Below are 72089 nucleotides of genomic sequence, written 5' to 3'. Positions count from 1 at the left end.
GTTCGATGTGCGTGCTACGTAATCAATAGTCTACCTCTATGGCCAGGTAAAAAAACAGCCCATATTGAGATATTATATGGTGTCAAGCCAAATGTAAATTTTTTTATGTGTTCGGTTCAATATATTATGTTCATGTTCCTAAAAATAATTAAACCAAACTTGACGCGAAGGCAAAAAAAATGTTTTTGTTGGCTATGACACATGTAGGAAAGGGTGGAGGTTTATGGATACAATGACAAAGAAATCTGTTACATCTACAGATGCCATGTTCGACGAAATATCATCATGGCATTCTGGTGAAGAAATTTCAAAAGTTGCAGCTCTTCTTAATAGTTTAGAAATTTTTAAATTGTTCTATCAAATAGATGAACAAGTTTCCCACAATGTTGAGTTTGAATATCAAGGAAGTGATGGATCTCCAATCCCTAGAATGAATGATTCAAGAAGAGAATATGGTGATGGTGTTGTTAAAAGATCTTTAAGGGAGAAAAGATAACCGATTCATCTTAAAGATTATGAAGTGCAGCTGAATCATTGTAGCATCGCATCATGTTTATTTGTTGAAGCATCAAATAAAGAACCAGAGTGTTATGAGAATGCCAAAGGCTACTTAGAATGGAAAGTGGCAATGTAAGATGAGATTGAAGCATTAAGGGGCAATAGTACATAGGAGCTTGTGCCAAAAACAGAAAATTGCAAAACCATCACTTGCAAATAGGTGTATCGTTTGAAAAAAAATCAGATGGTACAATTGATCGATACAAAGTGTTGCCCAGTGACCATCCATTTAATGGCAAACACTGATAACAAGTCTACGAGCTCACCAATAATATGAGCTCACCAAACCTATGATGACACTAAAGGTGCGAGCTCTTTCAGGCGAACCCATACCTGTGATCTCTTTACTTTGCAAGTTAGCAACTTGCCAACCTGCACTGAAACAATAATGTTTTTTATTAAGACATTTTTATTGTTGATTAGACTGAAATCAGCTAATGAGGAAGCAAGTTATATGAATCAAGTTGCAAGATTAAGCCAAGTTGTAATTATATTATTATTAGCAACTTATTTAAGCTCACTTGTTCTTGTAAACATTGCATTAGTTTTTAATCAATGAAACTATTGATCACAAGCTAATTTTTCTCCATTTTTGTTCCATTTTTGCTTCTTTTTCAATCTTCTATTAATCAAATATCCAACAATTGGTATCTAGAGCCACTTATCTTTAAAGGCTTGTTTCTATAAAAATGTCTTCAACAAGTTTTTCACTACCCCATGTGATATAGTCGTAAACCAACTAAAAATCTGATAAAGGCAAGTGCACCTATCAATTAATAGTATAGTTACAGTGAGCAAATATATCGTTCCCATAAAGACTAAAAGTACTAGTAATTACCGTATTTCTATTATCTAACTGACAAATTAGAGTGATTGATTAAAACTATAATTAACTAAATTAATTAACTAAAGAACACGGCAAAGAACAAATCAAGAAAATAATTAATTAACAGCCAAAAAGCAAGACAATACCCAGGAAAGAATCCATCTAGATTTCAACTGTCATTATCAATCTAAACTACGCAATTTCAGAATCCATCTAGATTTCATCTGTCATTATCAATCTAAACTACGCAATTTCTTCACTTAGTATATTGATCCGTAGAAATCCCTACATTATTCTAATACCTCTTTCGAGAGTAAGAGCAACTGATTCTAGGTTGATTAATTGAAATTTCATTCTAATTAAAACTCATTTTATCGCATTAACTCGATCTATGGATCCCCCTATTAGATTTGACTCTAATCTGATAGATTTATGTCGTCCTATTTCTATGATTGCATGCAACACCACTCAATTATGTTAGATCTACTCTTAAACAGGAATTTTTCCTCCTTTGATTCAAACACATCAAACATGGATTAATAATCTAGAAGTATTAAACCAAGAATTAAGCACACATAATTGAGAATAAGATCCAAGTATTTATTACGTAAAAATAGAGATCAAAAGACTGAGTTCATCCTACGGTTCATCTCCCTAGGTATTTAGAAAATTAGTTCATAGTCACAAATAAACACATCTCAAAGACAATATAACCATAAGAAATAAAGAAACTCATAATAAACTTCAAATAAATCAAAATGAGATATTCAATCTTGATGGAAATCTACTTTAAAGTCAGCTTTAATGGTCTTTTTCGAGTTGTTTTCTTAGTATCTTATGACGGCTCCCTCTCTTCTTCTTCTATTTGGTATATATAGGTCTTAGAATACCCAAAAAAACCTAAAAATTATGTTTTTCGCATTTCGAATCTGATTACGAAAATCCACACGTCGGCACATAACCGTGTGGCGACCCATTTAACTCACTACTGCAGTGTGCCTAGCCCGTATGCCCTTTATACATTGCTTCAATTTTTTGATTTTCGCTCCTTTTGCTCCCAAATGCTCTCTTAAGTATAAAACATGAATTTAAAGGATTAGAAGCATAAAATTCACCATTTTACCTAAAATAATCATCCAAAAATGCATTAAGAATGAGATTAAAACATGTTACTTTCAGCACTTATCACCCTATTTTCATAGGTGAAAACTACCATATTTGGGTAGTAAAAATGAAAACTTATCCTCAAGCCTTTGATCTTTGAGAAATTGTAAATGCTGAAATAGAGCCATCAGTGTTGAGACCAAATCCTACTCTTGGTCAAATGAGACAACACAATGAGGAATGTGCCAAAAAAAAAACACAAGGCGATGTCTTGCCTACAAAACAATTTTTAGACATGATTTTTATAAGAATCATGGCTTGTGACACTCTTAAACAAGCTTAGGATAAGCTCAAGGAGGAGTTCCAGGGTTCACAGAAGACAAGGTAGTAATAGATGATCAAATATCAAATGAAGTTTTCAAAACCTCAAGATGAAGGAAGCTGAGACTATAAAGCAATATTCAATCGAATCATGGCAGTGGCGAACCAGATAAGACTGTTAGGGGACTAGTTCGCGGATAATCGAGTAGTTGAGAAGGTGATTACAGCTCTTCCTAAGAGATATGAGCAAAAAAATTCCTCATTGGAAGATTTGCGAGACTTATCAACCATCTCACTCTCTGAACTAATCAATGTATGCTAAAAAACAAAGAATGGTGAGCAGAGAAGAAGAACACGCTGAGGGAGCTTTTCAAGCCAAGAACAGACAAGCTATGAGCTCCAGAAGTTAGAAAGGAATAAAGAGCTTTTCTTTAACACCTAATACTCGGGTCAGTCACCCAACCCAAGCTATAAGATGACACAACTATAAAACGCTACCACTTTTCAATAATCAAGCAAATATAGACAAAATATATCATTTCATAATAAATCATAATCATTTCCATGTTATTTAATCATATCTGGACCTTAATTGGGCTTACGAAACATTTAAAACAAGCCGAAATCAATTCTTGATTAAATTGAAACTTCTACGAAATTTTGAGTAAAAAGTGTGACCAAGGGTCACACGGCTATGTGATAGAGGCTAGCCCGTGTGGCTACTCCACAAGCCTATGTTCTTAAACCATGTATAATTCGAATATGGGGTCACACAGCTTTGTCGCTAGGCCATGTAACAACCTATGACCGTGTGAAAATTTTTACACCTAAAATCAAACAACCACACGATCGTGTGAGGGTGACTGTGTGACAGCCTGTGTCCTAGGCCATGTGCACTTGAAATAACTCCAAAACCAAGCTTTTTCACCTATCATTTCTTAAGTTCCAAGCCATACCATTTTTTATTTTTTCCTATTAAAAACACATTAAAACATGCCCAAAACATACCAAATTCATTCAACCTAAGTGCTTAACCAATATGCCTTCAATGGAACCACATTACAATCATAAAACAACAACAATCCAAATCATTCATTCTACTATAAAAAACTTGCAATTTTCATATCAAAACTTGCTATCACTTAAACATCTAAAACACCATTCAAACTGGACTTATAACCACACATTACCAAAACATCAAATATTCATTACATACATCAAGTTTGCATATAAGTGCACTTACAAGTAAAGTACCAAAACATATTCAACATTTGCAAAGTAAACATCCTATATAAATGCCACAAGTAACCACAAGTTCAAACTTCAAAATCTACCTAGTCAAAAGATGATAGATATGAACTCCTGCTAATCCAATCGGTACATTCAGAGTATCCAAAATCTACAAAACATAATAACAGAAGTAAGTATGTAAAATACTTAGTAAGTTTATATAATTCAATTCAATAACTTGCCTTACTCATTTAATAGCTAATTACATTCAACCTATTATCCTTATCATGACAAAGTTCAATAATTTCAGATCAACAAATAATGATCATACGGATAGTCAGGATTCATTTTTTGTCCACATTAACAACACACTATACATCATTTGATTTTCTGATGGAACTTTGTGAAAGAACTCAATACACGTGTGTGGGAAACATTTAATGCTCGTTCAAGCTAGTCGGGTACAGAAATACATGTGGCAGGTTACTCGTTCGGGCTAAACCATTGACAACACAGAAAAATAGCCTGGCCAAAGCCATATATAGATGTAAAGTTACCAATCTAGGCTAAACCTTTAAAACGAAAATAAATTACGAGTCCAGGCTAAATCTATGTCATGTATATTTGAGTCTGCAACAAATGCTGGAGCTCAGTCCAGACTGAGAATCATTCAAAAACCTCATGTATGAGACTTTTACTCAGTCCATCAGAATTATCTAAGAATTTGATTTATTACCACATAGCCTGATTTCCATTTCAACAATTTATAGACAAATAATTAACAACATTTAATAACAAATTGTAACCACGAAAGATAGTATGAACTTACTTGTCAAAGTATAGTTTAATTTAACTAATCAATTCTAACCACACAAACAATCAAATATATGCATTTAAGCTCTTTTAATCATATTTTACAAAATTTCCTTAAACTTTATCTCTAATGCAATTTAATCCTTAAACCCCAAACTTTCAAATTGAACATATTCAAGCTTAAACTAAGCTAGCAATTTCTTGTAGTTCTTGAACAGCCCATATATTTCATAATTTCACCATATTTTAATGAGATTTTACTACTTTAACAATTAAATCCTTAAACATCAAAAGCACTAAAATTACTTTACAAAATAGTTATATTTAACAACCAAGCGTAATAATCTATCATCAAACTTCAAAAATACTTCAAGCTCATCAATGGCATAATCTAAAATATTTAACAGTTTTACGAATTAACCCCTGGATTAGCTAGATTAAGCTAAAATGAACTCAAAAATATAAAAGTCACTAAAAACTGACTAAAATCTCATACCATGCAATTGAAAGTGCCTTGGCCGAAAGCTTGCTCTCCCTTACCTATAGTGTTTCGGTCTTTCACAAGAAAAGATGAAGAAGATGATTTTGGTTCATCTTTTGTTTGTTTTAATTTTCTTTATTTATCAAATTACAACTATACCCATTAAAAACTAATTAAATTTCATGTTAATAGCCACCAAAATTGTCCAGTAATAATGAAATAGATAGATTTACCACCTAATGCGTCAAGTCAAATTTCTAAAGCCATTTAACACCTTTAATTAATAGAAACTGAATTTTGTAGCATTTACAATTTAATTTTTTACTTAATTAATTAACTAAACGTTAAAATTTCTTAATCAAATTTTTATATGACACTAATAAATACTTGTAAATATTAAATAAATAATATTTACTAACTCACTGGTCAGAATTGTGGTCCCGATGCAAAAGAAGAAGAAGAAGAATATATATAAAAGTCCATGTAAATTAAATAAAGTATGAAAGCAGTTATATATCCCTATTTTCTTTTACAGTCAGCATATAAATTAAACTTAAAGTTTAGAGATTTTACATGGAGTTATCCCTTTTCCTCAACACCCAGCTTCTCAAGTAGTCCAGCTGCAGGAGATGCCTCTTTATTTTCTTAGGTCGATTTTTGTGATTAAGCAACTTCTCGAAATATGTCCATGAAGCTTTTACAATTTTCCACTCATGCAAAACGAATGGAGGAGCTGGTACTGTGAAGCTTTTTGGAATCAATTGATTCTCGTCTTTATCAAATCGGTATAACAATATTTTGTTGAAATTGCAAAAAGAAAAAAGAAATACCGTCGATATTTCTTGTATTACATGCATGTTATATAGATAGTTAAGAATAATATTTATTTATCACTTTTATTTCAATTTATTTCAATTTTATCTCTTTAAAGAAGTGTTATAAATACTGATTTATTAATAACTTGGTTAAAAACCAAAAAATCATAATGGAAATAGCTGCAACTAAAAGTACATTTATCATATTTTTTTTTAATTTTATGGTTAATCTGATTTTCGATTTATTTATATATTTTTTAAATTTACGGTTTATCTTAATTTGTTTAAAAAGAAATATTTACCATACGGGAATGTTTATATATATATATATATATATATATATATTATGGTTTATTAAAATGTATTTTTATACACTACGGGGATTGTTTATGATTGAATTTCAATTTTAGATTTGTATACAGGAAATTTCGGTTAAAAACAAAATTATAATATGATTTATGAAAATCATAGTTGATTTAAAATCATATATATGATTTTTAACTTCATGCTTTTATCTTATTTTATATTAAAATATAAGAAAAATAACATGCGTCATCAAAGAAAATGTTACGTGCCATTAAAATAGGTCGTCCACACTAATAGGGACCTAAGGCCTTATAATACTATATATGTGTGTGTGAGATATATGGGAGTATAACATCAATATATGAGAACAAAATTTCAAGGAAAATCATTCATTAACGCATAAAAGATACATACTTATCATCTAACATTCACTTTTGAGTTCCTATTTATTTTGCTTAAAATTAATATTGTTTGAATTGGATTGAATTGGTCATTAGATTGAGAATCGATCAAGATATTAGTTTGAAAAGTTGATTTGAACTGGTTAAATTTAAACTGGTACGAATTAATTGAATCGACTTTTTATTTTTATCTTTTATTAATTTTTAATTAGATCAATTGAACCAATCAAATCAACAACAATAAGGGTCTGTTTGATTGCCAAGAAAATATTTTCCGTAAAATAATTTCGGAAAATGTTTTACTTTTCGTAAAATGATTTCTTGGAAAATATTTTCGGTGTTTGATTGAATCATGTAAAATATTTTCATTGTTTGGCGATTTCGAAATATTTTTCAAAAATTTGTTTTTACATATATCGATATATAGTAATAAATTTTTATATTTTAAATTATTTTTACATATATTGCAATGATTTATTTATAATAATACTCAATTATTAAGCTACAATATTAATCGTTATAAATTGAAAAAAATTAATATCAAATAAATTATTTGTAATTGTGTTAAAAAAAACAAGTATTGAATAATTAAAAAAACAAATTACTGGAAAATCGATAAAATAAGCAATTTTCTACTGGAAATGAAGGAAGGAATGAAGGAGGCGATAGAGAGGAAGCACAGAAAATGTCTTACGGAAATTGAAAGGGTAAGACATTTTCCCTAAAATGTAACCCATTTTCCCTTGTTTTGGAGTTCATTTTCTAAACGGAAAATATTTTCCGCCAATCAAACGCTGGAAAAGTTGGAAATGATTTTCCGGAAAATCAATTCCTTCAATCAAACAGACCCTAAATTGATTGATTCGACTACCGATCCGATTTAAAAAAATGAAATCCGAAAAAACCATATCTGTTGAGCAATGACGATAACATTTGAGCTATCAATTCTATGGTTTCCGAAATTCATGGATGCCTAATGGCTTCAGTGTGATTACAATTGACCTAATGCCTGTATTTTTCAATTCCATTCATGTTTACCAAGAAGATAAAGATTCCCAAGTTATCCATTTAGAATGTTGGTCTCCTTCTGTATCTATAGCTACATTAATTATTTGTAATTGACAGAACATTTGAATGTCGATCTCCTCTCTTTTTATTTTTCTTTCATGAGGAGAATATAAACACACAAACGTCGGAATCCAAAAGTCTAACCTATTACAGATCTTAAATCGTATACTCTAATTTTTTTGGGGATAATTCTAATTAATTGCCACCTTTCTTGCCACTTGCAATGTAGACAATTAAAGACAATTCAGTCTCAGCTAGAATGTAATAGTTCAATAGCAGTCTGTAGGCCAAAGGCGGTGAAGCATTATGAGCTAAGGAATCTTTATTATTTCAAATTTAAATGAGAGATAATATAATTTTTAGTTTTTAAATTTAATAATTAGGTTAATTTTAGTATATGTACCCTTTTTTTTAATCTATTTTGATCTTTAAATTTTGTAATTAGATCCATTTTGGTTCTAAAATTAGGATTTTGTCAAGATTTGATTATGTGACCGGTGTTACTGGAACAAGACCAGATCGCATGGACCGGGAACTAGTCGATATAACAGTTGAAAGAGATTGAAACGACTGACTTGAAATTTGCTTAGAATTTGTAAAAATTGAAAATTGAGACAAAAATCAATAGTTCAACAAGTAGTTGAACCAATTTTTTTTTTTATGAATTTTTAGTTACTTATTTAATTATTGTTGGTTGATGGTCAAACGAATTGAATTGGTTACATCAAGAACCAGTGGTGTGACCTATTCAACCACCGGTCTAATTATTAAAACATTGAATGTGATATTATGCGATTGTACCATATCATCACCTGAAAACATTTATATATATATATATATATATTTTTTTTTTTTTAATTTATGTTATGATGTGGCACAATCTCAAAGTGCCACATCATCAAATTTATATATTTTTCAAGTTCAAATATTAAAATGGACCTAGTTGTCAAATTTAAATGTCAAAATAGATCAAAAAAAATACAAATACCAAAACGAATCTAATTGCCAAATTTAAGGGCCAAGAATTTATATTATCCCTTTAAATAAAATAATAATAAAAAAACACAGTTGAAGGTCATAGAAGATGAATATAACATCTGCCTTAGATCATCATAGATCATGACAGCCTTTACAACTTGTTTGGCACAGGCCATTTACGAAGCTTTGAAATGATTCTTCTTTGGACTTTCACCATAGGAATTTCAGTGCTGTTGGATATACGAATGGCTGATATAAAATGGTGGACATTTTGCGGATATATTTTTCTCTCCAATCGAGTAATAAAGGCTATTGCTTTCAATCTTTGTCGTGAGAATGCGGGAGAGGGCATCCAATATATACATAGCCCTTTCATTTTGTTGCTTTTGAAATCATTTTGCCCTCAATTGTATGGTAGAAATTAGTTATTGTTCCACAAAAGAAAATCCCATATCTTGATGAAAAGGGTTCCCTTGTGAAACAAATGAATGAGATGTTTCAAATATGACAATATTAGAAAATTAATTGAAAACGTCTATCACTAAACCTTCATAGATGATAATCGTCTTTCCATTCTTGTTTGTGAAGAGCTACGGTCGAATAGTTTACTAACGATGTACAAAATCAATTTCTCCTTAATTAATGTTGGACCTGGTAAGAAAAATAGAGAATAAAACCAAAAATTTGTTCACGGAGTTCAGAAACTTTCTACATCTATGGAGCCTTACTCGAAGAGTTAATTCAATCTAATCAATTAGTATAGGTTGTACTATAAGTTTAAGGGCTAGTTTCTTATTGCTTATGAAAAGTTTGGTTTAAGATGTAACTATTTAGCATTGTCTTTAAAAAGTGCTTTTGAGAAATAAAATATTCATTTTAGACAGGATGGTATGAAGTAAAATATTATGTTCAATTCGATAATATTATATATTTCAATAAGAATATAAAAAAATTATTGTAACTAATTATTAGTATTTTGATATATGAAATATAAATTTTACATATTTGTAAGCAATTAATATTAATTATTTGTAAAATTTAATTTAAATATATAATCTATAATTCAAATATTCTTAAAATATAACCATTACAAATTTAAATATATAACGTCATATATTTGAAATAAATTTCAATAGGAAAATAATCGTGTACCCAATATAAATATTATATAAGATACATTGGAAGATAAATAATGGTTAAAATGTCATTTGGCTCAAAAAATGATTTTTCCAAAATTGAAACCTAAAAAAAAAGTGTTTTTGCTTTTGGGTTTAAACACACTTTTGTTTTCAAAAGTTGTTTGCTTAACATTGCTTATAACTCCAAAAGCACTTTTTAACCTAAAAGCACTTTTTATAAGCAATGAAAAACAAAGACTAATAGCCAATTTACCATTGAGGTCAAAAAGTATTGTAGAAAAGTGCTATGAAAAAGTGCTTTTAAAAAATTTAACAATGTTTCTCATTGTTGTCAAATAGTGCTTTTGAAAAGATAAAATGAGTCATTGTTAATATTGTGATTGACTATATGATTGTTTACCATAAGAATTATACACAAAAAAATAAAATATATAATCATTCCCAGGCCTTATACGAACTTACAAAAGCCTTTAAGCTAACCCGAGATTGAATTAGGACTAAATTGTAAAAACTTCAAAATGTAGGGTTGACTTTGTGACATCGTCATTCCCATGTCGTGACATTGCCAAACAGTTTGTCACATCACGACATCAAACCACTCGACGTCATGACGCCACTTACTGTATTGGCCTTATTGAGACGACGAAGTTCCTCATCTCGCTATGACATTATAGGTCATTTCTTGTCATGACATCACCTACTGTTTTTGCAATTATAATTTTCTCAAACTTGAAATTTCAACCAAAACAATTCATATTCAAGCCTCTACTTCATTTTCACCAAATATACAGTACCTATAGGTGTAATATTGAATCATAGCACTTTTTATACTTAAAATATCACTTCATATTCCTTATTTACTTCTAATCAACTAATCATTTCATTAAACTAATCTAACATTCATGACATAAAAGATACAAATATGTAAATAATCATATCATGTTACCATTTCATATATCATACTTTAACCAAACTATGTTAGATTTAAATTGCATAAATACATACATAACAAACATATATCATTTTTACATACCAAAGCCAACATGACTTCTGAGTTTGGCATCATTGATTGGATGCTGAAGTCAATGCTCGAGAATCACAAATTGAACCTAACTTGCGCAAGAAAAGCAAATTGTACGCTGAGCAAATTGCTCAGTGGTAAATCTATTATTCAAAAGAAAATTAAAGTCAAATATAAACTAATGCATACTTTTAGTTAAACATATCTTAGAATTAATTCACAATTAATTCCATACCAATAACTTTTCAATGCAATATAGCATGTTTATGTTCATGTTAACAACTCAATTCACTAAATATATGTAATAACTACTAATTAGCAACAACTTATTTTATAATAAAAGGTTGAGATTTAGGGTTAGCATCCACATTTCAGCTATGAGAATTTTATCTAAGTTGTCACTACTAGAGCCAAGTTCTTTTATCATAGATTGAACATATACAAATTCTTTCAAGGAGGCCTCCAATATTGCATAGTTGTCATCTAAAAGATAATCTTTTACCTCCATTTGTTTCACCAACTTTTGATTCTCCAACTTGAAAAAGGAGTTTTCATTAGATAACTATTAACCTTACAAACTTGCTCCCATTTTTCCAACCTAATCTTGTAGCTCTCCATAAAATCTCTAATTGACTCAAAGTCAGAGTCACTAGCAAGAATCAGTTGCATCTAATGTAGTTACTTGAGTGGTAAAGCAACATAGTTTCTAATTAAGATGCTCTTCATCCTCCTCTAAATTGATGGATGTGTCCTCATCACTCCAAGTAGCACAAAGAGCTTCTTCTTCTTCAAAGTATTGGAACATTCAACTTGAATATTATCAAAATCATGACACTCATGGCATTGAATACCCTTATTTTTATCCTTGGAAGCCTCATCATTGATCATAACTCCTTTCCTTTCGCCTTGATTAGAGTTTTACTTAAATCATACCTCTTATTTATCCTTGAAAACTTCTTGAAAGCCCTATTAAAATTTTGAGTTAATGGAGTCCTTTTCTTTCTTTTTTTTATTTTTTATTTTTTTTGCAGTTCCCTTATGATAGTGTCACCTTCAATTACAACTAGGACTATAGTTTGTAAGACAATGTTATTCTTTCATTTGTTCTTATTTTTCCTTTACTTGTCAAGGTTCATATCGAAGGTTTGCAAGGAACCTATGAGTTTATTAATCATCATGCTATCAAGTTCATTCACATCTTTGATATTAGTCACTTTGATAGTGAATTTTTTAGGCAGAAATGGAAGCACTTTCCTCACAAAGCTTCAATTTTGAATACTCTTCTCCCAATGCAAAAGCCTGATTTAAAATATCATAGGGTTCAATATAATAAATTACCAAAGTTTTGTTCTCTTGCATTCTTAGGATATCAAATTTGGTAATCAACATATGAAGCTTTGATTGCCTCACAGTGTTGGCTCCTTCATGTGTAGTCCTAAGAATCAACCATGCTTCTTTGGCTATAGTTCATTTTGAAATCTTCTTGAACTTCTATGAATCAAGTCTACATAAAATAGAATTAAAAACCTTTAGATTGCCACTAGCAAGCTTCTCTTCTTCACTCGTCTAGGTAACCTCAAGTTTGGGAGTCTTCACTCTTAAACCATCAACAAAATGAGGTTCTTAACCTACCAAGGTTGAATGTCGAGCCTTCTCATCCATGGACATAATGAAAGCCCTCATCTTGGATTTCCAATAGGCATAATTAGATTTGTCCAACATAGGGATATGAATATTGAATATCCTTTCATCTTGTACAAAAATTAACACCAAGATTACCACTTACTACGTCAAGTGTCTAGATCTAATACCAATTGAAAGCTTATTGATTTTCCCATTAGGTATTAGTCTAGATATTATTTAAATGACAATTGGACTAAGTGACTACTAGTAGGAGAAATAAAGATGAACACTAGAAGTTTGTTTACCCAGTTTGGAAATTTCCTATGTTTACGGGATCATACCTAGAGAATTAATCCACTATAATCAATGAGTACAAGTTGTGGTATAAGTCCAACATACCTACCAAGTTGAAACCTCACTATTATACTCAATCTAAATAACTCTCCCTCAAGACTAAACTAATTGACTAATTTAGTTTACTTTCAAATTTTATACTTAATAAAACAATTCCTAATAGAACATGTATAGTGTTTTCTCAATTCATAACCTAAACAATTCATTCAATATACAAGAGTAAAAAGGCTTGTTAATAAAAACCAATTATCATCACTCAGTTCTTCTAAAATAGCCACATAAAAGGTTTTAAATATTCCACATAATGATGTAGATCTTTTTACATCAAACTTCTTGAAGATCAAATATTCTATTTTAAGGAACTTGGATTGTATTGATAGTCTTCGTCTAATTCTTACTTGACTTGATTCATACACATATGGCTTTAATGATAGGCTACTAAAATCTTCAAGATTCATCAAATAAAATCTGAATTGATTTGGTAAAAAAAAAGTCAACCAAATAAGGCAAGTTTTAATACAATGCCTATGACAACTTATTTTTTAGTGGTGTTGAAACCTGTAGTTTTGAAACCCCATTTCTAATATTTGAGTCCTTAAATATTATAATTTAAAATTTACAAGGTTATTATAAATTTTAATTAAAGTTTGGTCCCTTAATTTTGTCAATCGGATAGTTAATTAAGGTACAAGGACTAAATTGTAAAAGTGGTAAAAATTAATCGCTATGAGTTTCTTAATTAATTGCAGGACCAATTGAGCAATTGGACCCTTTTTTAATAAAGTGAACAGTGGTCGTGGACAACTATTATCCAAAAAATTGGTTAATTAAGATTAGTGTTAGTTAATTATTAGTTAATTAAGTTAATTATAATTAATTAAAACTTAATTTAAGTATAAAAGAAAAAATCAATAAAAAAATATAAGGTATTTCTTATCATCTTCTTCTTCAACCAAAACCAAAAATAAATAAAGGGTTTCAAACCTTCAAAACTTTTGGCTAAGGATTGGTAAGTGATTTTAAGTCTGTTTCTTCTAATTTTTATGTTTTAGAGGTCTCGGGAGCTTGATTTGGCTATCACGTGTACCAATTTATAAAATTTTTAAAGTTTTCCAAAGTTCCCGTTGTTGATTTCTTAAAGTTTTTGGTACTAAATTGTTAAATTTTAAGCTTAGAAGTGAAAAATGACAAGTTTGTAAAGTTTAGTTACTAGTTTTTGAACATAGGGACTAAAGTTCATGAATTTTAAAATTTTTTTAATATTTCTATAATCTTTTATAATAAAGGGTTATAGAAGGATGAAATTGAGATCAGTTTCGAAACCGAAGCTCAAATTTGAAAGTTATGACAATTTCTATTTTATGGACAAAATTGAATAAACTTTAAAACTTTAGCGGCATTTGAATAATGAAATTGAGTTGACTTATGCATATTATGGAATATTATAAAAATATTGGAATTGGTAAATTAATTGAGTTATTATACGAATCAATCAAATTGAACATAATTGGGGAAAAAGCAAAATTACATATTAGTCCTTAAAGATTCAATTGCTTGTTGTTTGTCGGTAAGTTCATATGGAAATTATTGTTTTATTTATGTTACAAATTAATTGTATTTGATTTAATTTTGGTATATTTAAATGTATATTGATTGATATTGTCATCAATTGGAATAAATTGCAAAGTATGGAAATTTTGGTTATTATGGATGAATTTAAAGAATTGAATTGGATATAGAATGTTTGTGAAATGTATAAAATGTGTATGTTGTTACAAAGTTTTTAAATGATATAGAAACGGTAACGGTGCTTGTGTGAACTTAATAAACGATTACGATACCAGTGGTATGCCATTAGGGTCCCCTTAAAAAAGGAAAATTAGTGTTTGATCAGAGATTAATGCAATGACTTGAGATCCACTATGTGTTGTGGATTCTCTAAAGCTTGCCTGAGCAGCATCAAACTAAGCTTGTGTAAGAAACCCTAGTCTGAAGCTTGTGTGAGCAGCCCGAATATGTCAGCTTGTGTGAGCAAATCAGTCCCATGTAGCCAAGTTCAATTTACTATAATTCTCCAAGTGAAAACAGAAATGAAAACAGTATTATATGGTAACAAAATGATTGAAAAGAATGCTTATGAATGGAATTATACATGTTTGCAATTTGAATATGATTGAGATAGTAAATGTTATATGATAGATTGGTATATATCTATATAATTGTGTTATAAGTTCATATCATGTAAATGAACTAACCTTTGAATGTATTTGTTGATGTGCATATAAGAGTAATAGGATGCCAAAGGATTTCCATGCTTATTTCCAATATGTTTTAATTACTTAATTGTTGAATTATCAAGGTAAGTTAAAGTGAATTTCATATAGACTTACTAAGTATTCAATATGCTTACCCGTTACCTCCCTTTTCCTTGTAGATTACTGACTTGTGGAACATGTTGATTAGATCATTTCGAAGCTTACACTATCGTACTATAAACTTAGTAATCTTTTGATCGTTTTTAGACTCAGTTATGTGGCATGTACATAAGTGTTGTTTTGTTAATCTAAAATGATAGTTTTAGTTGAACTAATGTTTGACCTTTGATAAAGTTAATACCTATATGAAAATGTGATTGTTTTGGTATTATGTGGTGACATTTTGAATGGTTTTTGTAACACTCATTACTCGGTCCAGTCATCGAACCTGAGTAATAAAATGCTATAGACAAGCACAGAACATTTACATACAATTCATAGTTCAAAATTTCAACTCAATATCAATTAATCACATATGATCATGTATAATATGCAATACAACCAAATTCATGTTTAAATCGAGCCTATGATAGCTTTAAATTAACCCGACATTAATCAGGGATTAATTTGAAACAATTACAAAAAGATGGGAAAATTTTGTAAATAAGGGTCATACAACCGTGGTCCCTAACCGCGTGAAAGGCTAAGGCCGTGCGAGGATGGGACACACGATCGTGTGGACAGATCGTGTAACAAATTGAGGCCATGTAAAGCTAGAGTCACACGACCCTGTGAATAAACCATATAACTGGCCGTGTCTATGTAACAAGCTATGGTCGTGTCGCTGGGACATGTAACAGGCTGTGGCTATGTAACAAGCTATGGTCGTGTCTTGGAATTGTGTGTGACACACGGCCGTGTGGCACCAAAAAATGACCTATAAGTCCCAAAACTTACAAAAGCCAAGTTCCATACATAAGCATGTTTTAAAGCATAACAAAACCTACTTATAACCTGCATATAATTCACTAATATCTAAACCAAAATGCCACATTCAAACCATTTCAATATGCCTTAAGTGACACCTCAACACAATCGACATAACATACAACATTTAACCTTTTATAACACCTTATAATGATTCAATATCAACCATACAAACATGCACCAAATTCTTTCAAACTTTGCATATGCATACCATTCATTTTACCAAGCCTATTTTAAGACATATTACCTAATCACCATGTAAGCAATTAAGCATACATACCTAAACAATTCAATAAGATCATCAACTACAAAGATCATTACCAACACTTATATATATACACACATATACATGTAACATTCAAAATGTCAAATTCATCCAAAGCGTAACATATATAAATATATAACCCTCCTAGGTACATGCCATTAACAACAAGAAGCATCACCAACACTTCGAACCTGGGATAAATGTTGGATGTTGATGTTAACGGTCAAACCAAAAAGAACCTAACCTGCTTATGGAAAACAAAATCGTGTGCTGACTATAACATAATGGTATTTATATAATCCAAAAAAAATCATATTTTAAATCATAATAAAACATAGATGAAATTCATAAGATGCATAGTCAATTAATAATAATTGATATTATCTACTACTTGTTCAAACACAATTCGATACATGATAATTATATCTCATAAATGCTATTTTAACGATTATTATCATTGTAATGACATGATAGTTAGGGGTGACAGAAAGTGAGATTCGAGACTCCAAATTCGTAAAACGAACCCGTAAATATTTTCATTAAATGTTTACGAACCTAGTTAAGTAGTTAATTAAATTTTTGACAAGTAATTTCCATAAAATTAGGAGTTGTTAAGGTATAGGGACTAAATCATGAAAGGGCCAAAAGTTAAATTATAGATTAAAATTAATTAAAGGACTAAAGTAGTAAATATACATTTATATATGTATAGTGGACGGCATTAATGGTGTGTATTATATATCTGTGATAATCTAATATATATATATGTTATATGTTATAATAATAAATAAAATGAATTTAATATATATAGGTTATAAAATAATAATAGTTCTAAAAAAAAAAGGAAAGACATGATAACATGCAAATTAGAAAGAAAAGAACAGAAAGAAAGAAAAGAGAAAGAAGAACGAGCGGCCTAGGGGTTTTGGAGTTCAAATCTAAAATTGGTTAGTGTAATTTAGTCTTTTTCTTGTAAATTTTATGTTTTTGGAATCCCGGTACATAGAGCTACCCGACCCCTATTGGAATTTTTAATATTTTTCAAGTTTGAGAATGTTACAATTATTAGTTAGAAATAGCTTTAAGAATTAAATTGATAGATTTTTAAGTTAGAAGTGGAAAATGATTAAACTATGTAGTTAATTGTTGATTTTGAGCAATAGGGACTAAATTTAGAAAAATTCAAAATTTAGGGATAGAATTGAAAAATAGAGAGTTAAATTTAGCTTAGAGTTAAATTAGTATAAAAATAATATAAAGTTAAATGTGGAAGTTAAAATTAGTCTCGGTTTAGGAACTAAATTGAAGTTTAAGCAAATATAGTGTAAAAATTGAAATTTTATGTAGAGATTGAATTGTGTAATATTAATGTATTTTAATTGTTTTAATTTCGTAGCTAACATTGTACCAGAATCCTCGAGTAAAAAGGAGAAGGATAAAATCGATGTCGAATAGCTCGAAATTGACGGTTTGTGTTTCTATAATCCGAACTCTTGTAAATTGTTACATTTTGAACTATTATGCATGGTAAGGCATGAGGTGAGTACTTTTGTTAAAATTGGGATTAAACGGATTCAATTGAATTGATGAATGTTTATAAGGATTTAAATGTGTGCATTGAGGAATGTACATATTTGCATATATGGTGAATTGAATATATGTGTTTTGAGAATTGTGATTGTTAATGAATTGAATAAAATGCCTATATGTTACAAAGGTATATATATATGGAAATGAGACATTGGTTATATTGAAATGTGAAATGAAACCTTACGAACTGTTCGGGCTAAGCCAGATATAGATGGCATGCCATAGGATAGGAAGAGTTCGGGGATTCTTTAACCTCAAGTCGATGAGGCATTGGGTGCCAATTTGCTTCAATTTAACCGATGAGACATTAGGTGTCAACTTATATAGCATTGGGCATAGTTATTACTTCAGATTTATCCGATGAGGCACTAGATGTCAAACTGTTGTGTTGGTTGGATCCATGTATCCGTCTGAGTCCGAGTCGTGTTAATAGGGAAAATAAACGATAAAATCGGTGTGCTTGATATTGAAATGTCAATGGATGAAAATGGAATCAAGATGGGAAATGGATTATGAAATGATGAAATTGGATGTGTATATTGAAACGAAATAGTGAATTGAATATAGATATGAATCATGCCATTGCATGAGTTGAATCATCAAATGTTATATGAAATGTCAATGTTATGTACTTGAACATGTGAACCATAGTGAATGTAAATAAAGAATGAGAAAATTTACATTATTGATTTGATACATGTGTTTATAGCATTACTTGTTACACTTCTTACATTTAATTGCTTATATCAAGTTTAAATTGTTCAAATTATAAAAATACAATTCAGTTTTACTCAGCGTGCGGTTTTATTTTCCGTAAGTAGGTTAGGTACTTTTCAACTTATCGTCGACTCAGCATTCAACCTTAATCTTGAGCTCAAGTGTGGTGATATTTCATTTTGTAATGGCACATACCTAGGAAGTTTTTGGTTGATAGTTGGTTTGTTAGTGTGATGTTATTTTGGTTTAAAGTGAGATAATGGTTACTTGTATATATTTGATTATGGTTGAGGCTATGTTGGTATGTTAGCCTAGTTATAGTTTTGGTATGTGTTTAGCTTAAAATTTGGTATGAATGAAAGCTTTGAATGGTTGATGCTTTGTTAATTTGTTTGATAATATAAATTGTGATACCAATGAGGGTACATTGGTTAGGCACTTAAGATAGTTGTTTTGGTATGAATTGAGTATGTTTGATTGTGTTTTGAATAAGTTAAATGACTGGTGAAATGGTTGCTTAGTGCCCAAGTAATCACAATTTGGTAAACTTGAGTTTTAAGGTACATTTAGGTACACGCGGCTTGGGACACGATCTGTCATACGATCGTGTGTCACATACGGGTGTGTGCCCTGAGCGTGTAAAAAAATAGTATGGGTGTAGTTTCCAGACGAGCTGACACACAGCCTGCGACACGGGTTGAGACACGGATAGAGACTCGGGCTGGGACACGGCTGTGTGTCCCAACTTCGAAAGTCAAACGGTCTGGGGCATTCCACACGGCCGCGTGTCCCCTATTTCTAGGCATTTTGAGATTTCACGCTAAACTTCAAGAATTATTTCAAATTAGCCCCTATTTGTTCTTAAATCATTTTTAGGGTCCTGTAAACTCGTATTTAGGGTTGTATGGGTAATTTTTAATGCGATTTGAATGTATTAGCTTGCATTTTAATTATGATTAATTAATTGATTAATTTGATAGTAATGCTCGTGACCCTAATTTGTTGACGGAGAGGGGTTAGAGCTATTACAATCATATTCCTCAAATGAATTCCAAACTTTCTATTTCAATCAACATAGTATATTTTCATATCAAATCTCTTCACAATTTCATTCATTTCACTTTATATTTTAATTCCTTATTAACCTAACTCAAACTCAGACAGATACATGAATCTAACCACCACACCAATTTGGCACCCAGTGCCTATTGGATAAATTCAAAAATAATAAGTTGCGCCCTGCGCTGGTCGGTAAAACTGACAAATAGATGTGCCTAGCACTGGTCGGTATAACCGACAAATGGGGTGCCCAACACTCTTCGACACGTAGTCGTATAACCCTAAACTATTCCTATCCTATGACATGCCAATTATACTAGATCCTACCGAATAGTTAATAGGGTAACGGTTTCACATTTACATTTATAATTCAATCTCAAAGATTTACTTCACAAATATCATAGCACCATTCATCACTATATATGTCCAATTCATAATTATAACAAAATACATTATTTTCACATAAAAATTCAATTTAGTCCTCATCGAAGCCAATCAACTCAAACCAAATCAATTCAAATTACTTTTCCTAAAAACCAACTCAGCTTATGATCTTACCATGCAAACAATTCATAATACAACAAAATTAATTAGTTCAGATTATAGAAACACAAACCATAAACTCCAAGCTATTCATTGACGACTTTTTCTTTTTCTTTCTTTTTTGAGGAATCCGAGTCGACGTTAGCTACGGATTAAGACAAACATACAAAATTATCAATGCACAAACAATTTCACATTCAATTGCTAATTCAAGCAACTTTTGCAATTTATTTAATTTGTCTCTAAAATTGGGACTTACATAACTTTCAATTCTAACCTCAATTTTTCATGTTGATTTCATTCGAGTCCTTATTGGACCTCCTATTTCTCATGTCTATCATAAATTTTGAAATTTGTGCATTTTAGTCTCTATTGAACAAAATCATAAATTAACTTCACAATTTAGTCATTTTTCACTCCTAAGCTTAAAATCTATCAATTTAGTATCTAAAACTTCAACTATTCATCAATGGTAACTTCCTTAACTTTTAGCAGTTTCGAAAATCAATACATGAGTGAGCTAACTTAAGCTCCCGAGATTCCAAAAACATGAAAATTACAAGAAAATGATTAAATTAAGCATACCAATTGAAACTTGAAACTTTAGAACCCTAAGGTAGTGCATTGGGTTCTTCCTCTTCCCCAAATTCGGTTGAAAACATGAAAATTTTCATGTTTTCTCTTTCTCCCCACTTTCATATTTTTATTACCTAATGTTTTCTTTATTTTCTTTATAATTTTATAACATTTTCAACAATTAAAACCTTTGTTCCCATCCACTATTATTAGAATAATGTTTTAATTGCCTCATAAATGTTTTAATTGCCTCATGAGTCCCTTAGCTAAGTTATACAGAATGATTCACTAACTATTTAACTTTTGACACTTTTACGATTTAGTCCCTTTACCCTAATTAAGCACTAATTCGACAAAATTACTTAACTGAAATTCAATTCACTTCTAAATTAACTCTGTAAATATTTAATAAAAATATTTACTGTGATTTACGGGAATGGGGTCCCAAAACCATATTTTTCAACACCACTAACTTTCATTTTATTATAGTTTTTAAATGGCATAATTGTACATGAAATGGAATGGAAAGATATTGGTTTTGAATGGCTAAAAAGCATAACTGTTTAGGTTGAGTTTGATTAAGTTGAATTAGTATATTGTGGCATATTGGGTTGATTGTTTTGAATTGTTTAAAATGAATGTTTTGCTATGTGTTTGAACAAGTTTTACATAGGTTTTAATGTGTACAAATGCACCAAAAGTGCAAATGGTTGAATTGGTTTGAAATAAGTACCAAAATGCCTAATTTGTGCCAAAAACAAAGTCCATGTCACGACAAGACTTGGATTTCAGACCACGGCGTGACGAGGAACCTCCTCACGTCGCGACATCGAGCTAAAATTTTGGAAATGTTGCAAATTGGTCCTGGTTCGGTTCCGGGTTAATTTTAAAGCATACGTAGGCTCATATAAGACCCGTGAAAAGTTGTGTAATCTAAACATGAATTGAAATGGTTATGTTTGTACGATTTATGTTTTAATTTGATTGTTATTCATCCGTAGTTGCTCTGTCAACAATTGTAGCATTCTGTAGCTCAAACCTGACGATCGGGTTGGGCGAGGGGTGTTACAATGCAGATTCCATTCCCTTTATTGTGTGAACACAACATCAACTAATGAATTGATCCTCTTGCTCAATTAATAGTATTCCTTGGTTTGATTCAAGGAAACCAAAAGTTTCCTTTATGTTATCCAAACTTGGGAGTGAGCATTCAATGAATCCATGCACATACAAATTAAACACAAACATTGAATATAAATATACAAAAATCAAATTTGGACAACGTAGAATTGATTGCATAAAAAAAATATAAAATTGAAGGATCGTAACATTTGAATCTTTAACTCATTCCTGGTGTTATCTGGGGTAGCTAAAGAAGAGATCTATGAAATATGTATACAAATGTTCCTAAACTTCTTGTTTATTAATCATACTATACAAATATGTATACAATTTTTGGATAAAATTTTGACTTTGGCCTTGCTTTCATACATGTATATTTGTGGTTAATAATTATAAAGATATTTAAAAGAATAATGAAAGAACACCCACAATGCATTTTGACTTAATTACCATTATGATCATGGAGATGACATTGAAATTGTTTTTATGAGATAATTGGTAAATGGGTTTATTTAAGAACCTATTTATGTGGTGAGTTTAGAATAAAAACAAAATCCCATTATCATAGCTATAAATAAAGCTTTTATATTAGCGACGAATTAGAGTATTCGTGACAAAAGATTTCAACAGCTAAAAGTTGGATAGAAGATTGATCCCTCCTGCCACTTCTTTTTTCAACGAAATTTCGTCAATTAGTGATAGAAGTTCTGATTCGATCCAAAAGGGTTTTCATTTTGTAAGTTTAACTTTTTTATTATTTAAATTTTATTAATTGTTAAAAAGTTTGAATGAAGTTACATTAAATATGTATTTTAAGATTAATTAATTAAAATATTTAAGATATTAAAGTCATCATTTAAAATTTTAACTACATCAAAAACAACTGTGATGTTTTAATTTTAGCAAAGAGAAAGTTAAACCAGCTCAATTAGGAAAAATACTAAAAAGAATGCATTTTACAAAGTTATATTATTACCATGAATTTTCGTTTTCTTTTTTCATATTTTATATAAAATTAATAAAATCCATACATGATGAGATATGATCTTACAACACTAATCCTTAAAGCTTCAATTTTGTCATTTAATAAATATTTTTAACATAATTGGATTTGGGTATCTAGTAAAAAGACATATATATTATAATAATTAGTAAAGGGAAAGAAGAGAGGCAGCTTTTTGATTTGATTAGAAGAAATTTAATATAATTGGCATCAATGCCTTTTCTTCCTATGATATTTAATGAAAGGCTTAGAAACGAGTAGGGTAATTGACCCACATTTTTGTGCAATGGTGGATTTACTTTGATTCAATGAATTCCGAATGAGATAAATCACCTTTTTCTTACCACTACATTTTAGATTTCTAAAAGCTTTATTTCTCTCTTTTTTTACTTGCAAATGGTCTATGTACAAAGCTTTATTATCATTAGTCAACATCATGTGAATCAAGGAAAAATATAAAGATGAATGGAATAAGATTTGATAATGAATCTAAATTGTTGTTTTTAATGTGTAACCTATGGAAATCAACCATAAAAGCTGTTTTTGGAATATTGTATTCAAAAGGGGACTTTAAGTATAAGACAATGATTGGGTAAATTGGGATCCAAGTTACAATAAATAACCTTAGTGCTGATGACTTCATATCTTTAATTTATAGCATGTTTTTGGTGTTGCAAAGAGCCATAACTAGGGCGACGCATGCACATTTTGCTCCTTTCTTTTTTTTTTATTCATTATATTATTAAATTTATATTAAAAAATTAACTATTTTTCATACAATATTTTGAATTATTTATAACACCCCCCTAATCCTTAAATAAAAAGATTAACGTGTTTCAACACGCTCTAACTCATGTCCTCCTGCAGTAGCAACAATGTTAGTATCATCGAACTAAGGCTCTATCAATAATTTTAATCAATTATCAGTTAATGTGAAATTAATTGACTTATCATATCTTTTAAAATTCCTACTAAAATAATCACATTATTTATATTATTAATTAATTACTTTTTTAAATCTATAAAATTCTTTAATATATAATTAGATAAATTAAAAACGATAAAAATTCAAACTTTTAAATAAGTAAATATGATTTATTTTAAATATAAAAATAATTAAGTGGTGTTCAAATTGAAACTTTTTATAATTCTTAGATATTAAATGCATGGATTAACTTTCAAAAGATAATATTAATAAATTGGTAATCTAGTTGTATTTAAAATTTATATGTCAAAACTTAAAAATTTATAATTTAATTATTTAATAATTTATTTTTATTGATAAATACTAAATTAAATCGGTTTGATCCTATACAAATCTTAACTAATAGCTTAACTCAGTTCTATTTGATAAATTAAGATAAATAAAATTGCTCAATTAATATTAGTATTTTGTATTACATATGTATATATATATTTTTAAATTTATAAAGTTGGTGAATATAATCTAAAATAAAAAATAATTATATTTATTTTATTAATTTTTTAAGAAAAAACACTAAACCTATTTTTTAGTGTTATGAAAAATAAGACATAAAATCAATTAATATATGGAGTTAAAAATTTCACCATATACCAAATAATTATAATTTGTTATAAAAATAAGTATGATTATTTTATAATAATATTTTTATTATCAAATTTTAATTATAAAATTTAAAATATAGGTTTTATAAAGTACAATAATAGTCACCTAACTATTAAGTTTGTTCTATTTTAGTCTCCAAATTATTAATTTTTAGTTATTCAATTTTCAAAATTAAATATTGAGTCACTCTTCACATTAGTTGCCTAATGGAAGTCTAATGTGGGATTTGTTTTACTGGCCTAATAACAAATTTAGCCCTCCAATGTTTATACATTCTATCGGTTTGATCCTAAATTTAAAAAAAATCAACAAATTTAGCTCTCAATGTTTACAATATTTTTCATTTTAGTTGTAATTATAAAAAAATATTTTAAAATCTTAAAAATTTAAACATTTAAATATAAATTATAAAAAATTAAAAAGTAAATATAAAATATTTTAAAGATTTTTGTACCCAATTTGACTTTCAAGAGTATCTTCCACTTCGTTATTTCTTTCATTCGATTGACTAAGTTGGAAATATCAAATGTCATGGACTTGACCTGCAATTTCTCTCCAATGCTTGAGCAAGAAATGACAAAGACACGAGAGCACTAGAGCTTGAAACCGGTACTATCTATATAGCAAAGAGTAATGTCGTCAGAGTTGGTTTCGTCAACCCAACTATTTTCTGGGTTTATAATTTTATTAATTTTGAGCTTCTTTTTGGGCTTTAATAAGGCATTTGAGAGAAACAATGTAGCAAAGGAAAAAAGGAACTGAATCAAAATAGATTGAATAAAATAATTAGCATTAATTTCTTGGTTTTTCACATGTTTGGTTGATGAGAAAATGAATATAGTTATTGAGAAAAATAAATATAAAAATAGTTTTTGATTTAGGATTAAATTGATAGAATGTGCAAACATTGGAGGGATAAATCATTATTAGGTCAATGAAAAAAGCCCACGTTAGACTTCCTTTACTAAGTTAACCGCTAGAATAATTAAAATATTTAATTTGAAAAGTTGAATGACTAAAAAAATTAATAGTTGGATGATCTAAATAGAACAAACTAAATAGTTAGGTGACTATTTTTGTACTTTATTTTCCATAACAAATTATTAATATAAAATAATTATAGTTATATTGATTTATTAATAATATTTTTTATTAGTGTTACAGTTATATGTTAATTAAAATTAAGATTTTATCTATAAAGTCTCTTTAACTCGAGTAGCACCTAAATAATTACAAAAATTTAACTTTTAATATTATTTGATAGATTTTGCTTCCATAAAAAAAAAAGTCCGATGTTGGTTATTTTTTAATGTGCTCACTAGAGGTGATTATGGGACGGGTTCAGGCAAGGCCCAGAAAAAATTTTGGTCCGCGTCCTAGGCCCAGCCCGGGAAAAAGTTCCTAAGCCCGAGCCCGGCCCGGCCCATTTTTTAATAAACACAAAAAAATTATTTTAAAAATAAAAAAATAAAAAAATATTTTAAAAATATTTTAAAATTAAGAAATAAAATATATATTATTATATACTCGGGCCGGGCCGAGCCCGGGCAAAAAAGTGGTGCCTCATTTTTTGCCCAAACTCATATTTTAGGCCTAAATTTTTATTGTTATTTGATTATTTATACTTTTACTATTATTTGGCTTTTATAATATTTACTTACACAATGGTAAATATGCATTATTTAATAAGTTTTATTTTTATCACCAGAAATGGTATGCAAAATTATTTTCACTTTTTATTTTATATATTAAGTTTCTATTATTATTATTTGATATTTGATGTTTTCATTATTATTTGATTTTAATAATACTTTCTAACATAATTGTGAATGAAATTTTTAACATGGTGTTACATCCTGAATCAGACGTTGCACTCTCGTGAAATAAATTTTCATGATGCAAGGCTATCTCTATTTAACTAAAATTTCAAGCAAACCAAAATATGTAATATAAAAATCATATGTGCTATCTTAGGTAAACATAGTTTGTGTTTTGATCTTGAAAATTCGTTACCATGCAGTTTAAAATAAAATATTCAAGATATAGATGACCGTTCCAAAATAAAAAGCAAAATCAATAACAATCCAAGAAAAGTCCAATTTAAACAATCCTAACATTGTTGATTACCTGAAAGGAAACATACAAAATGTGAGCTTACGAGCTCAGTATGTGAAATATCTCGAACAATAAATCAGATGCATAAATATCATAGGGAACACATAACAGATCATGCTCTATTACAGATTTTAGATATTGTTCATGAACATATTAGTTGCAGAATCATTTTCAGTCAGATGCATATATAGGTCCTACCCCCATTCGTTACACACCATCTCCGTCCATCCCTACACACCACTTAAGGTATCAAGTACCCATCCAAGACCACACACCAATAAGTGAGCATATGTGTAACACCCTAAACCCAGCCTAGACGTCCAGACTAAGTCCAGAAAGTTACATAAATGATATTAAGAACACCACATTTATAACATAGTCAGAATAAACCAGTTACTACATAACATCCAACACAGCGATTAACTAAATATAAAATCCTTCCAAACTTTATAACATCTTAGAAAGCCAAAATTCCTAATACTAGTATTTAGAAAACGATAAAAAAACTTGACCGAGCTCCCGCGGCGCTGACCCGTTCATGTCTGAGAACCACCTAAAATCCAATCAATAACAGAGTGAGTTAAGAACTCAGTGCATAAAAGGGGTTCTCATTCAAATGAAATACAATTGAAAGATCATTCTCGAATTTTGAGATTCGACTAAGAAACAAAAGTCATTCCAATTCAGATATAGAACAGTTTTGTTACAGAAGCAGAAACAATTTTGGTTTTATTTACAGAACAGATCAATTTTATATGCAAGTTTTCCTACCCCCAACCTCTACACACCATCTTCGGTCATCCCAACACACCATATAGGGCATTCAGTGCCCGTCCAACCCAACACACCATATAGTGTTTGTCTGACACGTTTACAGAGTCGTAGCTTAGCTGCCAAATCGGAATGCATCAAAGTGCAAGATTCAGAGTTTTTCATATTGTGTCTTAGCCACTAGTTCGAAGTAGAGTACTTCCTTCTTCACAGTAACCCAAACCATACACATGCAGTGTCCAAATATCCACATTTACAGAGTGTAGTCCAATATTAGAAATAATGATCACAGTATACAAACAATTATGCTATACATATGTCAATCATAAGACAACAGAGAGCTCTCACACAATCGGATTCAGATCATTCATACATTGAAGAGGTTAGAAGCAGCATCGGCCACACACATAGCCTCAGAAAAATGAGATTCAGACTCGATTTATATGCCACACGGCCTAGACACACGCCCGTGCCCTTGGCCGTGTGATTCACACGGCCTGAACACATGCCCGTGTCCTTGGCTGTATGATTCACACGACCTAGACACATGCACGTGTCCTATATCGGTGTGGTTCCAAAACACAAACATGAGCTACACGGCCTAGACACACGCCCTTGTCCGTTGCCCATGTGCCTCACACAGCCTGGGTACACGCCCATGTCTTTGGCCGTGTGGTCCTAAATCACAAACAGAAAGTTACATGGCTTGGACACACGCTCGTGTCCTTACCCGTGTGGTTCTAAGATAATGAACAATGAGTTACATGACCTAAACACACGCCCGTGTCTGTTACCCGTACGAACCCTGCACTAGTATGGTTACATAGCTTGGACACACGCCTATATGCCTCGCTCATGTAGCCCCAAGTCGATGAACAGTGAGTTACACGGTCGCCCACACGGTCGTGTGGCTCACACGACTTAGACACACGCCCGTGTACCTGGCCGTATGGTATCGACAGCCATGGTTTCTAGTAATCAAATTTCACAAAAGTTAGAGTTTTCGACGCAAACCTGAAGTAACTTTCAAAGTAGCAATAATGTAGGAATTCTCCAACGCCTAAAACGGATAGTTAATAGTCAATTAACGATAAATCATCATCAATTCTAAGTTTTAACACGACATCGACACACTTTGACAAAATCTTAATTCTATTTAACCATTACCTTTATGTCCAAATGAAATTCATGAGTTACGAACATTAGAGGGACTGTCGTTTCTTGAGGCCTCCTCCTAAGGCCAACAATTAACGTGCAAATGGAAAAATCCTGTCACTGATTGCGAAACCAACCTATTGCAAAAGAGCAACAACCAATTCATAGAGTTTTCCAAAACAACTTATCGACAACAGTAACAAGCAAAACATGAGTCTAAGCAGATGCTACGAAGTAACAAGGCATATGACCGACAATACGATGAATAAAAAGAATCAAAAGAAGAAAAGGAGAAATAAAGAGAGAAAGAGAAAAAGAAAGAAAAAAGAGTGAGAAAAGAAAGAAGAAACGTAAACTTTAATTGATTTAACTTCCAACCAAAAATATAACAGTTAGCAAAAAAATTTCCTAACGTACACAATGGGATTCGAACTCGAGACTAGACATATGCTTATCTAGTGAACCAATAGGCTCATTCTTGACATAGGTTCACACGGAATTACACTTAACTATGTAATGCATGAATAGGGGTTATTCTAAAATGATAAAACTCTTAACGACATGACTCGAACTCCATACCCTAACCACTAAAAGCAGAGCACACAACCACAGAGATAGATACTTAATTACTGCAGATTCTCACAATTAAATTGAAAAATTTTGGGACATTACAACTCTCTCCCCCTAAAAGAAATTTCGACCTTAAAATTTACCTGACTCAAACAGATACGAATACTGTCATCGGATTGATTCTTTAGGTTCCTACGAGGCCTCTTCAGAACCATGGTTATGCCACAGAACTTTCACTAGAGGAATAGTTTTCTTTCTCAGTACCTTAACATCATGTTCCAATATTTGAACAGGTTCCTCCTCGAATGTTAAATTCGATCGCAACTCGATCTCATCGACTGGGATAATGTGCGATGGATCAGATTGGTACCGCCTCAACATCGAAACATGAAACATATCATGAATTCGTTCTAGCTCCGGTAATTTTTTATGGCATTTAGATAACTAGATTATGCAATTGGGTCATTGACTAAGATTAGAATAATTGACTATATGAATACATTAATTTATGATTTAACTACTTATAATGAATGGCATAAGTCTATGAATGATTCTATAGTTGCTAATAGGATGTAACTGCTCATGATTGTTTGCTTTAATTCGTGAATGATTATAACTATTCGTTAATGCTATACATGTCGAATAAATGTCTCATATGTTTTCAATGATCGATTTATGATTTGCTTATTCTTGTAATAAAGATAGAATGTTGACAATGATATTGAATAATTGCATTAAGAATGATTGCATGGCATATGCATGGGATGGGACGTTACAGTCGAAGAAAGTATGTGGCAGTATAACTACATTTAATCATGCGTTGTGTATCCACAACAAAAGTAGATTCCAACTACGTCTGTTTTACCGTGTAAGCACAACCATCTGACAGCTTTTATCTGCAAGTATGTTGTGTTTCCATAGTCAGTGGCAATGAAAACTGCAAATTATTGGTGGCATTAAGTCCACAACCCTGTGTGACTAGAGGAGAGAGTTCTGGGGAACCCCTATTAATGTGTGTAGCAGTTGGGGGTAAGACTATTAACTGACAAACGAATTGATAGATGCACGACATATTGTGCAAACTCATGAAAAGTGCATAACGAATCGACTAAATTGTTATATGTTAATTGTGCAAAGTACATTGATTCAATAATTGAATCCGTCTAACTGATTATGATTGATCGTTAATGGTTGCTTGTAGAAAGTAGCAAACCCACTTAACTGTATTGAATTGATTGATATGCGAGACTGTTTGTTATTATGTTAAATAAATTGATGTGCGAAATTGTTTGTCATTGTTCTGAATTGATTGACATGTGAAATTGTTTATTATTACTTTACAAATTCGAATATTGAATTGGTTTATTGTAAAGGGACTCACACTGAGCTTCCATATCTCACTTCCCTTATTTTCCATTCTTTTGGATAATGTCATGGAATATGACGTAGACTCAACATGCGAAGGGTCTCGGCTTGTTCTCGCCCAGGAATTATTATTTATTAATTATTATTATCATTTCATTTTGCTAAGAACCGTGGTATGGGATAACTATTTTTAATTACATCTCTTAGGTTGAATGTTATTTATTAATATTATTTACTGTCGTTAATTATTTATTTGTTAAGTGAATTAAACATATTAATTATTATATAAGGATTATTGATTTATTTTCCCCTGCTAGAGTTTATGCTAGTCTTAAATTCATAAAATTGGGATAATCGCTTGTATGAAATAGGTTTAAAATTGAAAATTATTTTGTAAAATGACCGAGCCACCTCAGTGGCAAATGTGACTTCTCCGGCCTAGGTCTACTGTCTAGGCCAGGTTGGGAGGTTACATTAATGCTTAATAGAGCACTTGGGAGAAAAAGGAGCAAAAAATGAGTGAAAACCAAAGTGTCGAAGCAAGTTGCAGGAACTACACGGGCTTAACCATTCCACACGATTGTGTGATCCACACAAGTGTGTGGTAGGCCATGTCGATTTCACAGAATTACTCATTGAACTGTGAAAAATCGTGATTTTTAAAATTTTCGGGCATTTTAAGACGTGTATATGACAAAAATAAGAATATAAGAGTGAGTCATCATAGAATATTCAAAAAAACAACTCGAAAAACATAATTGAAGCCAACTCTAAAGTAGATTTCCATTAAGATTGAAGATTCGCAGTTGATTTCTTAGAATATTATCATGAGTTTCTTTATTTCTTTCGATTATACTGTATCTTGGATGTTTCTATTTTCAAGCATGAACTAATTTTCTAAATACCTAGGGAGATGAACCCTATGATGGATTCTATCATTTGATTTTTATTTTTCACAATGAATATTTAGTTTCTTGTTCTCAATCATGTGTGCTTAATTCTTGGTTTAATATTTCTAGATTATTGATCCATGTTTGATGTGCTTAGATCGATGGTTGAATAAACCTTGTTTAAGAGTAGATCTTGTAGAGTTGAGTGGAGTTGCATGCAATCCTAGAAATAGGACGACATAAATCTACCGGATTAGAGTCAAATATAATAGGGGAATCCATAGCACGAACTAATGCGATAATAGGGGTTTTAATTAAAAAGAAATTTCAATTAATCAACCTAGAGTCAATTGCTCTTATGCTTGGAAGAGATATTTGCATAATTTAGAGATTTCTTCATATCAAGTTACTAAGTAAAGAAATTGTGTAATTTAGATTGATGGTGATAGATGAAATTTAAGTGAATTCTTTCCTGGGTATTGTTTCGCTTCTTGGTTGTCACTCGATTATTTTTGTGATTTGTTCTTTGTTGTGTTCGTTAGTTAATTAATTTAATTAATTTTAGTTAATTACTAGTACTTTTAGTCTTCATGGAAACGATATTTTTGCTCACCGTAGCTATACTATTAATTGATAAGTGCACTTACCTTAATTAAATTTTTAGTTAATTCTATAGACATCAAAGATGACTGGATGCTCAAGAGAAAAATATGAGCTATAGAGATATCAAAATTGACACTCCGATCGTTGTTGGATACTAAAGTCAGTGAAAGATTCACGATTCTCATAGTCCTAAACTTACTTATCATTGCTTGTTGGTATAGTGATCCCACCAAGTAAATTCAGTAATCCTTGATAATTAGTATGTTGACAATTTTTATAAATGGTATGTTAATCCAAATTAAAGTCGATGAGGAAAAGATTTCACTATATTATATGTTTGAAACTTGTGAATCATAATTGATGTGAGATTATTTTTCTCTAATGCATCTTTTTATTACTTTTCTTCATGTGTAAGGAAAACAAATCTATCCTCTAACATGAATTTCACGAAATAATGTTGAAAGTGGTAAAACGACAATCATATCCGACAAAATGACAAGCCATGAACTGTCCAACATATTCTCCACTATTTCACTCTAAATAAAATGATTTTTTTGTCAAATTCTGTCACTAGTCCTTATACTATGTGTAAATTATAACTTTTGTTTTATTTTTATTTTAATTGATTAATTTTAATTTAAATGGTAGCAGTTATTTGGCAAAAATGGTAGCAATTTCATTAGGTTAAATTATGTTAATAGTTTAATATTATACATAAATTGTGGATTTAATTTTGTTTTCAATTTGATTATTTTAGTCTCTATACTATTTGAATTTGAAAATTTCAATCTTGATTCAAGCACTAGTCGTTAAATTCATTAACTAAAACAATATAATATTTTTGTAAATTATATTGTTTAGAAATAACAAATTAACATAGTATTACATATGTGACAATATATTTACTGTTTAACACATTGCAAATAAAAAAACTAAATAACTATTATTTGGGTGAAGAGTAAAATTTCATAATTCAGAAATTATAACAATTAAATGACTAAATTAGCACATAACTAAATCCACAATTTATGCGTAATATAGGGACTAATAACATGACTTTTTATTTTTATTTTTGAAAAGAAAAAGCGAAATGGAATGGACGATTTGAAAGATTTATCTCTCAAATTTTTATATTTCTCACTTTTAATAAATGCTAATTTTAATGTGGCATGTGTTATAAGTACTTTTATGTATTTTTTCATTTAATTAATGTAATAATTCATATTATTGAGTAATTAAAATATATTGACTCTTTCTATAATTAAATTATTATAAGAATAAAAACCTTAAATCATAATTAAAGAATATAAATAAAATTCATTTTGTGACTTTTTAGTTATTAATTGAATAAAAATATCTGTGTTAAATGTTAATACAACTATTTAAATATTAATTAAAATGAAATTTAACATAATTACAAAGTGTAATTTCAGATTTAAGAAAATATTTTTAATATTCAAGATTTAAAATAAAAATAGAATATTGTTGTAAACATTAATGTAGTAATATAATAATCAATAATTGATAAATTTGTCATTCCAAAAGGTCCTCCGACCTGGTGTTTTTTTTTTAAAGCTTATACTAATGATGCAATCAAAGTATAAATACGAATTATGAAATAGTAGAATTGAACCATTACAGTAGAATCGAGTATAAAGATGTCCGAATAAGTAAAATCAAATTATTACAACACAAATGAATTAAGAACTAAAAAATTTAGACAAAATTAACTAAGTCGATTAAAACCCATATGTGAAACTTTGAAACCCACATATATAATTAGGGATAAATACCAAAACTATACATAAACTATTGTTTAATTTGCAATTGTATACATGAACTTTTGCTTTGTGCAATTTTATATATGAAATATTGATTTGATCTAATTCTTGTAAACTATTAACACAATTATTGATATAACATCATTTTATGTCTATAAATTGCATACATAAATAATTATATTTATCCAATATAAAAATAATTTGATGTATTTATTTATTTAAATGTGTATGATCAAAACAAATTTAAAGTTTCAAATATGCATTTGAACCACAATTAAAGTTTCATGTGTATAATTGCACCAAATTAATCGAATCGAGTTATTCGAATTAATCGAATTATTCGAGTCAACTCGAATTTTTTTCGAATTTTGAGTTCGAATCAAGTTTGGTTTTTGAATTCGAATAAACTGAATACCAAACTATAATATTTTACATTTTCACTCCAAATTCCTAAACCTCTTTTACTTTCCCCCAAATTCCCGAATTTCACATTTTGTACTATTTATATTTTTGAATTGTTTAATCATATTGAATCTTTATAAATTTTTGTTAAAATTGAATTATTTATGATGTTATAAAATATTCGTGTGAAAATTTTACGTTGATATCAATTTCACATTTTATCTTTAAGATAACTTTTATTAAAAATCACATTTTTACATTTAATATTTTTCTTTGTAATTTCAAAATACAAAGTAACAAGAATAAGCAAATAAACTAACCCGTATATAAAATATTAATAAATAAATTATAAGGGGATGAAAGTTACTAACAAATTTGATTACAGTGGACAAATTTGATTACATTAGGTGGCAGTGATTACAAGGATCCAAAATCATTTTTTAAAAAAATTTAACTCGAACAAATATATTCGATTCAATCCGATTTGAATTTCATCTCACTCGACTCGATTTGAGAAAATTTCAAATCGAGTTAGGATAATAAAATAGGATTCGTCAACTTGATTAACTCAAAATTTTTTCATTCGATTTGATTCGGTCGAACATTCACCCTTAAATATAGATATAGATATATGTACAGTACTTTTTTTAACCTAGAAATATTTTTAATTTTTCTTTTAAAATTTATGCTCTCATAAAAACAATTACTCAAGGCTTGTCACTTATTTTAAAAAATAAACTATGATCTCAATTCTATAAAGTAACTAATAGTAAACTATTATTATATTAATTGAACTTGAAAGTTTGTTTAAATTAATTTCAGATTTACTTTAATTTCGTTTCAATCAATTAAAATATTAAAATATTAAATAAGTATCGTATTTTAACTTTAAAATTTTCGATTTCAACCAACTCATAATTCTTTAATTTTTAATTTGTATTTAAATTAATCAAACTCGAAAGTGTTTAAATTAAAAATAATTAAAATTCAAATATATAAACAAAACTCAGAATTCAAAAAACCCAAAATTTAACACAACTCTTCAAATTTTACTCCACTTTTTCCAAATAATAATAATAACCCCAGCTCCAGAATTTTCCCTTAAAGTTACAATCTACAAATCCCTTTTTCCCACTTCAACTCCATTCTCTTTTAATTTCGTCTCTCTCAATGATTTCAAGTGCCCATTTAAGACAAAGATCGACACCAAAGTGGCAGATCAACAAATGGTGTGCAAGTTAATCAGATAAGGTAAATACAAAATCTAAAACTTAGAACCATTTATTTTGATCTAATAACTAAATTAATTTTAAAAATTCTCACTATAATTACCACCATTAAAATGTACTATGTTTGTATTTTTTCTATATTTTTAATGATTTCTTTTCCTTTTGAACTTTCATTATTGTTTGTATTTTATGTTTTTATTAAAAGATAAGTACGTTTTCTAAATTCAAGAAAAGTTTTATAAATTTTATAAATCTTATAATTTTTCATGATTTTTTAAAAAAATTGAGATTTTTACTAATTCTTTTTTGTTATTTTTATGAATTTTTCACATTTTTTCTAGTTCTTTGCATTTAGTTAAAAAAAAAAAAGAGAGAGAGAGAAAATTGGGTGATGTGGTGCGCTTCTAGCATGTCACATTTTTTTTTGGTAACGACAACAACAATTGGGGTAACATGCCTGACATTTGAAAATTTCAGATACCAAATTGATAAAAAGAATTCTTTAAGCACCAAAGTAATAATTGGGTGTAATTTTGGGGGCAAATAGTACATTAACATAATATATAATGTATACTAGAAATTTTATCGCATGCGTATGCGTGTGGAAATCACATATTTAAAATACAGTGGTGTGTTTAAAATAATATACAATAAATAATGAAACATATTGTTTGGAGCTAATTACTAATAAGACGTAAAATATGTACAATATTAAAAAAATTAGATTAATTGTAAGTAAAACTAAATTTAAACATAAAAATACATCGATTAAGAATACTAAATGAATACAATTATTTATCATTGTTTTGTCATCAATCCTGAGTTGGTGTCGTGTTAATTTGTCACACTAAATCAACAACATTATTAATACTAAAAATCTTATCACACGTGTATACATGTGAAAATTATGTATTTAGGACACAGACGTGTGGTTAAAAACAACATACAATAAATGATGAAAAGTATGGTTTGGAACTAATTAATAGTAACATATGAAATATATACGATATTAAAATGAAAAAAATAGATTAAATTGTGAGTAAAATGAAATTTAAACACAAAACACATCATATTAGGAATACTAAATGAATACAATTTATTATTGTTTTGTCATTAATCCTGAATTGGTGTCGAGTTAATTTGTGACACTAGATCAACAACATTATTTTTACTAGAAATCATATCACATGTGTATATGTATGAAAATCACGTATTTAAAACACGGACGTTTGTTTAAAAACAACATACAAAAATGATGAAAAGTATTATTTAGAACTAATTAATAGCAACAAGTGAAATATGTACAATGTTAAAATGAAAATTAGAACCTTAATATATAAAATTTTACATAAAAATACATTTATTAAAGTTTCATATAAAGTTGAAAAATTGTTTCCGTTTAAATGGTAAATAAAAACGTTTAATATGTTGAAAAAATGTAATTTTTGGAACTTTGAGGCATATTCTTGATTGGTAAAGGTAGAGAGTTGAATCATAAAATTATGGTTTTATATTATACTTCATGAGACCTTTACAACGGTATATCATATGCTCAAAATGGTGGAATGATGAATGAGAAATTGATACTCAAAGTAAGCTACTTGTGAATTATGTTGAGGAAAATGAAAAGCATTAGTTCCACATTGATTGGGAATCAAGTGTGGAACTTGTATATATATATATAAATCAACTTAGTAATTATTGAATGACTAAACTAATGTTCTTCCTCACACACAAGAGGGGTGTGAATTCAATTCCAGTAGGGTTAGGGGTGCACCCAAACAAGTGATGGACAAATGACCAATGTTTCTCAGCAATATTATACAGAATCTGTTTTAAAAGGACAAATATATTGATTTGATTTTATTCCAATCAGATTGATTTTTTATTTGATTTGATTTTATTCAAATTGATTTAAAGGCTCTTTTAATGCAGATTTATATCTTTATTCATAGAAATTTCTAAAATTCCTCCACATTGAATGCCTATAAAAGCCTGAAGATTACTGCATAATTCTTTAGAGACACACAATGAATTTATTTCACTCTAAAAAATTCATTTCTTTTTCTTTCCAAATTTTCAAACGTTTCGGTGATAGAAGAAGGCAATGTTTGTTCGTTGATCACTGTAGATGTACTACTGCCACGATCATTTTGTTGTTGTATCCTGGGAGACAAATGACCAACGTTTCTCCAAGTATCATAGGAGCTGTCGAATCTATCTTAAAGAAACTGTGAAAACAGGCCTCAACATCTAGTAAAACTCGATTTACTTATTCCATTTCTCGTTTTTTCAAAAAATCTTGTTTATTTAATTGTTTTCAAATTTGATGTTTTAAATAAATATAAATATTTATTTAATTTGTTTTGTTTTAAATATGGTATTTTACATAAACATAAATATTTGTTTATATTATTTATTCAGATCTTGTGTTTAATATAAATATTTATAATTATATTTGTTTGCTAACATGTTTTGCCCAATATAATATGCATGGGGTCCCTATTTCAAATCTCATTATTGATAAATATTTATTGATTTATAAAATATATAAAGACAAAAATACCCACATAATCATGTAACTTGCTTTGCAAATTAAATGGTTTTTGGTAATCCCTAATCGAGTTGAGACCCGATTGGTGAATAACACCAACACAATAAAAAGTTTAAATAAATAGTATAGATACACAAATTTATAAAATATATATAACAAATATATTTGTTAAAGTTTCATATAAAAATAAATATTTGATTTAGTAAAATGGTAAATGAAAAGGTTTTATATGCATAGTATCTTTGGTTCAAATTTCATTATGGATAATTTTTATTGATTTATAAAAATAAAAGATACCAAAATACTCAAATAATTGTATAACTTACTTAGCAAATAAAATAGAGTTTTTGACAATTTTCTAACTAGATTGAAGTCTGATTTGATGAATGACGCCAACTGAATAAATATATAAACACAAATTTAAAAAAAATCCAAGTAACAAAATTAACATTTATTATTAACTTCAAATCATAATTAAAATCTAAATTAAAATAATAATGAAATTTTAAACTTTTTTCTTAGTGAGTTTTTGCTACTGAATAAAAATACCTAATCATTGAATGTTGATGCATCTCCTTTTATAAGTATTACCTTTATATATTGAAATGTATGATATATATATATATATAAGTTTAGAAAAAAATTGATTTATTAAGGTATCTACTAGAGTAAGCTTAGTGACTAATTTTTTACATTTTATAGGTCTATTAAGGGATAGACGCTAGTCACAAGTTTTAAAGCTACTACATACCAAGGGCGAATTCAGGGGGCTGGTAGGGGCCTTGACCCCCCTAAAATAGAAAATTTTCCATTTAGGCCTTTTAATATTTTTAAAATTTTAAATTAATAAAGGTAAAATTGCATGTTGCCCCCTAAAAATGAGAAAAATTTGATTTAATCCTTTAAAAATTATAAAGATATAGACTATTAAAATTGTAAAATTACACATTTACTATCGTAAAAATTACAATTTAATTTCGGCCCTCTAAAAATATTTTCTTGCTTCGTCCCTACTACATACCAAGAGTGAGGAAAATAATATTTACTATTAAACTTTTGAATAGACAAAATAATATTTATTATTAAATTGATATTTAAAAATATATTAAATTAAAATTAGAATAATAATTTAATAACAAAATTAATAAATACAATATAATATCATCAATATAATATTTAATCTATAAAATAAAATAAATATAATTTGAAAAATCAAAAATAAAAACCTAAACTCTATTTTTCTATATAAATTATCATATATATTACTAATTATTATTATTTTGGATTTTTGGGTTTTTGGTTTTACATTAGTCGGTTGGTAAATTGAATAGTTGAGTGACCATTTTGTAACTTTTCATAGTTAGATGACTAAAAAATTATTAATAATTGGGTGACAACTTTAAATAATTAGGTGACAAAAAAACCATAGTTTGGTGGCTACTAATATAAATTACCCTAATTTGTTTTAAGTTTCAAAATAATATTATTTAATGCATTGTTAATATAACATAAAAAATTAGCTAAAATAGTAAAAAGTATGGGTTTACAACATCTTCATCTTTTAAAGTTGTGCAAATATTTTTTTTTAACATTGTAGAATTACTTTAATGTTGCTTTGTTATTTTTATTATCATATTTTGTATATTTTAATTATTGTTATAATGATTACTTACATTAAGTACCTAAAATAAAAATATTTATCAAATAATTAATTAAAATGTATATTCACTCGTAACAATTTGTGATCTAAAATTTAATATGAATCAAGAAGTGTTAAATCTAATGATAAAATACACAGTATTTTTAAGAAGAGATATAGTTCAATTTTGAAGACGATGTTATTAGAAAGAACAATTATGAACCATGGATATAAACTATAAAATAAATATGAACAGTAAAATTAACTCAATTTTAAATGTTAAATTTAATTAGATAAAAATATTTTATATTTTGTAAACCATAACTCAGCATTCTATATAAAGGGCGGGCTTTGACGTTGTGTGTTTAGAAATTAGAGTAAGTGAGTAAAAGCTTTTACTATACCTTTTGCTTATAAGCTGAACCAAGTCGTCTTCTACGTCTTATTATTATTATCTTGCTTCACTGCTTCCACCATTCCCCTATAGCTTCTCTAATCTAATGGAAACCAAAGGTTATACCCAAGATGGCACTGTTGATCTTCGTGGCCGTCCCGTGCTTGCCTCTAAAACTGGAAAATGGAAAGCCTGTGCTTTCCTTGTTGGTAAGAAACCATCACCCTTTTCCCTTCCAACTTAGTTCATTTCATAGTGGATTATCATAAAATCCATTATGTCTGAAAGCACGATAAACCTGATCCTATTTTCAACTAGTATTTGCCCCTTGTTTGCTCATTTGCATTTCCTTGCCAAACAGTTTATCATACAAAAGTAGATTCGTCAATAACTGTTGTCTGGTGACTAAGTTTTATTCTTGACAGAAAATTACCACAAAAATGAAATGTTCTTATGGTGTTTGATTTTATGTTTCTTCAGTCCTCGTGTATTCTGGTTGAAGTCTAATACGTAATGTTTATGTGTGAACAGGATATGAAGCATTTGAAAGGATGGCTTTCTATGGAGTAGCTTCAAACTTAGTGAACTACTTGACCACCCAACTTCATGAAGATACAGTTTCATCTGTTAGAAATGTGAATAACTGGTCAGGATCGGTCTGGATTACACCAATTATCGGAGCATACATTGCAGATACTTACTTGGGTCGATTCTGGACTTTCACCGTTTCATCTCTCATCTATGTCGTGGTAAATCACCAATTATTTCATTTCTTTCCCTCTTCGATATTCATTCCAATTCATCATGATAATATTCCTTACATCTCCAATCATAATAAACACCACTTGAGCCGGTGATGATTAAAATCAGAAAGGCAATCTTCAAAGTCATCACATAAATCCAAAATGTATCTTAGCTAATGATGAGGTTTATATTCACTATATCTTCATCCACCAAGGAGGTCGTACCATTTGTTTGGACCATATTTCTAGATACCTACTATCAGAAGGCAAATTGGGTTCAGTCATCTTTTTGTTGGTTATTGTGGGTCCAATGAATACTAAGTTTTTTATTTATTAGCCTTAACTAACATTCATATTAGCCACTGCTTTATAATTTGTTCTCCAACAAAGCATATATGATTTTCATTAGAGCCATAATAGAAGATTCCGTCTTGCCTTCTTTTTCTTTTTGCTCTTAATATTAGGACACTATTCTAGTATTTAAATTCATTGAATAATTGTCCATTAGAATGAGAACCGACATGAATTAATTTGTATTCATTTGATAAGTACAGAAAATTGTTCCTAGTGCTAGAGGGAACTTGATTTGACTTGCATGTACTCATTAAACAATGAATGGTGCATTATTTAAATACGTTGCATTGAAGCATTTAACTCAGTTGATTAATATGTCATGGTGAAATGTGAAACAGGGAATGATATTGCTGACAACAACAGTTTCAATGAAATCACTGAGGCCAACTTGCACAGATGGTATTTGTAACAAGGCCTCAACTCTGCAAATAGTGTTCTTCTATACATCACTTTACACCATAGCCATAGGAGCAGGGGGAACAAAACCCAACATATCAACCTTTGGGGCAGACCAGTTTGATGATTTCAATCCCCAAGAAAAGGAGCTCAAAGTCTCCTTCTTCAATTGGTGGATGTTTAGCTCTTTCTTGGGTGCCTTGGTTGCCACTCTTGCCCTTGTTTACATTCAAGAAAACTTGGGTTGGGGACTTGGCTATGGCATCCCAACAGTTGGTCTCCTCTTCTCACTCTTTGTGTTTTATCTTGGGACCCCAATTTACAGACACAAAGTGAAGAAGACTAAAAGTCCTGCTAGGGACCTTATTCAAGTCCCCATTACCGCCTTTCGGAATCGAAAACTTCAGCTCCCTAACCACCCATGTCAGCTTCATGAACATGAGCCTCAACAGTACATTAACAGTGGGAAAAGGCAAGTCCATTACACTCCTATTTTCAGGTGAGTTTTCCCACTGTAACATTCAACTGTAGTATCAAATTTTCCACTGTTATGAGATAAAACAAATAAGCATGGAATCTGTTTAAGTGCATCGTCAGTTTGAATTAGTACAAGATTCCAAAGTGCGAAGTGCTTTAAATCCATGGTGCTAGAAACAGGTGCAATGGGGCCTGCAAAGTCATGTACATAGCTACCAACATTGTTGGACCCCGTAGTAAGCAACTCGGTATCCCTTAAATAAGATCTCAGTTTCAAATCTTATAAACGTAGAAAATAATTGTCAAAAGAATTTTTTCGCATTTGACTTGATTTTAGAAAAGACCAGACGTAATGTAACTACTGAATATTTGATAAAAATCTCCAGTGCCAAATGCAAAAGTGGGGCTTATTGTGCAGAATTTGATGGCTATTTGGTTAATAAATTCCTTCCACGTGAAATTGCTTTAGCACTCCTTTTTAGATACCTTTAACGATCAATGGGCATAATCTGTTGAGGGTGGAGGGACCAAGTTGGTTTCTGATGAATATGGGTTGGGGGGTTAACATTACAGTGAAATGGTGCGCCTAGCTGGCCCCACCACATGGATTTATCAACAAAACCAGACAAATGAGTTGTGGAACGTGTGGTGGATTCCGTCATTGCATTGCAATGCAATAAGTTAACATGGCCTATGAAATCATCTTATTTTGATGGCGTTTTCATTCATATTTGTGTTTGCAGATTCTTGGACAAGGCAGCAGTGAAAGATGGCAACTCAAGTAAGCCACCTTGCACTGTAACTCAAGTGGAAGGAACCAAGCTTGTTCTTGGGATGCTTTTAATATGGCTAGTGACCTTAATCCCCAGCACAATATGGGCTCAAATAAACACATTATTTGTGAAACAAGGCACCACCATGGACAGAAGCTTAGGTTCAAGCTTTCAAATCCCAGCAGCTTCACTTGGGAGCTTTGTCACATCCTCCATGCTCCTCTCCGTACCAATGTACGACCGCTATTTTGTACCATTCATGCGTCAAAAAACCGGAAATCCTAGAGGAATAACCCTTCTTCAAAGGCTCGGCATTGGATTTGTCATCCAAATCGCTGCCATCGCTATTGCGTACGCAATCGAGGTTCGAAGAATGCATGTCATAAGAGTGCATCACATCATGGGACCTAAGGAAACTGTCCCAATGAGCATATTCTGCCTGTTGCCTCAGTATGTACTGCTAGGGATTGCTGATGTGTTTAATGCCATTGGACTGCTAGAATTCTTTTATGACCAGTCACCAGAAGACATGCAAAGCCTAGGGACAACATTTTTCACCAGTGGAATTGGTGTTGGGAACTTCTTAAACAGCTTTTTAGTAACAGTGGTGGATAAAATTACAGGCGGAGGAAATGGCAAAAGCTGGATTGGTGACAACTTGAATGACTCTCATTTAGATTACTATTATGGGTTCCTTTTGGTCATATCAACCCTTAACTTAGGGGCCTTTCTTTGGGCATCAAGCAAATATGTCTACAAAAGAGAAACCATAGAATTCAATGAGGGTTGTATTGAACTGGAGAGTAAAGCCTTAGAGATATCTCCACTAGGATTACAAGTATAAATATATATATTGAAAAGATGGTGAGTGGTAAGAAAAGGTATTATGTTCGTGATAAATGATATGTGCAGCAATTAATGTTTTCATTTCTACTTTAATGAGGAAGTAATATATTAAATTCTAACAATGCAAACTATATATATCATACATCAAAAGAATTAGAGAATTGAAATTGAAGAATGAAGACAATGCCCAAAATGCTACTCTTAATTGATGATTCTCTTCAATACAGTACATTAGGAAGTGAGTTCAACTGCTGAAAGAAGAATTATCTATTTGCAAAACTGCGATCATCGGTTTGTAATGACTACTAAATGTACAAAATCTGGTGAAGGTAAGGTGTACAGGTAATCCGTAAAAATTTACTACGCCAGGCAACCTAACTTTGTGCATTTCTTGTTTCATCCTCACCATTTTGTGGGGTACAGTTTTCGGTCTGATTCAATTTTTGCTGTTTAGCTGATTGTCGAGGACTCAACTGCACAGGATGTGAAATGTTAAAACCGCCTCCTAAGCAACTAAAACAAATTAAAGGCTACAGAATTTTAGAACTATCCTGAATTCCTATAATGTCCTATGCAATAAGTAAGAGTGCTTTGATTCTAGGCTCAAGGCATGTCCGAAGCCATATAAATAATGAATTAATAACACAATTAAATAACAGTTGTCCAAGAAATTTGGTAGAATAAAATCACATTTTATTCCACCCCAAGTTTTTGTTTCACCTATCCAAGCCTTGTTTCTCTGTAAAATACAGATCCTTTGGGCATACATGATCCTAATGTCAAGGACAAAATCTAACTTGCTGCGGGAGTTTATTTCTTTTTTCTTCCATTTTCTCCGTGAAAAGAGAACAAATTTGGCATTTCATACAGTTTTTAATATTTGCAGTTCTACAGGGTTTTATGGTGCATATTATGGAGAAACTAAGTTCAACCTACAAAATAAATAAGCAGGGATTTTGAAGGAGTGGCTCTTGAGAGTTATTGTGTGAATTTAGTTCTTATTTCTTAGGCACTAATTTTTCAACCTACAATCAATTAGTAATAGGTCAAAAGGCTACACCTCAGATATCAGCTACAGCAAGCTTCATATTTGACTAATGTGAGATTACAACACATCATCTAAGAGACAATGATAACAAGTCAACTAGATGAGGCCTTCCACATAGATAACAGAAACAAGGGGGAAAAAAAAGGAATAGTAACAAACTAGGCAACAAACAACCCGAGCTCTAATAACTTGTAAGAATCCAGCCTACAACCAATTACTAATAAATGAAATGGTCCAACTTAAAAATAATAGTTAAGATCAGCAAACTCAAAACTTAACCGATGATGGCATTTATTCTACTAAACCAGTACAACTACTTTCAGTCCAAACTCCCAAACTTGAATAATCTTCAATTAAATCTTTCAACTTGCTAATTATACTTTAGACAAAAGGAAAATTATGAGACTAAAACAGAAGTACAATCCCTTTCAACAAGTAGCCTAGCTTCAGAGGTTCTGTAGTCTCCTCAGAACAACTATTAATTCTAAATCCCCCATATCTAATAGTTTAATTAACATAAATTCCATGCTGTCTGCTAAATGACTCCTCTTGGTTTCTGCAACAAGTAGCCTCAAACCTATGATCTTTACTGCAACCACACTCCTCTCTTATCCCTTGGGCTAGCCCCAAGTTGCAAACATAGCTCAAGGCTTCTGTAACCCTCCTTCCAGCATTATTTGATATTCAAATATTGAGTACAACAACAACAAAAAACAAACTGCATTGAGTAATTAGTGAAGTAAATGAGCACAATCGTACATACCAACTCAATATACTTGAGTTGCTTCAAAACTTGATCGGTTTCCAGCTCCTGGTAGAATAAATACATCAAGTTTGATTAGAGTAAAATGTCATACTTGTAACAATTATGACAGACTAAAATTGAACTTTTTTTCTCGAGTTATATGTTTATGATAAAAGAGCCAGACACAATAGGGAGCATATACCATAGTTGTAAAACCTTGACCAGGGAATCAGTGTAATAAGAAGAGAGGGGTAAAGAAGTGGTTGCAGTCAATATGCCATGCACTTCATATAAAACTACCACTTATACGAAAGAGCAGATTCTGTTTCAGACAGATCAATGGACTACAACCAAAGATTTTTTAAGATGGTGAGGCATTATATTTGAGTCTTGTATAGACATCTACATTAAAAAAAAGAGTTGCATTAAAATAGCTGCAAATTGATGACACATCAAACATGATCAACCTTTAAGTTTGAGCATCCAATGAAACATTTTGGAATGAGTCCCAGACCCAGACTAGTTTTCCTTATCAGGAAGAACCAAATAAAGTTCTAAACTGATTACTGCTCCATGAAGATATCCCATATTAATATAAATTCCCAAGTCAGGTACCATAACCTGAAGGTAGCAATCCAGAGAAAAGGACATAGGAGAAATTAAGACGCTAAAAGGGTTATCACCTGAGGTACAGAACAATCAGCATGGGATGGATCCCATTGCACAGAGCAGAAGCACTCCCAATCATCAGTTTGGACTTCGAAAAGCGGAGCCCTATAAAGCAAGAACTTAAAATGTTAAAAATCTTGCATGAGTGATACAAGGAGAAAAGAACACCAAGAAAGAGACTTTAAACTTATAAGCATGTTAAGTTACTAGCAATGGAGTAGAAAATACCAATAGCTCATCTATGTAATGCCTAGTATGTAGTTTGAACCAAATTCCTCTAGCTCTTCAGAACAATTTCATCTTCTTTATCCACAATTATCATTATCAACAATATCTTAAGTGTACAGCATTGACCAATCATCTGACAAGAAATGTGCTATGCTGAGCCATCAAAATTCATTCTTAGTAAGTTGGCAGTTTTGAACTGAATTCTTCTGGCTTTTCAAAACAATTTAATCATCTTTATCCAAAATTATCATTATCAACAATATTGAACAAACTTAGAGAAAAAAAATACTCATTTCTTCTTTTTCTACTAATTAGTTTACAGTTATAAAGAGAGGAATAACACAATCAAGGAAACAATCCTAGTAATCGGTGACTGAGATTAGTTTCTATTTACAAGGGAACTCCTAGTAATAAGGTAAGTTTTCTGTCCTTAATCATAGGAATTCCAACACTCCCCCTCAAGCTGGAGTGTAGATGTTTATCAAACCCAGCTTGCCAATAAGTTCTTTAAACTTTTAGTTAACACATCTGCAACTTGTTGTCTAGTAGGTAGGTAGGTGATGCACACTTCTCCTGAGTGTATTTTTTCTTTTATAAAGTGGCGATCTATTTCCACATGTTTGGTCCGATCGTGATGCACAAGATTATGTGCTATGCTAACAGCTGCCTGGTTGTCACAGTACATCTTCATAGGTCTGGTGTAAGGCACTTTTAGTTCCCCCATAAGTCTTTGTATCCAAACTCCTTCGCATATACCATGAGATAGTGCTCAATACTCTACCTCTGAACTGCTGCGTGCTACCACAAACTATTTTTTGCTTCTCCACGTCACGAGGTTACCCCAAACATAACTACAATAGCCACTTGTAGAGCGTCTATCATTAACAGAACCTGCCCAGTCTACATCAGTGTAGACTTCCACATTTTGGTTGGCAGTTTTCTTGAAATACAGGCCTTTACTAGGAGTTCCTTTTAGATACCTTAATATTCTATATGCAGCTTCCAGGTGCTTCTCCCTCGGGCATGCATGTACTGACTGATAACACTCACACTGAAGGCTATGTCTGGACGGGTGTGAGATAGGTAGATGAGTCTTCCTACTAGTCGTTGATATCTCCCCCTGTCGATTTCTTCTCCATCCTCATCAGTTCCCAATTTAAGGTTAAAGTCCATAGGAGTTTCGGCTGGTTTGCAGCCCATCAAACCAACTTCTGACAGTAGATCAAGAACATATTTCCTTTGGGAGATGGAAATACCTATTTGGGACCCTGCTACCTCCATACCAAGAAAGTATTTAAGATTCCCCAAGTCTTTAAGTTCAAACTCTGTACCAAGGAATTCTTTCAACCTCACAATTTCGCTTGAGTCATCTCCTGTTAATATTATATCATCCACATAAACGATGAGGATGCAGCATTTTCCCTTTTCCGAGTGCTTGTAGAACATGGTGTGGTCTGCCTGTCCTTGAATGTAATTTCTACTAGTCATAGCTTTTGCAAATCGGTTGATTCACAATTTCCTTGAATGACAACTTCTCAATTGTCATAACTTGCACACATGGTTGCAAATCGGGTGGGAAATCCATGTACACCTCTTCATTTAATTCCCCGTTGAGAAAAGCATTTTTTACATCCAATTGAGTCAAGTGCCAATCAAGGTTGGCAGCAAGAGATAGGAGGACTCGAATGGAGTTTAGCTTGGCAATCGGTGCAAACGTCTCGTAGTCAAGACCATAAGTTTGAGTGAATCCTTTAGCCACAAGTCGAGCCTTGTATCGGTCAAAACGGCCATCGGATTTAAATTTCGTAGTGAAGATCCATTTGCATCCTACTGTTTTTCTTTTTCCTTAGGTAGATCCGAGACTTCCCATGTTTCATTGTTTTTTAGGGCTTTCATTTCTTCCATCACAGCTTGTCTCCACTCATCTGATTCAAAAGCCTCTTCTGTATTTTTTGGAGTTTTTACAGAATCAACATTAGTCACAAAAACTTTGTAAGACTTAGATAAATTTCTATAGGACACAAACCGAGAAATAGGGTGTTGAGTGCAGCTCCTTGTGCCCTTTCGAACTGCAATTGGAAGATAGATGGATGGTGACGGAGGTGAGACTTCTGTTTTAGAACAGTCCTCGATTGGGGATGCAATTGGCACTGCTGTATCAGTTTCAGGAGAACGATTCCGTCGGGAGTAAACCTGTATTTCGGGAACCTATTTTTGTTGTTTTCCATAATCAGGGGGCTATTGCACTTCGGTGGAGGTATTGTTATTGGGAAGGATCGTGCTAACTTCTTGCTGCACAGGGAAAACAGTATCTAAATCTGGGATCGTGCTAACTTCTTGCTGCACAGGGGAAACAGTATCTAAATTTGGGATAGCACCTTGGTTGTTAGGCTTGTTTGTGATAGTAGTGGTAGGATCATGAGGTATAATGAGGAGAGTATTAAGGGTCTCATCTTCATTGAAAGCCTCCCCCTGAAGATGAGATGCTACAAAGTATGGTTTATTTTCAAAGAAGGTAACATCCCGAGAGACAAACACTCGGCGCAAGGTTGGTGAGTAACATTTATAGCCTTTTTTGTGTGGGGGAATATCCAATGAAGATGCAAGTGTGGGCTCGAGGATCAAGTTTGGATTGATCTGGTTGATGGTTATGGACAAAAGCTTTGCAACCGAATATTTTGGCTGGAAGAGTAGGAATACGAAATAGAGGAAAGGCCTTTAGAAGGGTATTTAGAGGTGTTTGGAAATTGAGGACCTTTGATTGCATTCGGTTTATGAGATAACAGGCAGTGAGGACAGCCTCTCCCCACAAGTATTTTGGAACATTCATGGTGAACATTATGGCTCGAGCCACGAAGGAGAGATGTCGATTTTTCTCTGGAGATCCCGCTTTTGTTGAAGAGTGTCAGGACAAGAGCTTTGGTGTATAATGCCTTGGTCAAAAAAGTATGGGCTTAGGACAGAGTTAAAGTATTCTCTCCCATTGTCAGTGTGGAGAGTATGTATGGTAGAGTTGAACTGGGTTCGAACCATTGAATGAAAATTTTGGAATACTTTGGGTGTTTCAGATTTTTCTTTGAGGAGATAAACCCAACAGACCCTAGTGTGATCATTAATGAATGTTATAAACCACCTAGCCCCCGTAATATTTTTCACTCGGCTAGCTCCCCATAGGTCACTGTGGATTAATAAAAATGGTTGGGACTGAATATATGGTTTTAATGGGTATGACACACGGGTACGTTTGGATAATTGGCAAATTTCACACTTCAAGGAATTAACACTTTTATTTCGAAATAACAGCGGAAGATGTTTCTTCAAATACAAAAAATTTGGATGCCCTAACCTACGATGCCATAACATAATAGTGTCCTCTTTTAAAGTGGATAGAGCCAATCCCCCTTGTGTACTGTCTTTATTCCAAACATATAGTCCATCATCAACTTTAGCAGTGCCAATCATCCTCCCCGATTTCTGTTCCTGTATCACACAACCAATTGCAGAAAATTCAACAAGAACTTTTTCATCCTTAGTAAGTTTACTGATTGAAAGTAAATTACAGGACAAGTTTGGGACATGTAGGACTTTATCGAGAGAAAAATTCTCTGTTATTTGTACTTCTCCTACTCCAGCCACAGGTGAGTAAGAACCGTCAGCTATGCGGATTCGGGACTTGTTATGACAAGGATTGTATGTGTGAAACAACGTGGAGTCACCTGTCATGTGATCGGAGGCACCCGAATCGAGTATCCAAGAGGATTGATTATTAGATTCAAAGGCAATGTTGAGGGCAGTACCTTGAGTGGCTAGAGATCCATGAGCAGTGGAAGTACCAAGTATCTTATGGGGAGTCTCAAGTTGGGTTTTGGTTAGGCGAACATCGAGAACATCATCCGCAGCAGTGGAGGATAACAAGGCAGTCTTATTATCCTTCTGTTTTTTTCAAGATAGCCATGGAGTTTGAAGCATTTTTCCTTTGTATGACCAACACGGTTGCAGTAGTTACACCATGGTCTGGTTGATCTAGAATCATTTCCAGCACGTAGTTTTTGTGGCAGTAGACCTCTGGAGATGAGGGTAGAGGTCTCAGTAGGACAGTTGCCAAGCGGTGTCATAGTTTTAGGTTCCTTTGAATCTCCCATCATGACAAGACGGCGCTTTTCTTCTCTTCTAACTTCTGCAAATGCTTCACCGATGGTTAGGAGAGGTGATCTGCCCTGAATTCGGCCACGGACCTCATCTAACTCACGGTTCAGTCCTGCTAGAAACTCATAAAGACGTTCATTGTTGAGATGGGTCATAAACTTGTTGTGTTCTATGCCTTCACCCCAATCTGCCTCATAGTACATATCCAGTTCCTGCCACAAAATTTTCAGATTGTTGTAGTAGTGAGTTACTTCGAGTATCACTTGTCGGATATTCTTTAACTTAAGCTTGATCTCAAATACTTGAGAGGCGTTTCCAAGATCCGAGTAGTTTTTTTTTACTGCATCCCACATGTCTTTTGCAGTTTTGAAAAAAAGATAGGTGCGGCTTATATGGCCTTCCATCGAATTAATTAGCCAAGCCATTACAATTGAGTTGTTGAGTTCCCAAGTGGCATAAGTAGGGTCAACTGTGGTTGGTCGTGGAATTTCTCCATTGATGTACCCTAATTTGCCACGACCATGAATCACCATAAAGACCGACTGAGACCATTGCAAGAAGTTCTTCCCATCTAGCCGATGATTGGTGATTATAAGGGAGGAATTAAGTTCACTTTGAGTGATTCCCTGATTGACATTCTGAGTTATTTGAGAAGTCTCAGTTTCAGACAGAGTTTTATTGACATCACCCATGGGAGGACTAAACCGAAGGGATTTTTAGGAAGGGAGATTAGAGACGAAAGAGTAGGATTGAATGAATCCTAAAGCTCTGATACCATGAACAAACTTAGAGAAAAAAACTCATTTCTTCTTTTTCTACTAATTAGTTTACAATTATAAAGAGAGGAATAACACAATCAAGAAAACAATCCCTAACTTCCTAAGAATCAGTGACTGAGATTGGTTTCTATTTACAAGGGAACTCCTAGTAATAAGGTAAGTTTTCTGTCCTTAATCATAGGGATTCCAACAAATATATTAGGCATGTACAGTTGACCAGTTAAATTGATATGGAATAAGGTATGCAAAACTTCCATCTCCTTAATTTCAACTTTTACTATGAGAAATAGAATCATCTACTAACCATTAAGCATATGATAATGAAAAGGAGAGTGATATATGGACATATATCCTTGTCTGAATTCTATTTGAGTTCATTCTTTGTACATTGACAATTTTTTGTCGTTTTCTACTAGAGGATCAACGATATCAACATTTATCATAATGTAACATGTTCAATTCATGATATGGCTCCCTTTGTCCAACATTCAAGCTTTCAGACATAAAGAACTGATATCATTCTAAGTTTCATAATAATTCATCTCCAAGTTAATCAGAAATAAACTGATTGTTGTTCCATACAAAAAAAAATGCCATGAGTTTTCAAAAATATCAACTTGTGCTAACATAAATGGCAAGAAAGAAAGAAAACTATTGAAGCGAACAAACTATACCTGCGCCACTTTCCACAGATGGTTCCTTTACTGCCTCCTTTGCCTTCTACAAATTCTTGGCATTGAAGCCAGTTCCCTTTTGAGCTTAATTTAGATGACTTGTTTGAATTCTTTTCCTACAAAGAAAGACATGTCAATTCCCCTCAAACTATATTGTTACTTGTCTGCAAAATGGCAATGCTAACCTAGACATATATCAAAGCCTTACGTGGTAATAAGTATATTCTGAAGGATCCAAGTTTAGGGGTTCGCCAATGGTATCAACATCACTGCATAGTATAACAAGAAACTATTTATGAAGGACAACACTTGTGAATCGAGAAATCACACAATAGCACCTATACTTTTCAAAAAGACTAACTTTCCCTAAGCTGAAAATTATTAATTCTATTTCACCCTCTAATTATGAAATGTATGCAGGATTCCAAAATAAAGCGGTAGCTAAAGCAGTGCGCTTTCTATCAGAATATACTTTTAACTCATAAAAGAGCCTTGGAAAGAACTTATAAAACATCTTAGAGAAGGAAGGTTAATGAGAAGATTAGTCTACCTATCTATTATATGGGACATCATAACAGTTCCTAGCTAAATTTCATAAATTGGAATTCTAGATTCTGACTTCTTCAGTAAAGAAAGATACTTAGGCAAGATCACATCAACATAGTGGTGATCTATTCATAATAAAAAGTGGAATTGCTTTTTCCATGTGTGAAATATTCATCAATTAGATGGACAACATGACAAGTGATCAAAGAAAGCCTATCAGTGTAATAGAAAGAAAGATAGTTGGCATTGGTTTCTTCAAGGTCAATGCAATTAGCCTGCTAATAAAGTCAAATTTTATGTCTTGTCTCTAGGTCAAGACAGAATCTATGCCTAGGATTTTTCTTACAAAATAGATAATTGTTTATAATCAATATAACCTATTAGCAAGCTCTCCTTTAAGCTCCTCGTATATTATAAGCATCAAATAATACTTTTGACTCCCTTGTGCTTCAGACAGATTTTCATATGTCACAAAGGGCAATGTAGTTATAAACATTTGGGAACATAACATAAATAAAACCTCAAATAGAAACGAGCATCATTCATATCTATGTTTTCCTATGCACTCAATTAGAGAGCCTATAAAGTAATGCATTCCATATAGACAATTAATTAAAAAATAATTAGTTCATGGAACATACATATCAATTGGACCAGACCAGTCAGGAACTTCTGCTTGAAAACCCTTGCCAATTCGAACGCTAGTTGTATAAGGCTCAGCATCTCTCAACATTAATTCTATTGGACTGACTTCCCATTTAGATGATCCATCTCTTTCTTTGCCCATTCCACCAGTGATACTAGAAGACCTTCTTGCAAGAGTCTCCTTGAGCACTATTCGCTTCTGTTTCATACACGAAATACAATACCACTCATCAACAGGTGGTTTCTTTATCTTCGGTCTGCAGCAACGTACATGAAATGCCTCTTCACAATTATCACAAATCAGCATCTTTTGTGTTGTTCCCAAACGGTCACAAATTTTGCATAACCTAGAACACCTACTAACCCCGATAGTACCAATTTCCTCAATAGCACGAGCCCTAGATGGCCCAACTTCCTCAACATTCTCCGGCTTCCGAAGTACAGGGAGGCACATACCTTTTTCATATAGATCTTCCCTTAAAACTTCAGCACCTATTACACTAGAGGAGGTGCACTCACCATTTTCATCCATCTCACTTTTCGTGGAAGCTAATAAAGTATCCATATTTGACTTCGATGATGAACAACTATCATTTATACTGTCTACATCTATGGATTTCAGCATAACAGTTTTATGTGCATCATCAGAACTACGGTCGTCCATGGCAGAACATCCATTAGCAGATTCATACTTTAAACCGTGAGGCTCTCTATTGCATGCAAGAGGCATCACGGTATCTCCAACAGCTACATTTCTATGTTCACCATGAGAAACTTCAATTCGCTCCAATGTTGCCACTGAAAAAGCATCAGAGCTGACAACAGAAAGACAAGCCCCACTTCTCTTTGAATTCATTGGGGCCTCCGCACAACAGTTGGCAACAGAAGCAGAACCAATGCCGCTGCTGCCTTGCCGTTTCTTCCTCCTACTGAAAACAAAAGCAGGCACAGGAATTTCAGACAGAACACTCATCGATGACTGTTGAGAACCAGATCTTGGCAAAGGAGGGCATGAATACTCAGCCTCTTTGCATCCACTCTGACAAGTATCATCCAATTTAGGAGATACCTGCCAATTTCCATTTCCAGGCATCCAGTCACATAAAAAATCTCGTTTCCCAAGTTCAGATACATAAACTAAGCCGGTTTCAATTGAACTAGATATTGAAGTCTCCATTAGCAATTCACCTGCTATAATTCAACAACAGGTATCTGAGTCTTTTCCCTAGCACTCCCAAATTACGTCCACTAATAAAAAAATTCACTCTTCATTCCAACTCAACCTTCCTAGTAACCAAATATTAGTTCTATTCAATTCCAACCATTTTTTTTCACCAAATATACCCAATAGGAAGAAAGTAAGCACGAGACTGTCATACCTTTTTTGCAAGAAAAACAAATAAACTATAAAAGTTCATCTTCGTTTTGGCATTAACCAGCCTTGATCATCTTTTTCTTCAAAAGAAATACAACAAGGCATGTTGGGTTTTGCAGTTTGTAGCAAGTAACAAAAGAGTGAAGGAAATTCAAGGGCGCAAACCTGGCATAATTGTTGAAATATGAAAACGAAATCGTCGAGGCAGAATCTGAAGAGAACAATGGGGCGCAAACTGGTGGGAAATGGACGGTGGGCTCAAGGTGTTTCCCCTACACGCAATTCCTTTTGGGCCTTTGATTTTGAATTTTCCACGCTTTTGTCAAATTCAATTTTTTCGAAAGTTCTGAACCTTTTTACTTTTTCTTTTTTGGTATATTGAAAAGTTTAAGGGTAAACTACATTATCTATCCCTAAACTTTATTTAAAATTACATTTCGATCACTCAACTTTTAAAAGTTACGTAATAGTCATTAATGTTATTAAATTGTTACATGCTTGTCACTCGCTGTTAACTTCAGTTTAAAAATAACACTGCACTTTAATTCAAAGGGTTAATAGCTAATTTGATCCCTAAACTATAATGAAAAATTATTTTGATATTTTAAAATTTTTCTTAACAATTATTGTAAAAAATTTTAAAAGTCTTAAAATAAATAAAATAATTCGTATTAAAAATCAGTTGCCACATGGAAAAATAAAAATTTTGCAGATAAATTTTCCATATCCAATATCATCAAAAATCATAGTTGATGAACTTTTACAAAAGAAAAAGAAAACATTAAATACCTCTTCACTTTGATTACTTTTTTTTATTTGCTTTGTTTGTTTTATGCTTTCTTCATTTTCATCTTTATTACATTTTTATCTCTTTTTCATGTGGATCAGCATCAGCTCCGCTCTTTCCAAATCATTAAAATAATATATATATATATATATATATATATATATATATGTGTGTGTGTGTGTGTCTGTTTTAATTACAACTAAAAGTTAACTATTGACTTGAAATTTGACAAAGAAAATGATGAGTTTGGAGAAGAAGAAGAATATTTTATATTATAAATTTTAAAATCCAAAATTACAATACTGAAATAGTAACTAGAAAAGAAATTATGAATTTAGAAAAGAAGTAGGGTATTGCGTATTATAAATTAAAAGAAAAATCTCAAATTCTAAAAATTGAAATTTACCAAAGAACCAAACAATATAATAGAATATTTTGCTCTTCTCTCTCTCTCTTTTTTCTTAATATTTTTCTTTCTTTTTTTTTCATAATTATTAGGAAAATCTTACAAATAGGTCGTTGATGGTTGAAGTTTTTACAATTCTCAAGAATGAAAACAATGTTGCAAGCCTAGATTTTGTATCTTGAAAACTCAGAACAGCAACAATCGATCTAATAGTGGAATCCAAATCTTGCATTGAGATATATTTTGCTAGGGATCTTAGGACTTTGAGAACAAAATAAAATAAAATAAAATTGGCAAATCAATTTCTGGGTTAAACAACGTGAACTTGTTGACTTGATTGAAGGTGTTCATCAACGATGGAAAGCAAATGGAATTTAGTTTGAAAGTTTTTGTAAAAGTTTGAAGGCTATGATTTTTTATGAGATTGGATATGAAAAATTAGATGAAATTTTTTTTTGTTTTTTCATGTTGTAACTGATTTTTTATATGAATTATTTATTTTAAATATTTAGAAAAATTACAATTATTGTTAAAAATTTTAATATCAAAATAATTTTTAACTATAGCTCAAGGACCAATTTAGCTATTAACCATTTGAATTAAGGTTCAACATTACTTTTTTTAATGCAAGTTAATAATTGAGTGACAAAATGTAACAATTTAATAACATTAGTGACTATTACATAGCTTTTGAAAATCGAATGACCAAAATGTAATATTAAATAAAGCTTAAAGACAACTGATGTAGTTTGCCCAAAATTTAAACTACGTTCAAAGACGAAGTGTTATTTGTACAAGTTTGAATATCAAACTGATATTTAAGAGGAAAGCTTAATTATGATCTCAAATAAGCCTTTTTATGGAGCTTGTGTAATGACTTATTAAACACCAATTTAATTAGGCACTAATTCTTTTTGGGGGAATCAATTGTGAAAAGATGGACGAGTCCGGCAGCAAGACCTAACATTTTTCCATCATTTGATTATTACTAACTGTACTAATTGAATACTCTGCTAACTAAGTTGTTAATGTATTACAAGTGGGTTAAAGACAGGTTTAACAAAGCGCTTGAAGCATCCTGAAGATCGAAAATTTGAGAAACAAGGTCAACGTCGCGACACAGACAATTCTGTGTCACAACATCGTGGGCAGTAACAAAGAAATTCAAAAATCAACTTGATATCGCGACATCATTAACTTGTCGCAACACAGAAGATAGTTTCTCAAAAATTCTAAAACTATAGGGTGTGTCGCTGTAACACCCTATACCCGACCTGGTCGCCAAGCTCGAATACGGAATGTCACACCACAGTCTCATGTCATATACAATGAGTGAAAGTCCAATCTAAAAGAATCATCTTTCTTATTATCATTCGTATAGGTTTTATGTCAATAATATTTGTTAGTTATCAAATTTACATGCTAACTATTCCTCAAATAGTCGTATAATAATACTTAAACATGCATAAGGTCCATTTAACAAAATTTCCAAAACTTGTCCATAGGTATCGATACTGACACTTGGATATCGATATTTTCCCTAGGTGGTACCAATACCACTTAGAAAATTGATACCAAACTTGTATTCTGTTTCTCGACTAAAATCCCAAAGTCTCAAAAATTATCGGTACTTATCCTAAAATATCAATATTTTAACCTCGAGTATCGATACTCAAGCAAAGGTATCGATATCAAATCTCTAATCTAACTTCCCCCACGTTTCAAAACACAGTGGTATCAATTTTACAATACGAATATCGATACCCCTGCTTCAGACCTAAAAAATGCAGCATACATAAGCATATAATCCATTCCCATTTAATTTCTAAACATCATGCATCATATACTTAGACAAATAATTAACCAAAAGCTAAAATTCGATAGTTCAAAACGTCAAAATTGTGTCCGAGCTAGAAACGCCATGACATCATCAATGTTTATAACCTAAGCATAATCATAACTCTTAAACCTTATAAACAAAAGTTATAACCAGCAAAATATCTAGAAGATAACATGTCCATAAACAAGCCTACCACAGTGCCTTTTCCCCAAAACGTAAGTAAATAAAGAACACCTACAACACAAAACTGTCTTGAATCACCTCTCAAAAAACCACACCACTCACACCGGTACACAACTAATCTGCAATGGGTAAAAAAGGGAGTAGGTGAGCTTAACAAGTTCAGTGAATGATTAGAATAACCATATCGCAAAATATCATCATGCATCCTCAAGACAACCATTTAAGTACAATTACAATAGTCCTAGGTCCAGTGTTGTAAAGTACGTAACCATGCTTTATCTACTGGTTCTTCTACATAGTATTTACATATTCATGCAAACATATATCATGTAACACACATACTTAAACAAGCATATATCACAGTTCTCTCAAATCACATATAATGATAAATTTGCAATATAGTACATACTCTATTAAGCATAAAACATGTTCCACATAGTTACATATAATATGATAGATTGGCGCTTAAGTTATGAAACATATAGTGAGCTTTATCATCACTCATCGGATACACGAAGTGAGCTTTACCATCACTCATCGGATACACAAATCTCTAACACACCAAACATAGACTCATAGATTCAAACATGTTCCATACAGTTACATATAATATGATAGATTGGCGCTTGAGTTATGAAGCATATAGTGAGCTTTATCATCCCTCATCGGATACACGGATCTCCAACACACCAAACATAGACTTATAGAGTCAAACATATCCCAAAAGTGTAGCATAAAGCTAACACTCTCCTTATTTCCCCTCACATGTCTCATTGAATGGAGCTTAGCTCACATTCCCTTATCCCTCCAACATATCCCAAAGCCTCAACACCCTAAAATCACTGTACGTATAGGTGAGTACTCGTAATTCTATGGCATGCCAACTATATCCAACAGTTTTAAGATCACAAGGCCAAAATATCTGAAAAACAATCACATATCACTTATCGATTATCCGTGCACTATCACTGCATGTTAGCATCTTTTGCAAAACACTATCACTATCATTTAACATATTTATATATCATGTATACATTTGCACTTTTCACAACAATCACCATATCCACATATCACATGTTTGAGCTTTTCATTACCATGCACAATTTCATAATCACATAAGCACAAAACCACAAAACGAGTATAGATACAAGAAAAATTACACTCGAAATTTAGAGTAGTGGTTTAGACTACTACTAAGTTCCCAATTAACACATGAATCATGTCTATGAGTAGTGATTCCAACACTCACCAATTACGTTTTCATCGAAAAGTCGAAAGGTCAAATTAGCTTTTCCTTGCCTTTATCTCTACTTGTAGAAGGTCCTATCAAATTCGAAACTTCAATACAACAATTCATTCAATAATCAGCTAAGAACTCACCACAATCAATCCAAAAATATTAGCCAAAACTAAGTTCTCATGTAACCAAAACCTTTAACAAAGCAAACTTAAAACTCAAATATCTCGGTCTATACTCTATCTTTTTGCCTAAAACCAATTTCGTTCATCTTATAATTCACCTACGACTAATTCCCAAGCTTTAAACTACAATAAAATACTCAATTCACAGTATTGACTTTTTCGACATGTTTTATGGCTATTTTCTGAAAATTCATTAAAACTCAAGAATTATTTAACAAAACGTAAAGTATGTTTAGAAACCTTCTAATCATGTTAAAACAAGTTGAAAAATACTTTAAAACCATGTTTTTTATGCAAAATCTCAGAATTCACCATTAACGATCCAATTTTCGGCTTTTATTTAAAATATGCGATTTAATGGCTAAAAATTTAGTTTTAAAAACTAAATAACATTTAAAACTAATGAGAAGATGAATCGTTACATTAATTGATGAAAAATCGAGAGTTTGATCGGAAACCTGAAAAACTCACAAGCTTGACAAAGGAGGAATCTATAGTGTTTTGGGGTGTTTTTCTTGAAGTATTATGGAGCTTTAATGTTGTAAGGATGATGGAAATCAAAAGACTAGATTTTGGAATGGGAAAACAAAAGGTTGTCAACAAGAATGGGAGGAGAAGAAACTAACGTGAAATATATGTAGGTGGGGGAAGTTTTAGGTTGAATTTTAAAATTTGGTTTAATTGTCAATTAAAAACTCACAATTTTGACTCTTTTACAAATCAATCCAATTTTCAAAATTGAAGGTATTTAAAACTCTTTTTCAAAAATTGATTTAATCTTCTAAAAATCATAGTAAAAAACATTATTGATAAATCATGTCGCAAAATTCTGAACACTTTAAGGTCAAAATTGTTAAATTACCCAAAAAACTTCTAAGCCCTCTTTTGGGGTGTTACAGTCGCGACAACGAACCTCAATGTCGCGACAACGAACCCTGATGTCGCGACATACATAGTCAACCAGGGATGTCACAACATGGAATCCATGTGTCGCAACATCACTTCAATTTTTTACAAGGTCGACCCGACCCAATCGTGCAACCCGGTAAAATAATCCTTATTTCACCCGATATTTAACCCTAAAAACACCCTTTCAAACATAAAAATACCTTTCTAACTTAAACCTAAATCATTCTAAACACTTAAACTCCTTCAAAACCTCTCCAAAACCCTTAGACTCCAAAACCCTTCTTCTTCTCAAAACCTAAGTTTCTAATCTCTTATTTCTAATTCAAGAAGCTCCATTAGAAGGAGTCAACATCAACAAACAGCAAGAGGAAATGCAAACGAGTTCAACAAGAGTTGAGGTTTAAATATTATCAATCTTCTCTTATTGCTCTATTGGATATCTTGATTATTTTGCTTATAGACTCTAATAAGAATGCCTCCACGTAAGAACACACTAACTCCTGTTTAGGAAACCCCTCGTGATTCCAACCCCATTGGATTTCATAATGCCAATATGGATAGATATTTTCTAGAGTCACAAGGGAAACCTCTATTTCAGGAATGAGGGCTCAAACCCACGATGATTCACTACAAAAAATCTGGACTTTGGTCCGTTATCATCAATGGAAGCAGTTTTGCGTTACTCCTATGAATAATGCAAACATACCAGTGGTCCAGGAACATGTTATGGACACCATTCCATTAACCTAGATTCCCTCTTTATATTTAGTTTCGTTTTATTTCTTTTTTAGGTTTTTCAGAGTTTAGTTTATTTGTTCATTGCATTCCTTCAAGAGATCTAATTTGTAAAGACGATCAACTTCTATAGATTCGTATTATTATTTATATAAATTAGGCTTTTCTTAAACTCTACACTTCAATCCATTCATCATGTTTTATTTTTCCATCTATTCCAATTTTTTTATAAAAGCTATGAGGAACTAATCCTTCAATGGGGAATTAGCGAATGGAGGCATGATCTATTAACTGTTTTGTAATGTTACTCAACATATTAGCTGTTTGGGAAAGGAATATCGTGAAACAAACCCTAGGCCTAACAATACTGGGGAGTGATCAAGGTGGGAATTAACCCAAAATTGGTCTTGCCCATTCGTGAACAACTTCACCCCAAGTCAGTCTAAACTATGAGGTCGGAAGTTAAGTAATCCTTGCTGACTCGTTATGTTAATGGAAGATCGAAAGATCCTGCTAGGGTAACGACTAGTTGGTTGACAAGGAACCCGAAACGATAATTGATCAGGATTGTCGAAGCAAGCTAATCACCCGTCATCATATTTGATTCCTTCTACTTTTTCTATCTCTTGAAATTTAGTTTTATTTATTGTTATTTTGTTTTATTATTAGTACTATAAAAATCCACACAAATCTTTTATTTACATTTTCGTACTATAACTTAATTAAAGTCTTAATTACATCTTTTAGTGTGTAGGTTAAAATTGATCTAGTCTTAGCCTCCCTTGGATACGATCCTTGGAGCACTCACCCGCTCCATTATAAAACTATATTACAACTAGACCCATATACCTGCGGATACCGCCTCGTAATTCTATATTTTAACGCAGTCAAATTGTTAACACCGTTGTCGAAGAGGTAATGTCACTAGGTTAATTTTAATTTTTGCACGTAAAAGAATAATTAGGAAATTTGTAGGTTATAGTTACAACTTTCAATTTATTAATTAACACTTCTAACATTTTTTTTCAAGAATCCTATACACCGTCAACCAAATAATCAGTCAGCACAAGTGGAAGGCCATTCGACTCAACTTAGATCTCATCAATGAAGTCAAAGAGACAACAGAGGTCAGAAATGCTGTAAAAGCTCAACAAATTGCACGATACTATAATTCCAGAGTAAAGAATAAGCAATTCTAAGTAGGAGATCTTGTTTTAAGAAATACTGAAGCCAGTCTAGTATTGTAACAAGGAAAAATAACCCCAAATTGAGAGGGACCCTACAAAGTTGTAGAAAAAATAGGCTGTGAAGCTTTTAAAATAGCAAATATAGATGGCTCTATTTTGCCTCGTACATAGAATACAGGCCATCTAAAAATATATTATGTACGAATGATATGTCCCTCTTTTTAATAAAGATACACTATTTCCAAATATTGTTTACTTTATAAATCATGAACAATCTTATTTGAGATAGATGATTTAATATCGCTTCTCCAAATAGCTCCTTGATTTAAGATCGCAGATGACATTATTAAGGTTTACTAATTTAATATCTCAATCTATGTTCATTTGATTTAAGAGCATGATCAATCTTATTTGAGATGGCTGATTTAATATCACTTCTTTAAATAGCTCGTTGATTTCAGATCACAACCTATGTTCATTCGATTTAAAATCATGAACAGTCTTATTTGATATAGTTGATTTAATATCGCTTCTTCAAACAACTCGTTGATATAAGATCGCACCCCAAGTTCATTTTATTCAACATTATGAACAATCTTATCTATGTTAGCCATTTCTAAATTATATTTGTTGACTCATTTGTGGTGATAAGTTGATTATGCAGTTTGCTCAAACAAGTTCGCAATTAAACACCATATCGTTACAATACAAAATAAGCATAGATTTTTCATTTCAAATTAAAAAGAGACAAGAACAATGAAACAATAAAATTAAGAATTAGCATTAGTATCTTCAGGTTTAGTGAACTGTCCATCCTCTCATTCACCCTCTCCTTCATTTTCACCCTCTTCACGTCCAGCAGTGGGAGCTACACTTGTCTCAACAGGATTTTCAGCGAAGTAAAGTTTGCTAGAATTCTTCCATTCTTATGCAAATTCCTCCCAAGTTGCTCCAGAAGAGAAGTGAACATCAAAATCCAACGGGGCACCTATGATATGACTAAGAGCATCAAAGTTTACCTTGCGAGCATCGAAGGGGTCGCCAACAACCTGAGCTTGCAAGAGGAATTTACACTTTAAAACTGGTAAGTATTCCTGAAAGCTTTGCATGGTATCATTTTTATACTTCTCCAAAGCCTCTTTATGCTCCTTCACCACATTAGCCATAGTAAGTTTATGTTACTCGCCCATCCTTTTCATGGTTGCTTCTAGGACACCCTTATCAGCTCTCTCAACTATGATCTCTCCATGTAAATTTTCAATATCTTTTTTAGCAAGGTAAAGAAGCTCTCGTAGCCTCCTATTCAGCTGCAATAATTTTTTGTTTTCTTTATCCAAGCTATTATGTAATTTGCAAGCCCTTTCTAGTGCCCCCATGGTATACTAGTAAGAATTTTTAGTCTATTTCTTTTTCACCTCTACGTCGTCAATACCCTCAGCGAGCCCCACACTAACCATGCCAGCTTCAGCAAAGACAACTTGAAAAGAAAGTATAAGCTCTTGCAAGGAAGGTTTCCTTATACAACTAGATGATCCAGGCGGACATATATGCTCTTTTGCCTCTTCAGGCATGCAATTTTTCCATTGTTTGCTCACTTCACTAGGATTATAAGAAAATTTTTGCATGCTAAGATGCTCGCGCCATAGGAATAATGTTCATGTTTCATGACCAAAAGCAGTAAACTTTATGGAAACACCAAGAGGGCCATAATCAACAATTACCCCGAATGTATCTACAGTTGGTGGTCTTGGTGGTGTTTGAAGATCAAAAAGAGAGTTAGAGGGAGAATGAACTATAGTAGGGATTGTACCAATAGAGGTCACATCGCCAGATGTTGCAACACGATCTTTTTCTTTCTTTTAACGAAGCTCCATTGCTGGACTACCCTCATCTTCACTACTCAATACAAGGTTAGTAGTTCCTGCAGTAGTCTTCTGTTTCTTTCTACTGCTCGCACTCCCTTCCCCAACTACAGTAATATAGGGACCACCTCGCACATTTTGCATAAAAGATCACACGTCCACGTAATCGTCGATCTCTCTAGATAAATTGGTGGATTCTTCTGAACTCTCTTCAACACCGCGAACCGTGACTGCATCACCAACAAATGTATTATCAGCACTAGCAATTAGCATAAGGGGGTTTGCACCACTTTTTGGATCCCCTGAAGGTTTCGAGAACCACGGACAAGGCTTTAGTTTACAAAAACTATAAAAATAATTCTTAGGTTCCTTTTTCCTCCATAAGAGTATGACCCCTAAATCATCAGTGCTCCATGCGGCCACGCAAACTACGCAGACAGTACTCTCATGGTGTTCGTACCATTACCATTATCAATAGGCCGCCATCCATTAGGGCTCAAATTTAGGAGGAAATGCTGGAACACATTCCTAACAGTTAGCACCTCCTCCAAATTTAGGATGCAACCCTTGCGAAGTCTATAATACTGACCCCACCCAATTTCAGAAATAATTTCTTGCTTTTTCAAGCACATACTCTTGCTAGGTTTCGACCATTCAGTCAAAAAATCAAAACCACTTTTAAGCTTATACTTAACCCATATGTACTTGCAGTAGTTTAAACAAAGGTTCGAAGACCAATTCGAGATGATTGATTATACATCTTGAAGAGATAAATAAAATAAACCCACCGGACCACCCATTGCACGCTTTTAGCTGGTACAAATTCTGGAAAACAAAAATCAATGGCACTTCCTCCCGTCGACTATATCCAATGAAATATGTCATTTTGACCCACCACAAAAAGCCAGATAACTATTTTGGAGCTATCCTATTTTCATTAAGAAGGTGGCAGAAGAAGGGGTGGAGTGGTAAATGGAAACCTACCTCTATCACGTACAGTGGAAGTAGGAAACTCCCATCGGTGGTATCACTCAGTCAGTTTAATCCTTCGGGGATTGAAAAATTGTAAGCAGGTATTTGAATTCCCCGAGTAGCCAAAATACGACTCATTTCTTCCTCTTTGGTTGTGTAAACATAAGCTTTTGCCTCCACAGAAGTACTCATTTTACGATGTCATGAAGAGAAGTCCTGAATAAGATGAACACTTCCTCTCCTAACCATTATGTTCTAATAAACCCAGAAAAAATCACAAGAACGATGGAAATTTTAAGAAAATTACCTCTGATGTTGTTCTTCTCAACAGCGGCTTATTCTCCAAAATCTCAATTTCAAACAGTTTAATTTTTAAGGCTCAGGCAACCTCTTTTTAAAAGGGTATTGTGCTTTAACGATTCATGTCTTCGAGAATAGGGGCACAATCAACTGTGTACAACTATACCACTCCTTAACACATGGCGAAGTGTACGTTACAAGTTAAAACATAATGTGTACATAATAAGCTTTTCCTTACGTGACCTCTCATCTCGTAAAATCAAGTTCAAAGAAAAGTCACTTTATAACTCTTCTTTAAACTAGGTGGTAGACAAATTGCTATAACCATCTACCCGAGTACCCGATTGGGTCTTGACCCGTACTCTATACAATTCAAACCTAGGGTTCGCATGTAAGGAGCTCACATCCTTCTATGATAAGATTGCATGATATGGGTTCGCTCTATTAAATAGGCAAGCCCACACCATGCAAGCACGTGTTAACCCTAGTATAGGGTACGTGTCGACATGTATGGGAACCTACCTACGATGTAATATTTATGAACAGTAACCATATCATATAAATACACAGTTTAACCTACCTGAAGAGGACACTCTCTCTAAAATACTTAACAAAACTTTTGTTGAATGGTAAAGTACAAATGTTGAAAACTATAGTGGCTTGGGTTCAAATCCTATTATGTGTATTTATATTTCTATTTTTTATATAAAAGATATAAAATAACAAAAGCACCTTCAAAATAATATGATTTACTTTATAAAGTAAAGATATTTAATCATTGTCCAATCAATTAGTGTCCGATAGACTCAAAACAATAAATAAACACAAATAAAATATTTAATATTAATAGAGATGATATGATGCTATACTTAAATTCAATCCATCCCAATCTTAATGTCTCTAGTTTAAGATTTGAAAATTTCTGACTAAAACTAACTTAAACAATTAAAATGATACAAATTTCATACTTAATTTCAATCCAGTTCAACTCAATCTAATAATATCTCTAATCTACGGTAACCTAACCAAGTGGCTAAAAAGGAAGTTACATTAGTGCTAAATGATTCTTCACCATTCCTATTTTGTTTGTTCATTACATGCTAGTCTGAAAACGCATACACCCAAGACAAAGGCTAGAGTGAATAAATGCGTCCCACATGGTTATTTATTGCCACAATTATAAAGCATGCATCTTCATGTGCACATACATGAAAGTTATGAAGAGGATTATTGATTTTCTTTTAAAAGAATTTTTAAAAATAAAATAGAATTAATTAAAGAGAAAAATAACTAAAAATTATTAAACTTGGGTTTCCTTTGTTTTTACAATTGAATGCACTTAATTAGAGATAAACTATACACCAAATGCTAGTATAAATTACAACAACACCATGACTTTTTATTGGTTTTTGTTGAGTTTGATGGTTGAATAATGTAGATTTAATAGCTCAAATTATAAACTAAGTTAGGAGGATTATTATTATTTTAAGTATTCATGTTTAATATATATTTGTTATTAAGATATAATATATGAAATATATAAAAAAAATTATAGAAGATCAAATATCAGTTATATCGGAATATGCCCGCATCTAACATTCATCTCGAGTCTAGATAACATATGATGTTTACTATACACCTAAAAGCAAAATGATAAAAACGAAATACCATGAAATTAATTACTTAACTTGTGTCTAGGCAATAGTACCTTGACCTGATCAGTCATAGCTAACAAATGATAGCAATGCTTTCTTCATTTTTATCATTGACCGACCACCTCTACTTTCATTCAGAGTCTTTGGTTTAATCCCAAAACACAACGTCGAAGCTGATGATCTGAGTCGTTCACCAGCATGATCATCATCATCCATGCAATTATGAACGGGTGATATTGAACATGAACATGAAAAATAGCCCCTTAGTCTATGAGATAACTTTCTATTCATGGAAGCATTAGACCGTGATGATAAAGACAATAAAGAACATCGTGAAGGAGAAGCATGGTTTATCCTTGGAGCAGCGCTGATCAGCTTCCGAACGATGGAGCTGAAAAGGGTCGATTTCGAGTTCTTTTTTGGCACCGGTTTCGAGTTTGAATTCAACGGTGAATGATACGAAGGAGGGGGAGTTAAAGGAGGAAGAGAAGTGTGAGGGGAAGGATGTTTAGGGGTTCCAGGGTGTGATTCCCACATGAATGGAATAGCACCCGAAGCTGATCCATAGTAGACCATTGAAGAAGAATTAGACATGGAAGTTTCCTTGGACATTAGCCTGCAGAAGAACTTGTCATCTAGCTTGATTTGGAGACCTTTGTGTGGCTGAATCTCATGGCTACTGCTGTCACTCCACATTTGGGAAACTGAATTCGTGGGAGTGGGTGATAATTATTTGATATTTTTATTTTAAGAGAGTGTGTGCTCAAGATCCGAAGTTGAAGCCTGGTAAAGATCGGAATAGAATATTTCAAGGCCAAATAACCTGTTTATGTCTAAGTTTGGTGGGTATGTAATTTAGGCTCATGCAATTTTCTTACATTAATTCATATCTTTTCTTTTCTTTGATGTAAAATAATAATAATAATAATAATAATAATAATAATAATAATAATAATAATAATAAACTCTTCCAAAATGAAATAGATAATATCTTTTGATTATTCATTCATTCGGTTGAATTGAATTTTAATTAATTTTTAATAATTAAAATATTAAATATTAGCTAATTACGTATAAAACACTTAATCAAATTAAAGGGTATGCATTTTTTGACAAAATAAAGGGTATGATTTTTAATATAATTCCATTGGGTTAAAAAGTTGGAATCTCGTTTCAAGATAAATCTCAAAATTATACATAAATTTTTATTCAATGTGTAATTTGATACATGAACTTTGATTTGGTGCAAGTATACATATGAAACTTTTATTGTGGTTCAAATATATACATGAAACTTTAATTTTGATTCAGTTTTACACATTTAAAGAAATAAATATATCAAATTATTTTTATATTATATAAATATAATTATTTGTGTATACAATATATAAACATAAAACGATGGTATTATATCAATAATTGTGCTAATAATTTATCGAATTTGATCAAATCAAAATTTCATGTACAAAATTACACAAAATCAAAGTTCATGTACAATTGCACATTAGGCCAAAATTCATGTATAATTTTGAGATTTATCCCTAATATATAATCACTAAAATATTAAAAATAAGGTTAAATTGACTTAAATTTTGATTTGATCTAATTCTTACAAATTATTAACACAATATTAAAATATCAAACCATGAATAGTTTTGATATTTGTCCTTAATATTAAAATATTAAAAATAAGATTGAACTGAATCAAATCAAAATTTTATTTATAAAATAAAGAGTAAATCATGCTAAGGTAAGGTAGAAGGTGCCAAAAGTCAATCTAAGGGCTTTTTAACGGAGAAAGCAAGGAAAATAAGAATATAAAGAGGCTCCTTGTGCAAGGAAAATTCATGTGGGCTTGCACCCTTATGCCAAGGCTGGCCCTTTATTTATTTTTAGTCCCCAAGTATCTCATTAATGCTTGACAACTAGCATGGCTAGCATCTTGGTATAATAATTTTTCCCTCCCCTCGATCCTTGGCAAGTTATAAAATGGCTTGGGAAAGACCTACATCTATCATAAAATGGCTAATATCTTGTGTAAGATGCGTCATTGGGCATGTCTCATGTATTGAGTACAATTATATATATTATTCAGATTTTTAACCAATTCAATAAACAATTTTTTTATTTCTAAAATATTATTTATTTAATAAATTTAAATAATTCACAAAATTAAATTATTTTCTCAATCCACTTTTAATTACATTAGTCATGACAACTTTTTCTTACTAGAATATATTAGTAAATAAATTTAATTATCTTGTTCAAAGAAAACTACGATGACTAATTATTTAATTTTCACTTTGAACTTCAATTATTAATTATAATTAATTAAATAATAATTCAAATAAATTAATTTAATTTCTAAGTCATCTTTTGTTTATAGTGAGAAAATATATTTACTAAGATAGTGCTACATGCACCTATTTCTCTAATTTGCCGTTGTCATTTATTCATTGTATTGGTTCAAATGCAAATTGTCATGGTAATCATTACATCTTTCTTCATAAAAAAGTCAATTATTAACAAATAATAATTAAATCATTTGTCCTAGACAAATGACTCATGGCCACATTATTTTTCATCTATCATGTAATGCCTATGAAAAGATACCATTTACCATTTATTGAGCTATGAAATCCACTTTAGTAAACGAAGTTATGCATTGCGAAAGTCGCACATCCAACATACTAACTTTTGACTCTATTACCAATTGAACCCAGACTTTCAACACATCAAAGTATACGAGTCGCACACACATAGTCGTTTACTCATGAAAAAGTCAATTACTAACAAATAGTAATTAAATCATTTGTCTTAGAAAAATTACTCACGGCCACAATACTTTTTCACCTATCATGTAATGCCTATGAGAGGATATCATTTACCATTTATTGTGTTATGAAATCCAATTTAGTAAATGAAGCTATGACATGTAAAAGTCGTATATCCAACATACCAGCTTTCAACTTTGTTACCAATTGAACTCAAACTTTCAACACATCAAAGTATACGAGTCACACACACATAGTTAGTCACTTACTCATGATTAAGGTAAGTCATACTATGAATGTCACAAGTGAATAAATCTATAAATGAATCTAAGATTTATTCTACTTGGGTCTTGTCCAATGTATTGCCAATCCAGACAAGCACACCTATATTTCTATCTCGTAGGAGCCATTCGCTCTAATATACAAGACAAGGTATCTCCCCAATTGTATTTGATAAACGACATATATTCATTGAATCAATTTGCTCAATTTTAATTCATTAGACTATGGATCATTTAGATCACCTACTAATATAATTTGTCTTCTCGCATTCTGATCCGATCACATAATGCAACTTAATATTAGTTAAATGTTAAGTAACCAGTGAGTCAATATGTACTTGTTCATTTTGCTTTGCGTGCAAAAGCCATTGAGAAAAATACAAATGATATTAATGTATGTTCGAGATGTCACCCAAATTCATGATAAAATAAAATAGAAATGGTAAAATACAAGTGTGCAAGAGAAGTTCGAATAGAAGTATACTTCCTCTGTTTAATATTGATTTGAATAAGGTGTTTTAACCTTACTTCATTACTTTTATTTTATTTTGATTGGAATATGGTTTTACACATCTATAAATAGACATAGTCTACTCCTCTTGTATTCATTCGAATTCAACATAGTGAATTACCTTCTCCTCTACTCGTAGTTTTTTTCCTGACAGGGTTTCCATGTAAAAATTTGTGTTCTTTATTTTTCTTTCTTTTTCTTTGCGATACACCATTATTATCGACGTTCTATTTTTCACAAATTTGTATAGAGCTTTCCGGGTTGCTTATCTCGATCATGGTAATGACATCACTAAAGTATAAAATTCCACTATTGGATCGCAACACCAGATTCACATTGTGGCAGATTAAGATCCAGGTGGTTCTTGTAATAGCCCGTTCTCAGTAAAATCGAAATATTAATTTTGAGACCACAAATCCGATGAGTAAATTATTATTTTATTATTATTTTAATGTCTATAGGACGTTAATAAGGCTGTATTAAAATTTCATTAAGAAATTTTAACATTTGCATGATTAATTAAGTGAAAAGGATTAGATCATAAAAAGTAAAAAAGTAGAGTTCTACTAGTTAAATGCATCAAATAGCTATGAAATTTTAATCTAAGCGACTTGGATGGTAAATAGACCAATTGGGTTGATAGTAGATGTTTATGGACATGGTTTTATTGAAATTATTAATGTTTTTAAAAGGCAAAATGGTAAAATAGTAAATAAAACATAAAACAAAAGTAAAGAAAAGATGTATCATTTTCTTCAAAACTGAAAATCACCATGGGAGAAAGCTAGGGTTTGGCCAAGTTAGTTTCACTTGCATGGTATGTAATTTTGTCCCGTTTTTATGTTTTCGGGATTGTTGTAGCTTAACCTAGCTAGCCCGGGGATCAATTTGTAAAATTGTGAAAGATTGAGGGTTATGCCATGAATGATTTTGTGTGATTCTTGATGTTAAATGGTAGATTATGAATCATTGTTGTTATAAAGAGATTTTTGATGAAATTTACATATAAGGATTTATTTGTAAAATATTAAAAGTTCATGTTAAATTTATAAAGTGATTATTATTATGGGTTTGTTTAAGTCCCTAGAGAAATCGATTAGCTTGAAAGGAGGATTAAAATGCTTAGATTTCAATTAATGAGCTTAAGGACTATATTGTGAAAAGTTAAAATGTTAAGCGTAAAATAATAATTTTGCATAAATATGAAAGGTGGATTAAATTGAATACTAGGGATATTAAATGAATTGGATTTGTCTATTTAGATCAAGATAGACTATGCACGGATTTAGATCGAGAAAAAGCTAAAGCCTCATATTAGCTCCATTTCGTTTCTACACTTTATTTGTCGAGGTAAGTTCGTATGTACGGATTAATATATTCATGTTATTTAATTGTATGTTATTTTGTATTTATAATTCTATTGAACAATATATATCCAAGGCAATGTTTTGACGATTATTGAGTCACGATTGAACCTTAGGAATTCGTAGGATACAAATGATATGTCATTAGGGATTTCATGTTTCGGGTGTTGGTCTTGAATTTCTTACCAATGGCCGAGGTCTAGCATTTGTTGTGGATGCTCCACAGCTCATGTGAGCAGTATCGTG

The 72089-nt window shown here is 31.6% G+C and overlaps 3 protein-coding genes across 6 annotated transcripts; 1 reads left to right on the top strand and 2 right to left on the bottom strand.

The window, feature by feature from the left end:
* Nucleotides 1–40197: 40197 nt before the first annotated feature.
* On the top strand, nt 40198–43887 carry LOC105777135 (protein NRT1/ PTR FAMILY 5.1). Its single transcript, XM_012600211.2, has 4 exons — nt 40198–40420; nt 40743–40960; nt 41647–42203; nt 42925–43887. The coding sequence occupies exons 1-4, from the start codon at nt 40318–40320 to the stop codon at nt 43796–43798; spliced, it is 1752 nt and encodes a 583-aa protein (XP_012455665.1). The 5' UTR covers nt 40198–40317; the 3' UTR covers nt 43799–43887.
* A 74-nt stretch (nt 43888–43961) lies between these two features.
* Nucleotides 43962–54968, bottom strand: LOC105777136 (uncharacterized). Of its 4 annotated transcripts, none has more exons than XM_052622090.1 (8): nt 54821–54968; nt 54660–54735; nt 53277–54468; nt 52298–52358; nt 52090–52205; nt 46277–46367; nt 45612–45659; nt 43962–44273 (listed from the first exon to the last, which is right to left on the bottom strand). In XM_052622090.1, exons 3-8 carry the CDS (start codon nt 54455–54457, stop codon nt 44175–44177), a joined length of 1596 nt encoding a protein of 531 aa, XP_052478050.1. In that variant the 5' UTR covers nt 54458–54468; nt 54660–54735; nt 54821–54968; the 3' UTR covers nt 43962–44174. The 4 variants fall into 4 exon arrangements, 3 of the variants coding, with proteins under 3 accessions (XP_052478050.1, XP_052478051.1, XP_052478052.1); XM_052622091.1 differs by having other exon boundaries at nt 53277–54209; XM_052622092.1 differs by lacking the exon at nt 54660–54735 and having other exon boundaries at nt 53277–54209; nt 54821–54960.
* Nucleotides 54969–66976: 12008 nt separating this feature from the next.
* Nucleotides 66977–67704, bottom strand: LOC105774940 (uncharacterized). Its single transcript, XM_012597507.2, has one exon. The coding sequence runs from the start codon at nt 67607–67609 to the stop codon at nt 66977–66979; it is 633 nt and encodes a 210-aa protein (XP_012452961.1). The 5' UTR covers nt 67610–67704.
* Between the last annotated feature and the right edge of the window lie 4385 nt (nt 67705–72089).

The sequence above is a fragment of the Gossypium raimondii genome, chromosome 10 (assembly GCF_025698545.1).
Source record: "Gossypium raimondii isolate GPD5lz chromosome 10, ASM2569854v1, whole genome shotgun sequence".
Taxonomy (NCBI): Eukaryota; Viridiplantae; Streptophyta; class Magnoliopsida; order Malvales; family Malvaceae; genus Gossypium; species Gossypium raimondii.
Note: the sequence above shows the minus strand (reverse complement) of the source record. Positions and strands in the feature narration are given on the sequence as shown.

What these genes read in the sequence shown, in the direction of transcription:
- LOC105777136 (XM_052622090.1), bottom strand. Translation starts at nt 54,457, where the DNA reads ATGGAGACTTCAATATCTAGTTCAATTGAAACCGGCTTAGTTTATGTA. An exon ending in CTGATTGTTCTGTACCTCAG is followed by an intron (nt 45,660 to 46,276) that starts GTGATAACCCTT and finishes TTATTCTACCAG; the next exon opens with GAGCTGGAAACCGATCAAGT. An exon ending in AACTCAAGTATATTGAGTTG is followed by an intron (nt 44,274 to 45,611) that starts GTATGTACGATT and finishes CATCCTGTGCAG; the next exon opens with TTGAGTCCTCGACAATCAGC.
- LOC105777135 (XM_012600211.2), top strand. Translation starts at nt 40,318, where the DNA reads ATGGAAACCAAAGGTTATACCCAAGATGGCACTGTTGATCTTCGTGGC. An exon ending in AGCCTGTGCTTTCCTTGTTG is followed by an intron (nt 40,421 to 40,742) that starts GTAAGAAACCAT and finishes ATGTGTGAACAG; the next exon opens with GATATGAAGCATTTGAAAGG. An exon ending in CATCTCTCATCTATGTCGTG is followed by an intron (nt 40,961 to 41,646) that starts GTAAATCACCAA and finishes AATGTGAAACAG; the next exon opens with GGAATGATATTGCTGACAAC.
- LOC105774940 (XM_012597507.2), bottom strand. Translation starts at nt 67,609, where the DNA reads ATGTGGAGTGACAGCAGTAGCCATGAGATTCAGCCACACAAAGGTCTC.